Source organism: Zingiber officinale, chromosome 6A, assembly GCF_018446385.1.
Source record: "Zingiber officinale cultivar Zhangliang chromosome 6A, Zo_v1.1, whole genome shotgun sequence".
Lineage (NCBI taxonomy): Eukaryota > Viridiplantae > Streptophyta > Magnoliopsida > Zingiberales > Zingiberaceae > Zingiber > Zingiber officinale.
Window position 1 is genome coordinate 59,779,434 of NC_055997.1, and position 66,422 is coordinate 59,845,855.

A 66,422-nucleotide genomic window follows, 5' to 3' on the forward strand; every position below is an offset into this window, starting at 1 on the left:
ATCTTGACTTTACTAATATTTTTCCTAAGTTTGAAACTTACCTGCTTGATCTTTGAGATGATTGTTTTGATATCTATATAGTCTCTCGTTGTCATCCATGATATTTAGCAGATACTAGATACCATGTTTATGTGCACTGATTGCTATATATCAATGTACACTATTGAGCATGCTGGTTTTATTGTAGCATAGTTGATTGCTATTTATATATATGTGATGACTGTTGCAACTTGCTCATCATATTATTGCATGCATACTGATGACTATGTCTCCCTTGTGGTTGAAAGAGTCGTTGGCTAGAGTCACACACTCAATCACTCATGGGTAGTGGTAGCTAAAGCAGATGTCGCTTGTCCTATCGTGCTCCCACTCGGTCACTCATGTGTAGTGGCGACTTGAGTTGCAAGCAACAGGGACCCCGATTAGATTGCTATGTGTTGGATCGTGAAACGTCGATAGAGGGGGGGTGAATATCGATTCGAAAAAATCGCGTTAATAAGAGTTAAGCGCAGCGGAATAATAAAAAACTTAGGCAAACTGAACAAGGTGTTTTTTACTTCGTTCGGAGCCTGTGACGACTCCTACTCGAAGGCCCGTACTCCTTGAGTACTTTCGTTGGGCAATTCACTAGCAATTCGAAATACTATTACAAATTAAGGTATAGAAATGCTAATGGAAATAAAGTGATACCGACAAGAAAATTAACCAAAGAAGAAGGAGCACTTTGTCGGGACTTTGTTAGCGTCGCAGGAGTGTAGAGCAGCAGAGCAAGCAGTCGAAGAGTTCTCAGTTGTTTTTAAAGCTCCACCCCTGGGGCTTCTTTTATATGCTGCTCCGGGCGCCTGGATCCCTTCCGGGCGCCCTGGTGCGACGTGGCAGGTCTAATCAGCGAACTCCACGTGGCGACGACTCGGCCTGGATAAAATTCACCTCCGGGCGCCTGGACCTCCAGGCGCTTGGACCTCCGGGCGCCTGGACCTCCTATTTCCAGAAACTTCCTTTCCTGCAAAACAGAGTTAGTCCGAGGCAAATATACATTCTGCAAAACAGATTGTTAGCACAACTAAAGTAATATGAGTTAACAAAAAAAAGAGTATGACTTAGATTCCGTCTTTCCGAGACCGGAATCTAGTTACGATCTCGACTTAGATATCCGAAATGGATCTAAGCCGGATCGACGCCTAATGTTCCCTTCCTGGGAATGCGTCCTCGCAGTCACTCCCCTCCAGTGACTTACCTCACTTACCTGCCAGACGTCCGGCCACCACAACCCGTCCCGACTTCGTGCTGCTTATCCGTGGCCACCGTCGACCTAGCTGGGCTTCGTGCCTAAGCGTCCGGTCAGCCCGTCGACCCGCTTGGACTTCGTGCCAGCTATTTGGTCAGCCCGTCGACCTAGCTGGGCTTCGTGCCAGACATCCGGTCAGCCCGTCGACCTATCTGGACTTATCCTGCACACTCGATCAGAGTGTTAGATCAACAATAAACCTAACTTAACCTATTTGTCATTCATCAAAACCTGGGATAAATCGTTAGTGCTAACCGCACCAACAATCTCCCCCTTTTTGATGGAATGACAACCTGGTTAAGTTAGTGAAGACATTTGCAAGAAAAAATAGATAACATCATTATGTGGAGGTTTTTTTTAAGTTAGTTTGTATTTTCAATTGGTTTGGCTAACTTAACCCACCTAACCCTCCCCCTTTGGCATTCATCAAAAATAAGCATGTTTAAAGTAATTAAAAATATAGACTTCAGACAAAGTAAGGAATCATGTCAAGTTAATCTGGGGGAGTTAAACTTAGTAATTTATCTTTTGTAAAAGAGCTAAGTTTTGAGACAAGTTTAAAAGATCTATTTTTCAAAACTAGGTAAAATTGATTTTCTAAAACTGAGTTGGTAAAGGATTCAACTTTCAAGACTTAAGTACATAAAGCTAGTTTTCTAAAATAGGTGTATATAAGAAAAATCTAGATTTAAAGGCTAAGTTTTGTGAAAAATAGCTAATTTTTCAAGTATAGCTTCTAAGGTTAAGGTTTAAGAATAAGTTCTAAATTTCAAGAAAAACAAATTTTTAAAACAGGTTTCAACTCTTTTCAAACATAAGCAAAATTTCAAAACTAAGTTTTAAAATATATTTCAAGATTGATTGAAGTTTAATTTCCAACACTAAGTTTGTAAAAGATTAAAAATTTTAAAAAGACTTAGTTTATAAACTTACGCTTAGTTTACAAAAAATAATTTTTGTAGAATTAAGTAAAGTCAAATTCTCAGAACTAGATTTTTAAATTCAATTTTCAAAACTACGTTAAATCTAATTTTGAAATTCAATAACTTAGTTTTCAAAAATAGGTTTAAGAAATTTTTAATAAAAATGTTTTAAAAAATCGAAAAAATTTTAATTGATTCCTCCCCCTGGACCTGACATTAAATCAAATGTCTAACCAGTTAGTTACTGACTGACTTATCAAAAGATAGCAGCTTTCACTTGGTTAGTCAAGTTAAGGTCAATCTTAACTTGATTAATATATATTTTGTTTTTAACGCCCAGACTTATGTCGATGCACTGAAATAAGCATCTTAAGTCTTAGGCAAGTGGCCTATGCATCTCACCCCATTCTATTGTTCGGCAAACACAAGCAAGGTAAGCCTAGGGTTTTGGTGAGATGCTCAAAACTAGTCCTATAGGTACATGTTCTCTAAGGATTTTGAACTAGTCTAAGGCTAAAAGTTTATTTAAAAATCTAAAAATAGGAAGGTTTTAAAAACTGACACATGTTTGAACTTATGAGTTAAAAACAATCATCTTTGAAAATATTTCTGAAATTCAAAATTCCTAGGCTATCAAGATAGAGCATAATCAATGCAAGTCTGAAATATCACTAGATAGATCCAAAGTATTTTACAGGTAGTGTAGCTACAGAAGTGAGTTATAACTAGAGCTACTGAGATGATGAAGGGGGTGGTCCAGATCCCAAGGATCGGAGAAGCGCCATCAGCTCAGTGTGTCGGGTCTCCCCGGCAGCTCTTAACTCGACAACCTCTCGCCGTATGTCCCGATGAAAATCAGAGTTCTCCTTCTGGAGACTCGCCATAGCTCTCTCTAGTCCGGTTATACTGTCGGCTAGAGTGCGGGGAGCGTGACGTGGTGCTCGAGCTGGGGGCGGTGGTGGAGCCGGTGCGGCTTCCTCTGGAAACAGTGCAAGCATGAACTCGTCCCCCTGTGCGTTCGGATCGGGCTGGTGCTGTGCCCCCCTCCGCCAAGACATAGTCCCGTCATCCCTATCTACGTGGATACCAGCTAGGGAGAAGTTCCTAGCTGCTATAACATCGAACTCGGTCATATAGGCAATGTCTCCTCTAGTGACATCAATGTGCAACGAGGACATATAGGCTGTCAGAATGTGACAGAATGGCATGTGGACTCGTCTATCAATCACGTATCCAGCCGAGTAGATAATGGAGGAGAAGATATGTAGGCTGATGTCAATATCTAACCTATGACTCAGGGCATAGAGTAAAAATGAATGGAATGGGCGCATCACAGCGATGTCCCGAGTAGTCAGTGGTAAAATGCAAAAGACTAAGACCCTATAAAGAGCGTAGTCCTGGACTCGAAGTTCTACCGACCTAAACTGGGTCATAGTGGGATCTCGCTCTCCTCCAAAAAAATACGAATAAATCGTATCGAGAGTAATATGTGAGTAGGGATCTCCGAATGGTAGATCCCTGGGAGAATAGCACAAGAAAGGACAAGTAGATGGACGTAACTCTAAAAACTCTCGGATAGTCGTAGGGGAAAACGTGATATCAGTACCCGCTGCCCTAGTGGTATAGGTGAGATTGTCTACTTTCACTAGGTTATTGCAAAATTCAGCACACAGACTTATGTTTACTGGATTGGTACATTCGACAAGGTTCTTTAAGTTATAGTGGTTTATAACCTCTATAGCAGAGGCACATGAACCTAGAAAGAACGATCTATCTATACATTTAGTCCTAATGGCCTTATAAACGATTAACTCAAACTTAATCCTTAGTTCATCTGTGGGAAACCTAGGGTCAGTGCTAGCATTAGAGGGTCCAACACCAGTATTTGTTCGTTTCCTACTATATATAAAAAAGATATTCTAAGAAAAAAATGAGAAGACAAATTCTAATAAATTTTTAGAGAGGGGAAGAAGTTTTACCGAGGAGCCATCGACAAATATAGATCTGACGACCTCGGTTGAATCGGAGCAGCGTCTTCACCGCAAGAAAAATTTGATTTAAAATACTCTCGCACTGAGGTTCGGAGTGAACCTTGGCAAAAGTGAAGATTTTGTGGGGCAAGGGTTGGGGGTGCCCGCTGCCCCTTATTTATAGGGAGCTCCGGGCGCCTGGAGCCATTCCGGGCGCCCGGAGTTGATTTTAGGCGGGGCGCCCGGATTCCCTCCCGGGCGCCCCGGAAGTGAATACCAGGGGCGCCCGCCCTTTTTTTTTTTTTTTTTAAATTAAGATTTAGAGATTAGGTTTAATATTAATTTTTAAGTTTTTAAAATTAAAATTTTGAAATTAAGTTTTAAAATTAAAATTTTAAAAATGATTTTTTAAGTTTAAAATTTTGAAATTAATTTTTAAGTTTAAAATTAAAATTTTGAAATTAATTTTAAGTTTTAAAATTAAAATTTTGAAATTAATTTTTAAGTTTAAAATTAAAATTTTGAAATTAATTTTTAGGTTTAAAATTAAAATTTTGAAATTAATTTTTAAGTTTAAAATTAAAATTTTGAAATTAATTTTTAAGTTTAAAATTAAAATTTTTAAGTTTAAAATTAAAATTTTGAAATTAATTTTTAAGTTTAAAATTAAAATTTTGAAATTAATTTTTAAGTTTAAAGTTAAAATTTTGAAATTAATTTTTAAGTTTTAAAATTAAAATTTTGAAATTAATTTTTAAGTTTTAAAATTAAAATTTTGAAATTAATTTTTAAGTTTTAAAATTAAAATTTTGAAATTAATTTTTAAGTTTCAAAATTAAAATTTTGAAATTAATTTTTAAGTTTAAAGTTAAAATTTTGATTTTTAAGTTTAAAATTAAAATTTTAAAATTAATTTTTAAGTTTTAAAATTAAAATTTTGAAATTAATTTTTAAGTTTAAAAATTAAAATTTTGAAATTAATTTTTAATTAAACAAATTTAAGCCTTATTCATCTCACCCGATCTATATTGTCAATCAGGAAATCCTATGATTTTGGGAGATGAAATTGGATTTTTAATTATGGAGTTTTGGTTTAACTTGTGTTAGATTCAGATTTAGCTTTGGTCTCCACAAATAGGCAATCTTCGGATAAACTTCTAAGCTTGGTGAGTCACATGGACGTCATTAGTAGTAACCAACCTTTCGAGGTTTTCCGAATAGTCCTATCCACGGAGCTTAGTACTAAATCTTGGTCTAACTGGTTAGGATTCATTTAAGGGTAGCTTCGGTCAGTTCCACTTGGCCAAATGCACCAGATCGAAACCATATCTTTCTAGACATGCGATGCCCAAGCTTCCCTAACGTACTATCATCCAAAAGCTTCACCAGTACCATGATTCAAGTTAAACTTGGTCTCTTTTTAACTAATCCTAATTACCCTGCCGGGTTAGTTAATTTTGGAGGTGCCAGCTATTCTGGAGCCTCCCCCTGAATTATTGACCTTTAATTTAAATTTTCATTTTAGGTTTGTGTCTGTTTCTTTTATAGTTATAATTAACTTGGTGATAGTTTAAATTTTGTTGAGTTTTAAATTTTGAATTTTTCGATTTAGGTTTGTATTTTGGTTTTTTATTTGGTTTAACCGAGTTTATATAATATACTTTTTCTTTAGGTATATAATATTGATTAAGTCCTACTTGCGTGGTCAGACACACTTTTGGAACCCAAGCTTGATTAGTTGATTTGTATTGAGTTATTAATGACTTACAAGTTTTATTTGAGTTCGACTTGTATCCGAGTCCGGTTTTATTATAACATGCTTTTTGATTGTTCAGGATTAAGTCAAGATTTTTTGATCTTGTTGTAAATTTTTCTAGCATTTCTTTTAAATTGTTAATATCATTTTTTAATGATAAATTCTCCTCCTCAAGTGTTAGATCTTGAGTTGGATTTGAATTTTTGATTTGTTCCTTGAGGTTTTGATTTTCCTCAAGAAGTGATTTGTTTTCATTTTCTATTTTAATTAATTTACTATTTAAACAGGAAATAATTCTAAAAAAATTTTTGTTTAAATTAAAATATACCTCATTCGGGCCTTCGGAAACGAGTACGGACTCGTGGCTTGTTTCGGACCCGTCTTCATCTTCCGACTCGCCTTCTGTTTCACTTCGCGGGCCATCCGATCTCAGATGTTCTGCCTTCTTCCTCCGATTCGTCCGAGGAGTCGTCCCGTTGCTTTGAGGGCCTTCTTTGGTTGGTTGGTTTGTCGAACTTGAGTTGGGCATCGTTCTTGTAGTGTCCTTTTATTGTACGAAGCAAGTCACGTTCTTTTGTTCGAGGGAGAACCGATCTTTGAAGGTCCTTTTTGCTGAAGCTCCTTTTTCTCCCGGTGAACATTTTTCTTACCAAGTTCACCAGGTGTTCTTCGTCTTCGGAGTCTTGGTCGGAATCTTCTTCATATTCAGGCTTGCTCTTCTTTTCTTTGGAGGAACCTGCAAATAAAGCTATACCTTTCTCGGCTCCAGCATTAGTTTGTTCATGTAATTCTAATTCACAGAAAAGCTCGTCTAGTTTTAACTTAGAAAGATTTTTAGAAATTTTGTAGGCATCTACGATTGATGCCCACAAACTATTACGTGGAAAAGCATTTAATGCGTACCTTATTAAGTCTCTATTTTCCATCTGGTGGCCTATCGCATGAAGCCCGTTGAGGATGTCCTTGATCCTCGCGTGGAGCCGATTCGCCGTTTCACCTTCCTGCATTTTTATATTAAGAATTTTATTTAAAAGTGTTGGTGCGGGTAGCACTAACGGTCTAACCTAGGTTTTGATGAATGACAAATGGGTTAAGTTAGTTTTGTTGTTGTCTGACACTTTGATCGAGTGTGCAGGAGAAGTCCAGACAGGTCAACGGGCTGACCGGATGTCTGGCACGAAGCCCAGCTAGGTCGACGGGCTGACCGGATAACTGGCGAGAAGTCCAAGCGGGTCAACGGGCTGATCGGACGCTTGGCGAGAAGTCCAGCTAAGTCGATGGGCTGACCGGATAGCTGGCGAGAAGTCCAGACGGGTCGAAGGGCTGACCGGACGTCTGGTAGGTAAGTAAGGTAAGTCACTGGAGGGGAGTGACTGCAAGGACGCGTTCCCGGGAAGGGAACATTAGGCGTCGATCCGGCTTAGATCCATTTCGGAAATCTAAGTCGAGATCGTGACTAGATTCCGGTCTCAGAAAGACGGAATCTAAGTCATACTTTTTCTGTTAATTCATATTTTATAAATTGTGCTAACAATCTGTGCTGCAGGGTTTATTTTGCCTCGGACTAACCTTGTTTTGCAGGAGAAGGAATCTCTGGAAAAAGGTGGTCCGGGCGCCCGGAGGCAACTTTTATCCTCTGCGTCGCCTCACCACGTGGAGCATCCTGACTGGACTTACCACGTCGCACCAGGGCGCCCGGAAGGGATCCAGGCACCCGGAGCAACATATAAAAGAAGCCCCAGGGGTGGAGCTTAAAACACAACTGAGAACTCTTCGACTGCTTGTCCTGCTGCTCTGCTACGACGCCACAAAGCTCCGGCAAAGTGCTCCTTCTTCTTTGGTTAATTTCTTGTCGGTATTACTTTGTTTCCATTTGTACTCATTTTGTAATCATATTGAATTGCTAGTGATTGCTCAACGAAGTGGTCAAGGACCACGAGCCTTCGAGTAGGAGTCTCCGAACGAAGTAAAATCAACTGTGTTCATTTACTTTTCCGCTGCGTACTTTTACACTCAAGTTTTCGAATTGATATTCACCCCCTCCCCCTCTATCGAACGATCACGGTCCTACAAGTGGTATCAGAGCAGGTACCGCTCTGATTTGGTGCAACCACCAATCAGACAGGGGGTGAAAAATTAATTTTTTTTGGTTTTCAGTTTTACGAATTTTTTCCGTTGCAATTAAATCTAAATTGGTACAACACCAATTTAGATACTTCTATAATCTTTTTCCGCACTACTAATCCAAGACCAAGTTTTGGGATTTTTGTTTTTCTCTTCTTTCTTCAGTGCGTAGGACTAAAATGTCTCAGACAGAAGGATTCAGCACAGTACGACCTCCACTCTTCAACGGAGACGATTTTCCGTACTTGAAGAAGCGCATGGAGGTCTACCTCAAAACAGACTTCGACCAGTGGATGAGCGTAACGAGACCTTATAAAATTCCAGCAGATAACTCCGGGAATATACTGGATCCTGAAGACTGGATAGCAGATTTGAAGAAAAAGGCATCAACAGAAAATAAAGCGATCAACACTCTACAGTGCGGATTAACAAGAGAAGAACTGAACAGAGTCGGTCCACACAAAAACGCTAAAGAGCTGTGGGACAAATTGATCGAGCTGCACGAGGGAACGAGCGACGCCAAGGTAACAAAACGAGACATGCTTTTGAATAAAATTCTTAATATAAAAATGCAGGAAGGTGAAACGGCGAATCAGCTCCACGCGAGGATCAAGGACATCCTCAACGGGCTTCATGCGATAGGCCACCAAATGAAAAATAGAGACTTAATAAGGTACGCATTAAATGCTTTTCCACGTAATAGTTTGTGGGTATCAATCGTAGATGCCTACAAAATTTCTAAAAATCTTTCTAAGTTAAAATTAGACGAGCTTTTCTGTGAATTAGAATTACATGAACAAACTAATGCTGGAGCCGAGAAAGGTATAGCTTTATTTGCAGATTCCTCCAAAGAAAAGAAAAGCAAGCCTGAGTTTGAAGAAGATTCCGACCAAGACTCCGAAGACGAAGAACACCTGGTGAACTTGGTAAGAAAAATATTCACCAGGAGAAAAAGGAGCTTCAGCAAAAAGGACCTTCAAAAGATCAGTTCTCCCTCAGAACAAAGGAACGTGACTTGCTTCGGCTGCAATAAAAAGGGACACTACAAGAACGAATGCCCAAAACTGAAGTTCGACAAACCGAAGCCAACTAAAAAGAAAGCACTAAAAGCGACGTGGGATGACTCCTCGGACGAATCGGAGGAAGAAGAACAGAAACATCAGAGCCACCTCGCACTGATGGCCCACGAAGCTGAAACAGAAGATGAGTCGGAAGATGAAGACGGGTCTGAACCCGAAACAAGCCACGAGTCCGTACTCGTTTCCGAAGGCCCGAATGAGGTATATTTTAATTTAAACAAAAATTTTTTTAGAATTATTTCCTGTTTAAATAGTAAATTAATTAAAATAGAAAATGAAAACAAATCACTTCTTGAGGAAAATCAAAACCTCAAGGAACAAATCAAAAATTCAAATCCAACTCAAGTCTAACACTTGAGGAGGAGAATTTATCATTAAAAAATGAGATTAACAATTTAAAAGAAATGTTAGAAAAATTCACAACAAGATCAAAAAATCTAGATTTTATCCTAAATAATCAAAAAGCATGCTATAATAAAACCGGACTAGGATATAAGTCGAATTCAAATAAAACCTTCAAATCATTAATAACCCAATACAAATCAACCAATCTAGCTTGGGTTCCGAAAGCGTGCTTAACCACGCAAATAGGACTTAATCAATATTATATACCTAAAGAAAAAATATATTATATAAAATCGAATAAACCAAACCAAAATCCAAAATACAAACCTAAATCAAATTCAAAATCTAAACACTTTAAAAATCAACAAAATTATCACCAAGTTAACCATAACTATAAAAGGAATCGACACAAACCTAAAACCAAAATTTAAATTAATGGCCAATAATTCAGGGGGAGGCTCCAGAATAGCTGGCACCTCCAAAACTAACTTACCCGACAGGGTAACCTAAAACAAACTAACCCGGCAGGGTAATTAGGATTAGAGACCAAGTTTAACTTGAATCATGGTACTGGTGAAGTTTTTGGATGATAGTACGTTAGGGAAACTTGGGCATCGCATGTCTAGAAAGATATGGTTTCGATCTGGTGCATTTGGCCAAGTGGAACTGACCGAAGCTACCCTTAAATGAATCCTAACCAGTTAGACCAAGATTTAGTACTAAGCTCCGTGGATAGGACTATTCGGAAAACCTCGAAAGGTTGGTTACTTCTAATGACGTCTATGTGACTCACCAAGCTTAGAAGTTTATCCAAAGATTGCTATTTGTGGAAACCAAAGCTAAATCTGAATCTAACACAAGTTAAACCAAAACTCCATAATTAACAATTCAATTTCATCTCACAAAATCATAGGATTCCCTGATTGATAATATAGATCGGGTGAGATGAATAAGGCTTTTACTTTTTTTAAACTTAAAAATTAATTTCAAAATTTTAATTTTAAACTTAAATATTAATTTCAAAATTTTAATTTTAAACTTAAAAATTAATTTCAAAATTTTAATTTTAAACTTAAATATTAATTTCAAAATTTTAATTTTAAACTTAAATATTAATTTAAAAATTTTAATTTTAAACTTAAATATTAATTTCAAAATTTTAATTTTAAAATTAATATTTATTTCAAAATTTTAATTTTAAACTTAAATATTAATTTCAAAATTTTAATTTTAAACTTAAATATTAATTTCAAAATTTTAATTTTAAACTTAAAAATTAATTTCAAAATTTTAATTTTAAACTTAAAAATTAATTTCAAAATTTTAATTTTAAACTTAAAAATTAATTTCAAAATTTTAATTTTAAACTTAAATATTAATTTCAAAATTTTAATTAATTTCAAAATTTTAAATTTAAACTTAAAGATTAACTTCAAAATTTTAATTTTAAACTTAAATATTAATTTCAAAATTTTAATTTTAAACTTAAAAATTAATTTCAAAATTTTAATTTTAAACTTAAAAATTAATCTCAAAATTTTAATTTTAAAATTAATATTTATTTCAAAATTTTAATTTTAAACTTAAATATTAATTTCAAAATTTTAATTTTAAACTTAAATATTAATTTCAAAATTTTAATTTTAAACTTAAAAATTAATTTCAAAATTTTAATTTTAAACTTAAATATTAATTTTAATTTTTTAAAAATTTTAATTTTAAACTTAAAATTAATTTCAAAATTTTAAACTTAAAAATTAACTTCAAAATTTTAATTTTAAACTTAAATATTAATTTCAAAATTTTAATTTTAAACTTAAAAATTAATTTCAAAATTTTAATTTTAAACTTAAAAATTAATCTCAAAATTTTAATTTAAAACTTAAATATTAATTTCAAAATTTTAATTTTAAACTTAAAAATTAATTTCAAAATTTTAATTTTAAACTTAAATATTAATTTCAAAATTTTAATTTTAAACTTAAAAATTAATTTCAAAATTTTAATTTTAAACTTAAAAATTAACTTCAAAATTTTAATTTTAAACTTAAAAATTAACTTCAAAATTTTAATTTTAAACTTAAATATTAATTTCAAAATTTTAATTTTAAACTTAAAAATTAATTTCAAAATTTTAATTTTAAACTTAAAAATTTCAAAATTTTAATTTTAAACTTAAAAATTAATTTCAAAATTTTAATTTTAAACATAAAAATTAATTTCAAAATTTTAAATTTAAACTTAAAAAAAATTAATTTCAAAATTTTAATTTTAAACTTAAAAATTTCAAAATATTAATTTTAAACTTAAAAATTAATTTCAAAATTTTAATTTTAAACTTAAAAAATTAATTTCAAAATTTTAGTTTTAAACTTAAAAAATTTCAAAATTTCAATATTAAACTTAAAAATCATTTCAAAATTTTAATTTTAAACTTAAAAATTAATTTCAAAATTTTAATTTTAAACTTAAAAATAATTCCAAAATTTTAATTTTAAACTTAAAAATTAATTTCAAAATTTTAAATTTTAAACTTAAAAATTAATTTCAAAATTTTAATTTTAAACTTAAAAATCATTTTAAAATTTTAATTTTAAACTTAAAAATTAATTTTAAAATTTTAAAACCTAAAAATTAATTTCAAAAACTTAAAAATTAAATTTTAATACAAGGGGTGGGCGCCCCTGGTATTCACTTCCGGGGCGCCCGAAAGGGAATCCGGACGCCCCGCCTAAAACCAACTCCGGGCGCCCGAAATGGCTCCAGGCGCCCGGAGCTCCCTATAAATAAGGGGCAGCAGGCGCCCCCAACCCTTGCCCCACAAACTTTTCACTTTTGCCAAGGTTCACTCCGAACCTCAGTGCGAGAGTATTTTAAATCAAAATTTTCTTGCAGTGAAGACGCTGCTGCGATTCAACCGAGGTCGTCAGATCTATATTTGTCGATGGCTCCTCGGTAAAACTTCTTCCCCTCTCTAAAAATTTATTTTTTGTCTTCTCATTTTTTTCTTAGAATATTTTTTTATATATACAGTAGGAAACGAACAAATACTGGTGCTGGACCCTCTAATGCTAGCACTGACCCTAGGTTTCCCACAGATAAACTAAGGATTAAGTTTGAGTCAACCGTTTATAAGGCCATTAGGACTACCTGCATAGATAGATCGTTCTTTCTAGGTTCATGTCCCTCCGTTATAGAGGTTATAAACCACTATAACTTAAAGAACCTTGTCGAATGTACCAGTCCAGTAAACATAAGTCTGTGTGTTGAATTTTGCAATAACCTAGTGAAAGTAGACGATCTTACCTATACCACTAGGGCAGCGGGTACTGATATCACATTTTCCCCTACAACTATCCGAGAGTTTTTAGAGTTACGTCCATCTACTTGTTCTTTTTTGTGCTATCCTCCCAGGGATCTACCATTCGGAGATCCCTACTCACATATTACTCTCGATACGATTTATTCGTATTTTTTTGGGGGAGAGCGAGATCCCACTGTAACCCAGTTTAGGTCGGTAGAACTTCGAGTCCAGGACTACGCTCTTTATAAGGTCTTAGTCCTTTGCATTTTACCACTGACTACTCGGGACATCGTTGTGATGCGCCCATTCCATTCATTTTTACTCTATGCCCTGAGTCATAGGTTAGATATTGACATCAGCCTACATATCTTCTCCACCATTATCTACTCGGCTGGATACGTGACTGATAAACGAGTCCACATGCCATTTTGTCACATTTTGACAGCCTATATGTCCTCGTTGCACATTGATGTCACTAGAGGAGACATTGCCTATATGACCGAGTTCGATGTTATAGCAGCTCGGAACTTCTCCCTAGCTGGTATCCACGTAGATAGGGATGACGGGACTATGGCACCAGCCCGATCCAGACGCACAGGTGGACGAGTTCATACTTGCACTATTTCCAGAGGAAGCCGCACTGGCTCCACCACCGCCCCCAGCTCGAGCACCACATCACGCTCCCCGCACTCTAGCCGACCGTATGACCGGACTAGAGAGAGCTATGGCGAGTCTCCAGCAGGAGAACTCTGATTTTCATCGGGACATACGGCGAGAGGTTGCCGAGTTACGAGCTGCCGGGGAGACCCGACACACTGAGCTGATGGCGCTTCTCCGATCCTTGGGATCTGGAACACCTCCTTCATCATCTCAGTAGCTCTAGTTATGACTCACTTCTGTAGCTACACTACCTGTAAAAGATTTTGGATCTATCTAGTGATATTTCAGACCTGCATTGATTATGTTCTATCTTGGTAGCCTAGGAATTTTGAATTTCAAAAATATTTTCAAAAATGGTTCTCTCAAATTATAAGTTAAACTTGTTTGTTTTCAAAACCTTCCATTTTTAGATTTTCAAAAACAGGTTTGGCCTTAGACTAGTTTTGAATCCTTAGAAAGCATGTACCCATAGGACTAGTTTTTGAGCATCTCACCAACACCTTAGGTTTACCTTGCTTGTGTTTGACAAACATAGAAAGGGGTGAGATGCATAGGCCAACTGTCTGGACTTAAGATGCTTATTTCAGTGCATCGACATAAGTCTGGACGTTAAATACAAATCAGACATTAATCAGATTAAGTTCATCAGTCAAGTCAAACACTGACTGCTTATAATCAACTTAATCTGACTAACCAAGTGAAAGCTACTATCTTCTGATAGTTAGTTAGTACCTAATTGGTTAGACAGCTATTTAATTTTAAGTGTCAAGTTCAGGGGGAGAAATTAATTAAAATTTTGTATATTTTTGTACATCTATTTCAAAACTAACTTATTTTTGAACACTAGTTTTCAAAAAATTAAAATTAACTGAGTGTTTGAAAAATTAGAAGTTTAAAAATCCCACCAAATTTTTAAACTTGATTTTAAAGTTGAAAATCATTACAAACTTAATCTTATTCAGTTTTGTAACATATGATTGAAAATTAAACTTTCCAAAACTTAGCTTTTTTCAAATTAGCCTTAACAAATTTATTTTGGCTAAAACTTTACTTGTTTTTGAAAAATTAAATTTTTTTTGGTAAATCAAATTTGAAAACTTGATTAACTTTAAATGTATATTTTTTTCCAACTTAAATCCCCCAAGTCAACTTGACTATCTTTTTAACTTGATTTTAAAATTGTACTTTTATCAGTATCTTTGAATTTTGAATCAAACTTAAATATTTTCCAAAGTTAGCTGTCTCTTAACAGTAACTCTACACTATGATTGTTTACCCTTGCCTATTTTTGCTGAATGCCAAAGGGGGAGGGTTAGGTGGTTAAGTTAGCTAAACCAAATTGAAAACACCAAAACTAACTTTAAAAAACTATATACCTGTTTTATTTATTTTTTTGCGTCTTTTCACTAACTTAACCAGGTTGTCATTCCATCAAAAAAGGGGAGATTGTTGGTGCGGGTAGCACTAACGGTCTAACCTAGGTTTTGATGAATGACAAATGGGTTAAGTTAGTTTTGTTGTTGTCTGACACTTTGATCAAGTGTGCAGGAGAAGTCCAGACAGGTCGACGGTGGCCGGATGTCCGCACGGCCTAGCTAGGTCGACGGTGGCGGATAGCTGGCGAGAAGTCCAAGCGGGTCGACGGGCTGACCGGACGCTTGGCGAGAAGTCCAGCTAAGTCGATGGGCTGACCGGATAGCTGGCGAGAAGTCCAAACGGGTCGAAGGGCTGACCGGACGTCTGGCAGGTAAGTAAGGTAAGTCACTGGAGGGGAGTGACTGCAAGGACGCGTTCCCGGGAAGGGAACATTCGGCGTCGATCCGGCTTAGATCCATTTCGGAAATCTAAGTCGAGATCGTGACTAGATTCCGGTCTCGGAAAGACGGAATCTAAGTCATACTTTTTCTGTTAATTCATATTTTATAAATTGTGCTAACAGTCTGTGCTGCAGGATTTATTTTGCCTCGGACTAACCTTGTTTTGCAGGAGAAGGAATTTCTGGAAAAAGGTGGTCCGGGCGCCCGGAAGGGATCCGGGCGCCCGGAGGCAACTTTTATCCTATGCGTCGCCTCACCACGTGGAGCATCCTGACTGGACTTACCACGTCGCACTAGGGCGCCCGGAAGGGATCCAGGCGCCCGGAGCAGCATATAAAAGAAGCCCCAGGGGTGGAGCTTAAAACACAACTGAGAACTCTTCGACTGCTTGTCCTGCTGCTCTATGCTCCCACGACGCTCACAAAGCTCCGACAAAGTGCTCCTTCTTCTTTGGTTAATTTCCTTGTCGGTATTACTTTGTTTCATTAGCATTTCTTGTACTCATTTTGTAATCATATTCGAATTGCTAGTGATTGCCCAACGAAAGTGGTCAAGGACCACGGGCCTTCAAGTATGAGTCGTCACAGGCTCCGAACGAAGTAAAATCAACTGTGTTCATTTACTTTTCCGCTGCGTACTTTTACACTCAAGTTTTCGAATCGATATTCACCCCCCCTCTATCGAACGATCACGGCCCTACAAAAAGCAGGTCTCGTTTCGTTACCTTGGCGTCGCTCGTTCCCTCCTGCAGCTCGATCAATTTGTCCCACAGCTCTTTAGCGTTTTTGTGTGGACCGACTCTGTTCAGTTCTTCTCTTGTTAATCCGCACTGTAGAGTGTTGATCGCTTTATTTTCTGTTGACGCCTTTTTCTTCAAATCTGCTGTACAGTCTTCAAGATCCAGTATATTCCCGGAGCTGTCCGCTAGAATTTTATAGGGTCTCGTAACGCTCATCCACTGGTCGAAGTCTGTTTTGAGGTAAACCTCCATGCGCTTCTTCCAGTACGGAAAATCGTCCCCGTTGAAGAGTGGAGGTCGTACTGTGCTGAATCCTTCTGTCTGAGACATTTTAGTCCTGCACACAGAAGAAAGAAAAGAAAAACAAAAATTCCAAGACTTGGTCTTGGATTAGTAGTGCGGAAGAAGAAAAATAATAGAAGTATCTAAATTGGTGTTGCACCAATTTAGATTTAATTGCAACGAAAAAAAATTCAAAGCAAGTAATAATACCAGTTTGAAATTAAACGTAGAACTGAAAATCGAAAGGAAAAAAATTAATTTTTCACCCCCTGTCTGATTGGTGGTTGCACCAAATCAGAGCGGTACCTGCTCTGATACCACTTGTTGGATCGTGAAACGTCGATAGAGGGGGGGGGTGAATATCGATTCGAAAAAATCGCGTTAATAAGAGTTAAGCGCAGCGGAATAATAAAAAACTTAGGCAAACTGAACAAGGTGTTTTTTACTTCGTTCGGAGCGTGTGACGACTCCTACTCGAAGGCTCGTACTCCTTGAGTACTTTCGTTGGGCAATTCACTAGCAATTCTAAATACTATTACAAATTAAGGTACATAAATGCTAATGGAAATAAAGTGATACCGACAAGAAAATTAACCAAAGAAGAAGGAGCACTTTGTCGGGGCTTTGTTAGCGTCGCAGGAGCATAGAGCAGCAGAGCAAGCAGTCGAAGAGTTCTCAGTTGTTTTTAAAGCTCCACCCCTGGGGCTTCTTTTATATGCTGCTCCGGGCACCTGGATCCCTTCCGGGTGCCCTGGTGCGACGTGGCAGGTCTAATCAGCGAACTCTACGTGGCGACGACTCGGCCTGGATAAAATTCACCTCCGGGCGCCCGGACCTCCTATTTCCAGAAACTTCCTTTCCTGCAAAACAGAGTTAGTCCGAGGCAAATATATATTCTGCAAAACAGATTGTTAGCACAACTAAAGTAATATGATTTAACAAGAAAAGAGTATGACTTAGATTCCGTCTTTCCGAGACCGGAATCTAGTCACGATCTCGACTTAGATATCCGAAATGGATCTAAGTCGGATCGACGCCTAATGTTCCCTTCCTGGGAACGCGTCCTCGCAGTCACTCCCCTCCAGTGACTTACCTCACTTACCTGCCAGATGTCCGGTCGACCCGTCTGGACTTCTTGCCAGGCCGTCGACCCGCTTGGACTTCGTGCCAGCTATCTGGTCAGCCCGTTGACCTAGCTGGGCTTCGTGCCAGACATCCGGTCAGCCCGTCGACCTGTCTGGACTTATCCTGCACACTCGATCAGAGTGTTAGATCAACAATAAACCTAACTTAACCTATTTGTCATTCATCAAAACCTGGGATAAATCGTTAGTGCTAACCGCACCAACACTATGTAGCTAGTCAGCTACTAGGCAAACTGTCCACTCGGTCACTTGAGAGTAGTGGCAGCTGGAGTGTTGTATAGTTGTCATTGTCCCAACCTCTCGACTATACAGGGGTCGTGGTGTAGGGGGGAGTGACCATGTTGTACATATGCATATGATATTAGGTGTGCTTATGCTGGTGTTTTATTGTATTCATATGACTATGATATGTTTACATATGATTGAGATATATACCTTGCATGTGCTTCGACAGTGACTTACTTATTGGTAATATGTATATACCTCACATGTTACCTTTGTAGTTATGATACTATTACAGATCCTCTCTATATCTGACTTTCTATTACTTGCTTAGTATATGAGTTCAAGTATAGACATTTATTATGATATCACTATAGTTCATGTTAGTTTTCCTATGATACTGTATACCTTTGAATCTCTAGATATATTATGTTCATGCACTATTTGTTTATCACCCGCTGAGTCTTCCGTACTCACCACCCCTTGTATTGATTTTTCTTTCTCTAGGGAGCAGGTAGAGGGTTTATAGAGCCGCTTGGAGATCATGTTCGCCAGTCCCACGTCATATCGAGTGACTTCTTTCATTATTGCTTCCACTCGCATTATTATTTTTGGACTTGTTCGATAATATATATCTTCTGTATGGAGTTAGCCTTATGGATTTTTGTATATATCTTTGATATTATTGTGTTAAGCCGAGATGGATCGCAGTCAATTGTTTTAGATTTATATGTTTTGTTTATATTTTCCGCTATATTTTTGGTCTAGCCGTGTGAGTTGTATATTATCTTGTGTGGTTGTGTTTTTGATTCCAGCCATGTGAGCTGTAGATATTATTTTTGTATAGTCGAGTGACTTATGTATCAAAGTTTAAGTTGTCAATGTTATAGAAGAGGTGTCGTCCGATTTTCGTCGGACAACCTTACTATTGGGGCGTGACAAGACCCTTTTGGTCCGACTGACTTCTTGGGCGGTTGTCCTTGTACTGAGGACCTTAGTGCTAGTCGAGAAACTAAGCTCTATTGAGAGTGACCCCCTGATTATCACCTTCCCTTGGCTTGGACCGCCACCCTATCTTGACTTTGACTACTCCGTCACCTTGACTTTAATTGGTACGCCATATATGAATTTGTTCGTAATCATATCAGACATAATAAGAAAATAAGAACTATTTTATTAAAAAAAAATCCTTATAAATGCTTAGTGGATTTTCAGATTGTTGAAAATAGTAAATGATATGATGCGGTGATAAAGGGAACCCATCAAGTGTGAATAAAAGGTGAGAATAGCAGCCGACATGGAGGTCAAAATCAAGACGGTCAAAGGAAGGAAATCGCTTGCTCACCAAAGTCGGCCAAATGGGTGGCAACGTGCCGAGCGAGCATGAAAGATTTGATCGGCCCGGAGGCTCATCTGAGTAGATCGCTCATTCGTCCAAGACGACTATAGAGAGGATATTAGATGCTCACAATTGTGATCAAGTGAATGCTAGTCTGATCGGACCTCCTATTCGGTTGGGCAAGAGACAACCTACTGAGCCGAGCAACTACGGAGAAGAATAGCCTTAAGCGATCGGGCAGGGAATCCTAGCCGAGCGGCTCCCTTGCTTAGCTAAACAATAGCACCCCTTCCATATCTCATCATATCCTTCTGGGAGTTAGTGCCGCTGACAGGGAGCATGGTCAACAGGCAAATCATACAACAGAATCTTCTACTATCATGTAAGAGATTTGCACGTTCTATTAAGGAATGATGTCAAAGACATTTTTCTCTGACATGTCTTTTCATAGGACAGTTGAAAAAATATGCACACGCCTTGAGAAGCATGCAAATCTGTTACTGGAGCACTATATAAGGGGAGGCCCTGCACTGACAGAGGTATGCATTATTTGTGCTTAATCTCCTGTTGTTGTTATAGTTCTTTATCATCTTTTCTACTATTACGATGACTAATTTGAATGTCGGAGGATCAATACTGAAATTCTTTTCTTGACCCAACATTAATATTCTTTATGTTTTAGAATGAAATGGAGTCTTCATCCGAAGAACTATCTTCTCAGTCAACTGTCTTTATTATTTTCGAATATGATTATCTGATCTATTTTATAATTTTAACTTTTAAGTATGGTAGATACTGAGCGGATAGTCATTCTGTTTATTTAAATAGATCAGTTAAATTTTAATTTTAATATTTTACATATATATTTAGTTGGTCGAGCAACTACAGGTAGTATAAATAGATACCTATTTATTACTTGGATTCCTTGTCTAGTTGGTAGTAAAACGATTTACCATGTAAAGATCATGAGTTCAAATCCAAGTTTAGGGTGGGCGCTTTAAATAGTACCTATTTATTTATAGTTGGGTGATAAATTACCGCATAAAAAATATGAATAAAATTTCTAGAAAAATAATCTTTTGAAGAATTAATTCTTCCACGGAAATTATCATAATTTACGTTTCTTGGGGGCTTTAAATAGATACCTATTTATTTATAGTTGGGTGATAAATTACCGCATAAAAAATATGAATAAAATTTCTAGAAAAATAATCTTCTGAAGAATTAATTCTTCCACGGAAATTATCATAATTTACGTTTCTTCCAACTGCGTTGGAACCGACGCAGAGAGTATTATCTTTTATCATATAGATATTTATTTAAAATAGATAAGAATCGATTTTAATTTTAAAATTTCATATTGATATTTAGTACATTGGGTTGCTGTTAATTAAATGGGAATAAATCTCGTTTGTTGACTAGAAGATTTTTTTTCATTCCGAGTGAATTCGTGTTTCCTGTCCAATGACCGACACGCGATTTCCCACCTGCCCACGTGGCTGTCCTGTTAGGCACCTACCCCAAAAAACAGACCTCCATTATTCCATTCACAATGTCGTTTTACCTTCCCGGTTTGGTGCTTGCCGTCGCCATTTCGGCTCGGATCGGCTCGGATCGGCGGCGTCAACCTAAACAACTACAAAGCCGAATTTTCTTCTCCTACCTCAATAAAATCCCTCGTTTTTTGTTCTCTTCGTCGCCCACCAAATCTGAACCTCCCCAACCATGGCCACGATCTCCAAATTCTCTAACTCGGCCCTCGCCTCCTTTGCCGCTCCGACGCCGCGAGTTGATCCCAAGCTCCCTGTCGGATTCAGAGTCGGCCCGGTTCTGAGTCGCAGTGCTCCCCTCCGCCTCTCTGTTCGAAGAGATCGTGCCGCTAGAAGTGCTTCGGCGTATGTTCCCTCCTTTTTTATTTGTTATCCTTTTTTAAATCTGGGTTGATCTATTGTTTTTAGTTTTTTTTGTTTGGCTCGGATTCCAGTTTTTGTTAGTTTTGTTCCAGCGGTGTGTTTTTCTGGATCTGATGATCGATTTTTTTTTCTTGCTTTTGCATGATCTTGTAGCATCCACGGCACTAGCAACTTTCATCAATTGCACTTGACCTATTTGTTTATTTATTGTATCATTGCACTACCAACTCATGCAACCATCAATTCCGTATAAATTTAACTATTGATCTGAAATTCTCACGCCCTTGATATTCAAAATACAATAGATTTTTTCGCTTCTTTTTTTTTCCCAATACGTTTTCCCCCCTTACTTTTCAAGGTTTAATTTGACTTTCTTCAGCTATTTGTATTAATCTCTTTCTCTATATATGCATAGTAATTTAGGACTCTTTGTTTTTTACCTATATATATCTACCCAGTGTGAAGTGCTCAACGCAAGATGGAAATGGTGTCCCATTAAAGAGGACAACGCTCCATGACCTTTATGAGCTTCAAGGGCAATCTCCATGGTATGACAATCTCTGTCGCCCAGTAACAGATTTGCTGCCGCTAATTGCCAGTGGAGTTAGAGGTGTTACCAGCAATCCTACAGTAAGATTTGTTTTTGAAATTTATATCAACGCCACTCTCTTTTACTCTAATTGAGCTTACCTGAATTTTCTCTTTGCTGCAGATTTTTCAGAAAGCTATATCTTCATCTAATGCCTATGATGAGCAGTTCAGGTATTCATCTATATCAACATATTTGCATTGATAATTTTTGTTTGAATACAATTAGGTGCTTCTGATATTGCAGGGATTGGTGAATGATCTACCATGTTTTGGTCACTTCTATTTTATTATCATGACTGGGTTGTCGCTACCCACTAGTACTATTTAAGTAGTAATCACCTCACTGCTTATTGCTTGTGTGGATTTTCCCAATTCATATTTGGCGTTATATGATTATGCTTTTCTAGAATAAAAGAACTTATCACAGTGGTTACTTCTAGAGGGAAAATTCTTTTATCTATTGGAAGCTCATAAAAATACCTCTCAATTACAATAAGCAACCGCAATTATATGTTAATGGTTCAATTGTTAATTATTTTACACCACTATTTGCTGATGTATCTCTAAGCTTTGTGAATTACCAAGCTAATGTCTCTATACAGGGATCTTGTAACATCAGGGAAGGACACAGAAAGTGCATACTGGGAGCTTGTTGTAAAGGATATTCAAGATGCTTGCAAACTATTTGAACACATTTATGATGAAACAGATGGTGGCGATGGTTATGTTTCTGTTGAAGTCTCGCCCAAGCTTGCAAACGACACTAATGGCACTGTTGAAGCTGCTAAATGGTTACACAAAGTTGTTGACCGTCCAAATGTCTACATCAAGATTCCAGCCACAGCAGAATGTGTTCCTTCGGTTCAACAAGTTATTTCACTTGGTATAAGTGTTAATGTGACAGTAAGTTCTATTTCCCTATTTTTTTGTTACTGAATCAACTCCTATTTGTATTTTATTCAAATTTCAGAATGTTATTTGCATACCTTCTAATGTTATGACAAATCCATTTCTTTGCGGAATTAGTTAATCAGAACTCCACCTTAATGGATAGTGCTCGTTTTATTCAAATCATCTAGTTATGAAATATCTTCTTATTTGATCTCTAGGATCTGAATGTACCTATCCACAACCTTGCTTCATCTCAATTTCCAAGATTGTTTTCCTTTTTATTTTCTAAAAAAAATTGTCCAAAATAAGTTCTGATATGCGCAACATTCACAAGAATGTAAGATGTATTGCAGATTGCCACATTAGGCAAACATATGAAGCTGCAGTAGTTTCCTTCTTAACTACAGTCGTTTGTTCTCTTGCTCGATAAGGTGCAGTTTAACTAAAGTACATATGGTTTTATCTTCCTCGTGCATTTGCTGGTATATGCCGTACAGTTTTCTATTAGATTAGATACTCAGTTTCCTTGTGTTATTGAATTTGAGCTCTAATTCCCAATTAGTTCTAGTGCTGATTGGATCTAGAATATAGAGGATGAAAGTACTCTTATCCTAAAAAGGTATGTTAGAACACTGAATATAAAAGGAAAAAGTGGTCATTAAAATTTGTATTATCAGAATAGCAGTGAATTATATTATTTCATAGATAAAGAAGCAAGAGAAGCAAGATCTTGTTATATACAGACTACAGAGTTTACTCTGCAAAACATGAGCCATCAGCATGAGAGAAGGACTCGATATACCATCATTACTTAGATATTTGACCTGCTTTATGTTGGATGGTATGTAATTTATCTATAAAAACTATACCAATCAAAGTATATGATAGAATAAATATACTATTTAAGAAATGGACAAAATGGAAATCGAAAAATCAGATTTTCTTTTTTAAAGGATTTAACATATGAGAGGATGAACGTGCAACACCATGCACTTGAGAGCTCAAATATTCTATGCATAGGATGCATCAACTTTTTTGTTACATTGGTGCCTTGTGGAAAGCATCTCTTCAACAACAGCTTACAGTAATTCAATAACAACAATTATACTAACATAGTCATTATGTAAAATTAATGCTTCAACTGAAAGAAAGAAAATTTGATGTGAATGCTTACTACTGCTGGAAATCTGAACTTATACCCAATTTCCTTGCATTTTTTTCATTGGCACTGTCCACCGCAATCCTTGTAGCCCTGTGGAGCCACAAGGCTGATCACAGTAGCTTGTCCTTGTACCCGCTCCATGACAGACACCTCCTTGATTGTGATGCCATCAATTGTACTTCCTCCAGCACCCATCCTCAAACTTCAACATTGTCATCTATGGCACAACAGGAGGTGCACGTAGCATAAATCACTGAAACACGAGGAAACTGTGGTCTGGATGTTGTGGTCTTGCCAGTGACGACGACCAAGTCTGAGTTCCACCGTTTGTGCCTTATGATCATCTCTGTGCTGATGTTCACCTCTTGTCCTTTAGCATGCAAATGTCCCACTGATGCATGCACTTCTGTCTGCTCCTTCCTATCTTGGCAATGTGTGATGACAAGGCTGACGGTGGGGATGTGGCAATTAGCAAAGTAATGTCCTGGCCACGAGAAGGAGATGCATTTATAAGCATATGCAAAGCAGCAGAGCAGCATAGAAATAGACAAAGATTAAAGGTCAGGGGAGAATTAATATGGTACGCTAAAATTGAGAAGATGAATTGCAACTAATTGTTTGAGGTAGAGGATATGGAGGGACAAAAATGTCTCCAGCACATCCATGCTTTTGTTGTTTTCACAATCTCTGCCATTAGAGCATGCTGCATGCACAAATAATATGCCAAAATGATTATTTGATTGCCTTTTTTCATGAAATGATGGGCTGCGAACGATGAAGAGCACTTCAAATTCATTCATTTTAGATAAGAAGATAGATTTCTATTTCTCTTTCTGGATATAATTGTTAGATCATGAGTTGATGTATTCTTAAACCTGGGACTATATAACCCATTCAGTTTATCTATACAAGAGAAACAGAATGTAGACAGCTCTGAGTAGTGAATTAGAATCACTGATACATCTACAGCTTCCTTGGAAACCAACATGCCCCTCCAAATTGTTGGTTAGTCTCTGTTGCATTTTTTGGGTATTCTTTCATGGAAGCAGCTTCAATTAAAACTGCTCAAAAATGTTTACTGAATTTATGTCTGGCTTCATCATTAGAACCTGTTAAACGTTGTAACAACTGTCATAAAATGTCATACTCAGGACTAACACCAGATAAAGCCATCGTTGAGTGCTGAAATTCAACTCCTAATTTCATTTACTATAGATAAAATAAGTATTAATAGCTGGACTTAATATAGAATCTCATAGGACTTCAGGCTTGATAAGTGAATAATTCCCTAACCTAATTTTAGAGGGAAAATTTTCAATGTCAACTGCTATAGACTATAATTTCATGCCAAACTAGTTTGGAATTAATTCATTTTAAAGGAAAACACCTACTGTAGACTACAAATTTGTCTGTTGTTATAGCAGATGCCTCATTAGATGTACCATTACTTTGCTGATCAGACTTATTATTCTGCAGCTAATCTTCTCGCTTCCTAGATACGAAGCAGTCATTGACGCTTATTTGGATGGTCTTGAATCTTCTGGACTGAGTGACCTGTCTAAGCTTACAAGTGTGGCTTCCTTCTTTGTGAGCCGTGTTGACTCCCTCGTTGATAAATTGCTAGAAAAGATTGGGACACCAGAAGCTCTTAATCTCCGAGGAAAGGTAAAACACTTTCCCTGGTCTCAGCAACAAACTGATTTTCTATTGATGGTCATCTTTTGTGTGATGGAATCCACAGGCTGCAGTAGCTCAAGCAACTCTAGCTTATAAACTATATCAGAAGAAGTTTTCCGGTCCCCGGTGGGAAGCTTTAGTGAAGAAGGGTGCCAAAAAGCAGAGACTTTTATGGGCCTCAACAAGTGTTAAGAATCCTGCATATCCTGACACCCTTTATGTAGATCCTCTCATTGGACCTGATACGGTGAGTTACATCTAAACATTCCTTCAGTTTTATTATCCTTCAGTTTGGAGTATGGTTTGAACGTGCTTTGGTTACGCAAGAGCTTCAAGCATAGCGCAACCTGGTCACTAGTTGCATACTTCCATGATGCTATGCCATGATGCATGTGACTAGGCTTGAGATAACTTGGCTCTAGCAGAACCATGCGAGTTGGTGTTAACCCAGGCCAAGCACCGGCATGGACATGGCTACCCGGAGTTTGGCCTAGGTTGGCTTATCCAGCCTTAATCTAATAATAAAATAATATCAAATAGTTTTGAAAAATAAAAAATAATGATGAAAAATTTGAAATGTTAAAAAAAACATATCTTCCTTCAATTTTTGTTTTAAACATAAGACTAGTTGTGTAGATTTTTAATTTATTTTAGGGATAAAAGGGTAAATATGTTGCTTTAAGAAAAAATTACAAAAATATCTTATGAGTCATTCGCTCAAATTAGGCCTGTGGGTCAGCTTACTGGTAGGGCTCTGGGAGATTCATGCGCAGCAATCCCATGTTCTATCCCTGGCCCAGTTAACACCTCTACACACAGTAATTATGTTGTCAAAGGTTCTAATATGACACTGTCTGGTTGAACTAATATGTCACAGTTATGCCACCATAGCTAGTAACCAATTTTGCTCAATTGTTGGTACTGACTAGGTGAAACTGCATAAATTGTGCATCTTTAGATGTTGAAGTTAGCCCATCCAGATTTGGTTTTCTTCCAGACAAAGTAATCGGCATTCTGTTGAGTCCTTGACCTTATAGTTGAATTATTTCATCTGCGGTTTCAGGTGTCAACCATGCCCGACCAGGCTCTTCAAGCCTTCATCGACCACGGTGTTGTCTCAAGGACCATTGATTCAAATATATCAGAGGCAGAGGGAGTTTACAATGCGCTAGAGAAGTTGGGAATCGACTGGAATGAAGTTGGGGATCAGCTTGAGGCAGAGGGTGTCGATTCCTTCAAGAAAAGTTTTGACAGCCTGTTGGTCAGTCTGAAACAGAAGGGTGATGCTCTGAAGGCTGTAAGTCTTTAGAACAATGAGGAGCCAAGCGAAGCTCAATCCATCGCAGGCAGTGATCTAAATAAAGCTGGTCTAGCTAAATTTGCTTGTAATTCCTAGTTTAAGTGGATTTGGTTTCTTCTTTTCTTTGTGAGGACCGTGTGAATCAATGTGATAATGTGCTTAATTAGTTTGTGAGTGGTGAATGCAATATAAAATGTCAGATGATTATGTTGCCTTTGGTTAATTGCAATAGCACGAATAGAACAATTTCATTGGAGTAATTCAATTAATTGGTAGTATGAATTGACAAAACCCAATAAAGTTAAATTGTATATTTGTCTAAGTCTAAAGCAAGAATCAACTAAATTGAAGTTCTCGGTATATAGTAAATGTAAATGTTAATTATTTCCTTTTTAATTTACTCTTAAAAATTATTTTTTACAACATATTCTATGTTTCATCAATACTTTTCAATTAATTTTTTCTTCATCAATCATTAATTATCAATTATTTATACAAAAATTGAATTTATAGATAAACATAAATATTATTTTATATACTTATTAAATTTTATGGGTCATCATGATTGATTTTAAATGTTGATTGATTATATATCTATCATAATTAATACATTGTGCCCTCCATGATGCTCCTTTTGACTTCTTAATCATCCATTTTAAGCATATTTTTATTTAGAATGAAAATCTTTTATTTTATGCCCATTTATTAATACCTTTATTTTTTAAAAAATTTTGACTATTAAAAATTCATGATCAAATTATTTTAAAGGTTTTCTAAAGAATTTCTGGGAGGAGGATATTTTTAAAAGTTTTACATCACTTGTCTAACTATACAACTATTTAGAAATAAGATACGCTCTTTAATAAATACAAATTGTTAAATATTCAGCAAATGTATATAAATTTAGATTTGATAGAACATAAAAATATCGATATAATTTAAATTTGATTTTGTTCATACCCAACGTTTTCTTGTAGGCAAGTTACTAAACCGCCAAGTGTAAATTAAATGTGTTTATTTTATTCCCCGTAAGATCTTTAATTGTCGGCAGCCGTTCCCGATGCTTCGGATAATCTTCAATTAAGACCCTACATACAGTCACCTTGATTCTTACACAACGTTTTCTACGCGCAATCTCCATGGAAGCCAAAATGCGGGTCCCACTAATTGGCCAACAAAAATGCGGGTAGTTCTACGAGAGCAAGCTGTCCCTGTCATAAAGCACTATCAAGCGGGTCCCGTCAACGGTCTATCGAGATGTGAGCGGCAAGCGAACGAAGGCGTCGGACGCCGCCGTTACAGATTCGAAGCTTCGACAACGGTTAATCTCCGACTCTTCGCCCTTTTCCTCATCTCGACTCCGGTCTTTTCATGCGAAGTCCTTTCCTCGCATCTGCAGGGGACGCCGTTGTCTTCAATTGAGTTGTTGTTGTTGTCGTTGTCGTCGGGGAAGGCGATGGGGAAGGATGTGATAAGGTTGGAGAAGGAGTCCGTGATTCCGGTGATGAAGCCCAAACTCATCATGAAGTTAACAAGTCTCATAGGTAATGAACGCTTCACTGTTTTGTAGGCTTTTTGTGTGTTCCTTCTCCGGCGTTTGATGATTTTGCCTTTTTTTTTTTAATTCCATTTCACTTTTGCGGTTAGGGTTATTGTTTCTGTGACATTTGTTTTCCATACGTGGAGAATAACATTGTTTACCTTCCATTTTCAAGAAATCTCCTTTATTTCTCCTCTGTTTGCTATGTGAAATGAGAAAAACGTGAGCTTTGGTGTTAAGCTGGATAGACTATATTTGTTTGAAGATCAAAATCGCATTTGAAATCATGAGTATGCGTATAACACTGACCAACTCGAAACAAGAATGAATTGATTTATCCTTTAAATTCAATTCACGTTAAAAATGGATGCATAAGGACTACGGAGGGGATCAGAGTGGGTCTATTTCATCTGGTATGCAACTTCGTGGATGAATATTGAGGTTTTCAATCTTTTCATTTACTATTCTTCTTCTGCATAGAGACTCCATCAAGGTTGGTAGGTGCGTCGCATAATTTACCAGGTGTTAAAATTGTAGAGCCTGATTGATGCAGTAAACAAAAGGTAAGGATTGAGCTCTCAGGTGAGCTCTCAGGTGAGTTCGCTAGGGATGTAAGGGAAGGTGTTTCCCTTCTAGAGGTTCAGGAGCAACGCCCACAAACATAGATGACTCCTCCAACAGATTTGATATGGTATCATGTCAACCTACCTAGTGATCAGCTGTTTCAACCTGCTTACATGCCGTCCATATCTAGTGTTCAGTTGACGCAACTTGGTGTCTTGCTGTTGCTACAAGGTGTTTTGTTGATGTGACGTGGTCTTTCTGACCCTTGCCTTCCAGAAGTTACAAATTGATTTTAATTGTCATGTGACTTGCTATACGGCTATGGATATAAGCAAACTTGTCAAACCACATGCGTCTTTTGTCAGTCTTTTTGTGTTCACTCTGTTTCTTACTTTTGTACCATCTGTATGGTTGCAATAGTTTAGTTGACAAAGGAGTATTAAATCCTTAAAAATTGGTATCAAAGCTAATTCAGATCCTAACAATTGTTATTGGATCTGTACCAGCTCCTAACACCCAACTATCTTACTCAATTCTAATCATCTAGTGTCCATAGAGCACTATAGTAATGTAGAATTGCATTATCATTGTGATGGATGTTGAGATAGTTCATACTGAAAAAATTGCTACTGTGCTGCAAAAGGCTTGTTCTTTTAGACCAATTGATCATAGTTGATGTATCAAGTGGTGTAGCATTGGATGAATCTAATGCTTAAATTGGCCAGTTAAGTTCCGAAAACAAGGATCAGTTTTTGTGTGCGTGTTAAACAGCTCAGTCTCTGGTCAAGAAAAGAAACAAATGTTCTTCTAAAGGTGTATATTTTTGCATTTGACTAATAGTTTGTCATATTTAATTTTTATTATTTCCTAACTTAATTTGTAACTCTACCCATGGCGAGTAAACTCCACCATGGCCGGTCCCAAGTCCAGATAAAGGAAAAGGATGCATTAGTTTGCTGACCAACGTTAAAACATAGACAAATATTATGATGGATTTATCAAATGTGTCTAAATGTATTTTACTGATATGTTAGTCTGTGGTAAATGGTTTCTTTAGCTTTTAGTTTTTACTAAATTTGTATGAATTATTTCTTATTGGTCTTGAAACTTTTTCCTTTATTACTTTTTAGAGCACTCTACTGACCAATCCGAGTTTATCAAGCTATGCAAGAGAGTAGAGTACACGATTCGTGCATGGTACCTTCTACAATTTGAAGATTTGATGGTACCTTCTCATGTCCTTGACTTGTGACATTCATGCAAGACATGTAAAATCAATGGATACTTAAATGATTTCTGATTTGTTGTTAAAACCCTGCCTAATTGCATTAAAATACAGTCACAAAGGAAGTCTCCCTAATGACTTTTTATAGCCATTCAAAACCATATTACTTGAATAATAACTTTCATGGCTAATTTTTATTTGTCTTTTCTGTTTATGCAAATGAAAATGTGCAGATCTTCATTTGACATACAATATTGACATACACAATATTGTGTCCACAGCAACTTTACTCATTGTTCGACCCTATTCACGGTAATCAGAGATTGAAACAGCAGAACATACCTTCTCAAGAAATAAATGATCTGGAGTTGAATTTCCTGAAGTACTTTTTTCAGGTTTGTCAATTTCCATGTAATATTTGTGTTGTATTTATTGAGTTCTTACTAACAACATAAAAGTCAAACAATTTAGTTGGAGAAAAGTAATGGAGTAGAACATAACTTGTTGTGTAGGGAATACAATTTGCTTTGTAGCTTGTACTTTTGACATAACCCATATATTTCCCACGTTGCAATCAAGTATATCAAAAGTGGCATCCGCATCATGATTCAATGTTAATAATTTCTGTTGGAGCTAATTGTTTGAAATCATGCCTTTTGGTGATTCTAAAGTGGAGGATATTGAGCCAGTTTTGCACTTTAAGAACTAGTTAATCAAAGGTAATGATTTTGATTGTTTTGAGAACGTAAAAACTTGATCATTTAACAACCCATTTTATTCATAGTTATGATTTTTCTTTGGAGATCTACCCCAAAATATTGTTGATATGATGTTGATGCCATGTTCCTTTTAATGATATTGGGGCTTAAAATGATATCTATCATCCTATGCATGTTCGTTGCCTTAGATTCTAGTCATCATGAGGTTGCTACAAACATTTAATTCTGAACTTACTATGTGAGAAATTCCTTGTTATGGAATAAATATGAAATTTCGACACATAAGCCATGTAAGGATATAACCACGAGTTGAGTGTAGAAGTTGGAACAATCCATAACTTCATATTAATATGATTAATGAGAAAATAAGAAAATGACATGTAGGGAATTAGTTAAATAGCTAACACACAAACACATAGGCCAATAGGGGAACAACACTTGGCAATCCTATTTGGCACACCTGCTGAATCACAGCTTGGCATGCTTCTAAAGGTATGTACCTTGGGTTCTACAATGGGAACTCTATCTGCTGGCTTGTATGTCATGTCTACTTGAGAGGAAGGGAGCCTAGCTAGAGGGGAGGGAGGAGGTAAATCAATCATGATAGTTGTATACTTCAGTGGAAAAATAGAAAAAGGAAGTAGTTGGATCTCTTTTCCCCTCTTTTGCTTCCTTTCAAAAGTGAGACAGAAAGAAAAGAGAGAAAAAAGGTATTGATAAGACTAATTTAAGCCCCTGCATATCTTGCAAATGATAACATTGAAGAGTTAAAGTTGTCATTTTGTTTTATTTGCTCTTCTCTCTTCACCTTTCAAGTAGATAAAATAAAAGCAAACTCCCCTCTCTCTCTCTTCCTTGGCCTCTTTCCTCCCCCAATACTTTTCTTTTCTTTTCCCCCCTTCCTCTCCTCTAATAGACCTAATATTGAGTTTTCATAATCCACCACCTCCATAAATCCTATTTGATCATCACCTTCATTCCAACTCAGTCAAACACCACTTCATGTGATAAACGGATTCTAACCCTCATCTTTGAACATCTTTGCGATAGAGGAGCTCATCTCAACCATGCACCTCTTCACTTTGTGAGTCTGTCAGCCATAAAGGATACCTCTGTGTCTCACAAGGGAGGATATCTAATGGCCTCACAAGGGAGCATACCTTGATAAGACACTTTTTCACCTATTCACCTTATAAGGGTGGCCACCTCAATAAATGGGCACCTCAGGTCATCAAGAAACTCACCCAAGCCAGATACCAAACCTTGTCAAGATGTCTATCTTAGTCAATCACCTCACCTCATTGTGCAACTCAATCTTGGATAGACATCTCATCTTATCAGAGAATCCACCTTAGCTGAGCACTTACCTCATCAAGTAGTTCCACCTCGTCCAGGCATCTCACCTTAGTAGCACTCACCACCTCAACTGGACACCTTCACATCATCTGGAACTCCATGGAAGATCACCTCATCTTATCTAGAACAATACTTCCTCTTCAGTTTTACCTCCTTAGCATACTTCAGCTTGACAATATCCAAGTCGGGTAGATAGAGCTCATCCTATCTATCCACTTCGGCAACAACACTTGGTACCTATGTTGCACCTAATTAGGTAGGTCAAACATCTAGTTGGAACTTGATCACTTCTATCCTTTTCAAGAATATCAATTGGTCATATAGGTGCAGATGAGTGCCATTCCCTCCTCTCTCTTTTTTTTTTTAAAATTTCGTGACTCTTAAATAACCTCCTTAGTCCTTTCTCAATCACAAAATGTTCATCATCCAAAATCTGATTGACATGAATCCAATATGTGAAGGTTATTAGCTAAGAAGACTGATAATGACAAGCTATTATTATTCAAGTCAGTTATTTGGTTTAATGGACAACTGTTCTGATCAATCAGTTTTTAAAACATAAGTTGAATATCAAGTACATTTATACCAAGCCAAACCAGATCCTATGAGAACATTTGGAGGATTAGTCATAATCTGATTCTGTTCGATCCATTTTATTTATTTATCTATTTATTTGTGAAAGTTTATGATTAGATTTGTGCAACGATCTTGTGAAAATAGGACAAGATTGTGTACTTAGGTATAGATTCACTACTATGTGATATTCATTTCTTCTTCCCTTTTATATTGTCTGTTTTTTTTCTCTATTCCTCTTCTCTCTCTTTATTTCCTTTAATCTCTTTACTTTGTCTTCTCTTTGTTTCCCTTCTCTTTTACTTCTTTCTTCTCCATGGTTCAATCTTGTGCTGGTTTATGAATTGGTACTCCTTACGGATGATCTGCACCAAACATGTGCCAGTTCTTGAAACCTTAGCTAGTCCAACAGTTATCTATATACACCGAATATTGCTATGACATGTAAGCTTTTTTCTTATAAACTCTTATGTAATATAAAGAAGAAATACAATTAACTGAGACATCTTATGATTCATAATGTGATTTACCACCCCTTTTTATGCTACCACACAATTTTATGAATGTTCTTATAATTCCATAATACTACAAAAAATCACCTGAAAAGCAAATGCTCACACCAATCTGATTCATTTGACATCACTTGTAATCTGTATATTGCGTAGCTTTGGTTCCAAGTTAAGATCCCTTTTTTGCCTTCTAAATGTGTGTTCCGCCACCGCTTGATATGCTTGAGTTAGGAGAAGGAAGGATAAACAATATGACAGTTGCTCACTATCACTCTTCCATCTCCCAATGCTATCCTTGTACCTCCATTGAAGTAGATTCACATATCATATTTTGGTATCTTTATCTGATTAACACAGGTAATGGAAAAGAGCAATTTTAAACTAGTTACTGATGATGAAATCGAAGTTGCACAATCAGGGCAGTATCTCTTAAACCTTCCCATTAAAGTTGATGAATCAAAGGTTTGAAAAATAATTTATTAGCTTAAATTCACTTAACTTTCATATTTGTTTAACTTGATAGAGTTCTTGGAATGTAGTTGGACAACAAGCTTCTGCCAAGGTATTTTAAGGATCACCCTCATGAAAATCTCCCTAGTTTCTCTGATAAGGTATTATTCAATATTTTTATCTGCAATTGTTCACTTATTTGTTACAAAGTTGTAATAATTTTTAAAATTTCAATTTCAGTGGTAGTAGCAAAATTTTAATGTAATAATACATCTTGTTCTCATAACTTTCTACTACGAAAAAAAAATGCTTGATACATCATTAATCCACACAAACAGTTAATTGTCACTATCTTTTTTAAAATTGGTTTATTTTTTTATTTTGAGATTATCTTAAGATGACAAAATCAAACTCCTTGCATTAAATAAGAACTCTTATTTTTTTTTTAATTTTTCATGTTGGCCTTATCTTCTCAATTATGAATCTTTATTCCTCTAACAACATCAAGCAAACCCCTAGTAATTTATTTCTGCAGGAAAAGAATTACAAAAACATAAAGAGAAACTATATAGAGAACACATACCAGGTTAGGCTCCAAAATAAGGCATTGACTAATATTCAAGGGGTCAAAGAACGTTTATCCATAAAAACAGTGACAAACACTATCATTCTCATTTCACTCTCTTACCCAATCCTGTTGTAGGTCTATATAGACAAGTCTAACATTGTCATCTTTAACTGTAGTTTTTCCCCTACTTTTATGTATTTCAATGCTTAAATGCTTACTTTTTTAAAATCCATTTTAAGTTTACAAAAGTTAAGCTGGAGCTAGTTTCAAACATTCTATCTTTTGAGGTGTCCTTTCTTAGGCACAATGAATGTTCCCCTTATTTTCTATGACTTCACATATCTCATGATTAGATTTGGCATTCTATGATTTCTCCTTTGCTGTCAATATTATCTTATCAATTTTTGAAGAGTAAACACACTCTCCAAATTACTAACAATGTATGTAGAGAGTTGATTCACCTTCTATATTTTTCTTATCTTGGCCCTTTTACTCTTAAAGTACATTATTTTTCGTCGTGGAATGGGAATTGACAAGACAGCAGATTACTTTTTTATGGAAAAATTGGATATGCTGGTAGCACGTATTTGGAACGGCTTTCTTAGATTTACAAGGTAAATAATTTAGAAAAAAATGTCTCTCTTGATTTTATATGAAGTATCTGATACATCATATGAATAATTTCAGGCTTCAACGATTCCTCTCTAAACAACCAAATTCAGAAACTAGGAAAGAAACGAAGAAAACTGATGAAATTACTGCCGACTCAAATGAGGAAGACATAATTGTTGAACGTGTTCGAATCGAGAATTTGAAACTGAGGTTCCCACTATTAATCTGAAATGATCGTCTGTGAAACTTGATCTATTTAAATTGTGTCATCTATTAGCTACTTTGTGTTTGTTGCAGCATGAAGAACCTAATGACCAAAATTACACTCCAAGAACCAACTTTTGATAGGATGATCGTCGTGTACAGGTAGACCTACCAGAATCTGTACACTCTTCTCTTAGTTGACAAGTCAATAGTTTTGAATTGCCATGATAAGGTTGTATTCCTGATGCTTTTTTATAAATTACTAAATTTTAAAGGTGAGAAGTACATATAAGATGCAATGCTCTCAACTGAGCCATTGTGGGAAATGCAAATTTCATCTTTCCACCTTTTCTTTTTAATCAAGTTATTGTTTCAGGACTTATGAGTGGGAATGATGCCTTAAATGGTCGTAGCATAGACGTTTTCAATTCATTTTTCTGATGTAAAATCTCAAGTAAGTTGCATTTTTTCTGACTCTTGTTGTTTAATTGTACAGGCGAGCCAGCACAGGAAACAATACAGACCGAGGAATTCATATTAAACACTTCAAAAATATTCCTATGGCTGATATGGAACTCGTTTTGGTGAGATGTCTGAACTAAAGTTTGAAAAAAAGGGTAAGCTTCGAAATGGACTTCATGTTCAATTAACATAGTCAGTTTGAAATACTTGTAGCCGGAAAAGAAGAATCCAAGTTTAACTCCAATGGATTGGGTTAAGTTCCTCATTTCTGTTGTGCTTGGTCTTGTAAGTGTCTGGACAACTTGATTTCATTGGTTTGACATTTTCTTTCCGACTCTTTCAGAAGAAACATTCATTTTTTTCAGGTTACTCTTGTTGGTTCTCTTGAAATGCCGAAGGCTGATATCAAGGTTGCCATAGCTATCCTTTCTGGTCTCATTGGCTATTGTGCTAAGATCTACTTCACGTGAGTATTATCGATAAACTCTTTTCTCCTCACAACTTGGTTTGGGTTCGAAGTTTTTATATTCCAGCTTTCTTTTTGTGATTCAAAGTGTGGTCAATCTTTTTGTAGTTTTTGACTTATCCAAAAGAATTTTTAAAAATGAAAATTTATTGTGATGTCATAACCTTGTATGCAATGCTTCTTTTGCATAAGATCTCCCTCTATTATTCTAAGAATTCAACCACCCGTTGCTGGAAACTGAGCAATTCACTCAACTTGCAACCAGTTTTGCATCACATATGGAAATTAATGTGCACAAGCCCATGCCCTGGCTCAGGATGAGACAATGTACTCTGACACAAGGTGAGAATGGCACTGATAAGGATGAGTAGGATGATGCAGTAGGGCAATGAAGCTCTCAAGGATATCCAAGCTCCTCAATATCGAGGGAAGGGTTCCTCTTTCCAGTGTACTTGTCCAAGGTAGCTGGGAGATGGGGATCCCAGTGTGGAGTGCAGAGATACAAGGTTTCAGGCCTTTGAAGGGCTTGTCTCTCAAGAAGTGTCCATGTCTTAAATGGAGGGAAGACCTTGAGGAGTAACAAGCCTTGTGCCCCACAGGAAGAACTCTGTCGTGTTGCTCCATTCCAATTTAGTTGTGAGAGCAGAACTATAAATCTTGGCCAGCTAGCATGGAATGAGATTTTGATCCTTGATCTATTAAGTTAAAGAATGTTTTTTGAAAGAAGACTGGTTCTGGTAGAATTTAGTTATTTTTTGAGTGAAAAAGTGTTTTTCTAACTGTAATTTTGTGGAACAATGCAGGTTTCAGCAGAACTTGGCAACTTACCAAAATTTAATCACTAAATCGATGTACGACAAACAACTTGACAGTGGGAAAGGCACTCTTCTACACTTGTGTGATGATGTGATTCAACAAGAAGTAGGTTCCACAATAACAAACACAATCGTGTAAAGTTCATCTGCATTTAGGAAAAATGCTTAGTGTTTCAGAATTTTAATGTGCAGGTCAAAGAGGTCATAATTTCTTACTTCATTTTGATGGAGCAAGGGAAAATGCCGATAGACGTATGTTCCCTTGTCATTCTTTTACTTTTCGTGATCCTTCATGGCGAGCAAGTCACTGCTTAGGTTTCTATATATAGGATCTTGATAATCAATGTGAACAACTTATTAAAGAAGAATTCAGTGAAGAATGCAATTTTGAAGTCGAGGATGCAGTTCAAAAGTTGGAGAAACTAGGCCTCGTTGCAAGAGTAAGCTTGATTTCTTAAATTTTAAATGTCAATTATTCTAGAGTTTTTCGAGTTCTATTTAGCAGTTGCACATTGTTAGCAAGAAGAAACAAAAAAATTATGAATTTTAAGTACCTGGCCAAGTAGCTAAAGTGGTGTTAAATCTTGTTAGAAAATGAATCTTTTAGAAAGTCCACCAATTCTTAGTCGAGACAGCCCGGTGCACGAAGCTCCCGCTATGCGGGGTCCCGAGGAATGATCCATTGTACGCAGTCTTACTTTGCTTTTTGCAAGAGACTGTTTCCAGGATTCGAACTCGTGACCTTTTGGTCACAAAGCAACAACTCTATCGTTGCGCCAAGGCTTCTTCCAATCAGCTGGAAAAGATAGATTATGACAGTATTTCAATATAGTTTTAATTGATTATGAAAGTTTGATGTTTAGCATACTCTATGTCTACGAAGGTGTTCCCTTCACATAACCTAAGAATGGGATGTAAGGGGCATTTGCGGTGAGCGTAATCATCTTTTGTTATAATGTTTGCAAAGGTGTTGACTTGTCAAGTTGATAAAGATGACTTAAATGTAAGCTTGCTTCCATATACATTATTAAGAAAAGCATAAAAACAGACTTTGATTGAATTGTATACAGGATTCCATTGGCAGAATCTACTGTGTTCCCCTGAAAAGAGCCAATGAGATCATTGGCACCACTACAGAAGAGCTGGTGATGAAAGCGCAACAACCGCCATCATCTAGATGATTCAAGTTTGGAGTTGATTGCATCAGGTTCATGGTCTATGTTCAGTTGAGCATGTGATAAGGCTGAAATTTGCCATTTGTTTTGTATTCGTGTTCTTTAGTCTTTGCTAAATCTTTGTAAATTATGTACTATTCTTTGTAAACAGGTTTGCTTTTTTTGCTTGCCGGAGCCTGGAAATAAAAAATGTGGTTTAGCAGTTTGTCCACTATAATTAAATAATAATTTCCTCTCTTTATCTTTTTTTTCTTTCATAATATTTGCAGAATTTTAGATATGATAGAAGTAACCAGCTTTACGATCAAGACGAAGATGGACTTTAAATCAGAACCACAACAATAACTTTATTCAGTGTATGAACTTTGAGTCCAGAGCCTCAACATCAAGTAGATCTTAAACAACTTGTTTAGCTTGGAGCCTTCTGAAACTATTTATGTTTTATACAGTGTGTTTAATCTGCAAACTCTGCCGTGGTGCGTTGCAATTATTTGTAGAAAATGATCTTTTCATCGACATATCATTGGTTGCCAAATGGACCACCACCCTGCATTTCCTTTTTGTCATCCCATCCCCTTACCCATGGTTGACCAGGATTTGCTCGGGCCTCAGGAGAAGCATGGCTGTTGAGATTTGCCATCACCTTGGATTTCATAGCACTAAAAACCTAAACGACACAGCATAATGATTAAGAAAATATCCACCAACAAAATGGGGGGAAAAAAAAGCTTTGTTGGGTCCAAATGTCATACAGGATTTCGGCCGACTGATTCTGGTGGCTGCTCTTGGCCGGTCAGCCACTTCCACAAATCTGGATTTTCCTGAAGAATCGCCCCAAAGTAATTGTTACCTCAGTATGAGATATAAAATTTATACAAATGTGTTTCATGAGAAACAAATTTGGTCAGTGACCACCTTCTGTTGAGATTGTGATACATTTATAAAGTAGCTTTTTCCAAGCTACAAACCATTAAACTCTTTAAAAGAGTATAATCAAATTCATATAGGTCCTTTCAAGAGTAACACGGCATTTGTATAGTTTTGTTATCGCATGGGGATCTATTTAATGAACTGAACACCATAATATCAACAATAAACTGGAAGCAAAGTTTAAGTAGACTACAATATTGTCTTTCCTATTTTTTAAAATTATCTTCAAGTTGGGACACACAATTCCTTGTAACTTGAATCTAAACAATTACAAAAGCATAACAGCCATCAGGATATGCCCATGTTTAATAAACCTCCGTGGCATTAAAATGGTTTCAGAATCCCGATTCAAATCCAAACTTTTACAAAAGCATAACATGCATTATCAGGATATGCTCATTCTTAATAACCTTCATGGATAAAGATATGTTCATAATTGCGCATCAGTCAGATAATAGTCTAGAAAAACAGATCTCCTCTCACGTATTAAGAATAACAGTGAAAGTAGACCTGAGAAGATCCAATAAAAATTCAAGAGTGATAAAAGAAAGAAAATGCTCATAGGAAAATGGAAGGTGAATCTGCTGATTTGGTGGGAAGCTGGAATTGTGTACCAGTAGAGATTTGGCATTGTGTTCGAAATTATCTTTACATGGTTCATGCCAAAAACATTCAAGGACCATGAAATGGAAACCTATTCTACTGGAAAAACATGATAGAACTAGACATATTTAACAACCAGATAAATACCTAAATGAATACGTAAGATGCAAATCCTACAAGATTTTATGATGCTGGAGGATAGATCAAAGTATTCAACGATATTGTCAATATCGAGTCAGAAAAATTCCTACTTCTCCACAATGAAATTCTCCTCCATGCATAAATTTGAACTCCCTCCCTCTCTCTCTCTCTCTCTCTCTTGGCTTGTTTGTATAAAGGTCATATAGTTCATGATTGGAATGACCGAACATTGGTCAGCTTGACCAGACCAAATCGTCAAAGATACGCAAGAAAACAAAAAAAAAAAAAAGAGAGTAAATAAAGAAGAATTAAGAATGTCCTTAAAAACTGATGAAAACACAAAATAACTAAATATTCGAATATAGCTTGATTCTGATTGACACCCTTATTGGAGGAAGCAATGCACCCATATTGGAGGTGTCACGCATTTCCATTGACTCAAAATAATTTCTACTAGAACAATTGAATGAGCTTGTGGCTTTCCAACCATTACCTAATCTTCTTTCATTTCTGATGGAACTGATGTTTAGCGGACCTGATCTAGCATTAGTAGAACCATGCTTTAGTTAACCTAAACTTCCCCTTGTACCTACGGAAGTTTCCCACCAGCGGTAAATTGGGAAGTGCTTGCGTTGGCCGATCCAAGAGGATAGTGTTCTTAGAGTTGTCATCCCAATGGAGGTAAACTCCCTGGAATGTGCCGCAGCTGAGATTCAAGCCTTAGATGCCTGGTTAACTGTTTGAAAGGCCTAACCGTTGGACCATTTCCCCGAGGGCATAAATGTCTTCAATCCTTGTGCTACAAAGGAGGCAAATCATCTTGAAATGTGTGGGGTCAATGGCAGCATATCCTAAATTTTCTTTGTGCAATCATAGGCTTAGGCAATTTTACAAGGCAAATCATCTTGGAATATGAGTAATGATGGAAACATACTATAAATTTCCTTTGCGGGATCCTAGATCTATACAATTTTACAGACCACCTCCTGTCTTTCAGGTTACTTGCCAAATAAGAGAACTTTGATTAACCTCATTTTTTATTCCTAACCAAACAAGAGAAAGGACTATTTTTTCTCTTCTTTCCTGTTTCAACTTCTTCACTATCCAAAAAGGGCCAGAAAGCACAAAACCAAATAATATTGTCTCCAACACAAATTATTGGATCATCCAAATAAATAGACCAGTAAAACAAGGAGTCGTAGAGATTTCTATAATTATCAAAAATTGAGACATGATCATCAGAAGAGTCGCTCAACAAAGATGCAAGAAAAGTTGATAAAACTCACCAGATCAAGTACATCAGTTAGGGCCTTGATATGGAGATCATCCATGTCACGAATGTGTTCCTCTACCCACGATCCCACAACCAAATCCAATTCAAGGAAACCCCTTTGCCTGCTCCGATACAACAACCTGAACACAAAAGATCGGTTTTTAGGGTTTCAAAAATTCGCATAACTGACAAAACTGATTTATCCTTAACTATTAAAAAAAACCAAAACCTATTATGAAGACGGCGCTTGCTCTCTTTATCGGCCAGGTCGACGTCAAGGGGCGAGCTATCCGTGGAAAATCGAAAAATAGATCCAACACGAGTCCTACACCAAGGTTCGACTATGATAGAAGCCCTAGAATCTGAGGAAGGATTAAGGCGTCGCTCGGCGAGAGCGCGGTCGGTGAAGAAAAGGTGATACCTGAAAAGCAATTGAGATGACTGGGTAGTGTTTAGCACGGCGGTTTCTCGCAGGAGGAGGAGGGATCTTCGGAGTGACGCCACCGCCATCGAGGCCATCGCCAAGCCGGGAATGGTCTTTCTCACGACCACTAGACTCACACGGCAAGGACTGAATTATCAATTGCTATTTGTAGACAAAATTTAAGTTTTGACCCCAATATTATTGAAAGTTTTGACCCCAATATTATTGAGCATGGGTTTAAGGACGAGTTGACGGGGGCGCTAGCGCGAATGAATCATTTTTTTTTTTCGCCACATGGGTGGTCCACGTAATGCACTCTCGGGGTGGTTTAATGATTAAGACATGAGATATTTTTACATGATTAAGACATGGGATTAAATTTTATAAGTTTAAGTATATATTTTTTTTTATGTCTTGACTACTTATATTAATAATTTTTATATTGACTTAGGACATTGATGAGAAGGATGAGCGAATTAATTTTTTACCGCATTGGTAATTTCTATGGGACTAAATCAATCATCTATTAAATTAGTAGGCATAAATGGAATATTTAGGATAAATTTTTAAAAAAAACACAACCATTTATTAATAAATGCACTTCAAAATATCATCGAAGAAGAAATAAGAGCTGACATCCCTAATGAACCCAAAGGAGATTTAAAAACTAGAAGTGAATTTGGATAAAAGTGATAGAGGAGATTTTTTTAAAAGATAATTTTAATTATTTTTTACTTATTTAATAATTTGTTTTATTCAAAGGAGAAATATTTGGGGTCTTTTATTTGCAAAACTAAGTTGGAAAAGCATTAGAGTTAGGTTTCGATGTGGATGAAAGTAATTTTAATATTTTTATTGAGTTTGATATTTAAGATATTTTTATTAATTTCTAAGTTTGATATTTATGATATTTTTTAAAAAAAAAAAATCTATTCTTTTATATTTTTAGATTGGGAGTCTCTTTAGAATATTTTAGATTTTTAATATATTTAGAAATTTTCATTTATGTCTTGATCTCTTTCCTTTTTTTTTGTTGCGTGTCTCAGATTTTAGGTATATAAGGATATGTTTAGTTGATGTTAAAAGATAATTTTTAATTAATAAGAATTTATGGCTTTCTTCCCAAATGTCAGACTCAAAAGCAAGGTCAGAAGTCATTGATTAATTCGCGGTTTGAGATCATTTTTTTTATTTATTATTTTGATTTTACTTGGATCGACTTTAATTTTATTCAAAGGTGTGGATTGAAGAAAGAAAAGAATTCAAGTTGGAGAAAAAAACAAGATTGGGGAAATCATAAATTCATGAACCCCCTTGACGGCTTCGCGACAGCCCTCAAGGCCGCTCGCTACTTCGCGGCGACCGGCAGCTTGACGGGTTTGGAGAAGCTTGAACGTTGCATGCGATGTATCTCAGTTTCTTTTCTTTTCTTTTGGCTTTGCTTCCTTGCATCTTTCTTTGAGTGATGGATAGGATGGTTCCTCGTATCCAATTCTGTTCTTTTCTTTAGCGTCGCTATTTTATTTGCATATTCAATTTTTCACAATCTCACTCAATCAAATGTTCTTCCTCTCTCGATCGTTGAATTCTCCCTACAAATACCCGTCCGTCCGTCTCCTCTTCCCCCCGTCGCTCTCCTCTCTCCATTAGCTAGCTTACCAATTCAATCCTCTTGCAGCAGCATTAATTATTGATGGCGAACCAACCGCCCACCGGCCGCCCGTGGTTGCTCCGGCTCGCCTCGCAGGCCCGCTTCGATGTTCCAGCGCCTCCACCACCACCACCACCTCAGCCTCAGCCGCCAGCACAACCCACTCAAGCTCTTCCTAGGCCTCTTACAGCACCGGCCCCGCCTGCTCAGCTGGTGCCGACGCCACCTCCGCCGGCGGCATCTGTATCACAGACGGAAGAGACAACGCTACGACCCACGGCAACGGTGGCGGTCAGTGCTCCTCCTGCAAGGACGAATGGCGACGCCGCAGAGGTCGTTAAGAGTCCGGTGGTCTCCTCGCCGATGGCGCCGCCACCTCCATTGGCAGTACAGTCTATCATACAGCCGGCCGAAATAGCGCCACTCCCCGCCGCAATGGTCGGCGGAGCTCCACCTCGGAGGACCAACGGAGACACCACAGACATTGTGCGAAGTCCTGCGACCACCTTACCGACGGCGCCTGAGCCCGCACGAGAGCGGCCGCGCTCCCCGAGGCCGATAGCAGAGGTGGCGGCGCCAACGCGGGAGCGCTCGCCATCCCCAAAGCCGATAGCAGAAATGGCGCCACCGGCACGTGCGCGCTCGCCGCCCCCTGCGACGCTGCAGGTAGACGCGGTAGAGCCAACACGCCCCCGTTCGCCTTCACCGATACTGTCCGTGGCGGCGCCGACGAGAGCACGTTCTCCTCCGCCGTCGCTGACGCCGGTGGAGGCGGTGAAGACGCAGATTGATGCATCTCCGGCGCGGCTCCGTTCGCCATCCCCGAGGCCGGCAGAGCAGGCGGAGCGCAATCGCTCCCGCTCGCCATCCCCGAAGCCTTATACGCCGCCGCCGCAACCCTACCACCCGACGCCCGTGGCGACGAACGGAGTCCCAACCCCTCCCCCGTCGCCGAAGGTCATCACGACTTCGTCCCCGACGCCACCGCCGTCTCCTAAAATCACTCCGGTGCCCGAGCCAAAGCCCGCACAAGAAGCAGGGGACGAGCCGCAAAAGACAAAGAGATCAATCGGCACAACCACGGCCGCGAAGAAGGAAGAGTGCGAGAGCGAGATGAGGGCAGTCACCATCGCAGGGAAGAACGTGGGAGCGGTCATGGACTTGCAGGGAACGCCTTCCTACGGCGGCCTTCGCCGGGGCAGAAAGCTCGACGGCGAAGGACAGAGCAAGGAAGGGAACAAGGAGACGATGAAGGAGGAGAAGACAATGGTGACACTGGTGAACAGCAACGTGCAGAGTGTTAACAATTCTCTCCTCCTCAGCGCCTCCTGCAGCGTCGGCAGCCCGGGGGTGCACGCCAGTCTCGCCAGCCGCCGCCGCCTCCTGGGCAAGAACTGAGGCGCCGCCGCCTCCTCCACTCACCAGAATACTACTGCTACCTCATAAGGAAAGGAAATAAAGGCTAAAAGCTTTATCGGATTTAAGTATTTACAATGTTCATTAATTTTTCACATGAAAATTGCTTGTGAATTATCATGTATAATTGTGTGTGTGACTAAAAAGATCAATGCAATGAAATAAGATGGAATAAATTTTTTTACTTGTATGTTCAATTTCAGTACAAGATGTTAGAATGAAGTAAACACCAGCTCATTCCATAGTTTTATTTTTCATAACCAAGGAGAAGCATATATACCATGGACATTGATACGGTGCATGATCGTGGGATCGAAGAGATGATGTAGTCAGAGGTCAAGCCCGTGGGATGGTCAAAAGTCAAGTTCACATGGCGGTCAGAAGTCAAGCTTATGTGGCGGTCAGAAGTCGGGTCTGCGTGGGGGTCAAAAGTCTGACCTACGTGGAGGTCAAGAATCTGGTCTACGTGTAGTTCAAAGGGCCCAGTTACAAGATGGGCTGGGTCAAGCACGAATGGGATCCCGGGGCTAGATTCACGTGTCAAGAACTCAGAGGCCAGGATCACAGGTCGGGATTTGCTAATTAAGGATACAGGTCAGGACTTATAGCTTGGCGGCACAAGACACATGGACAGAAACGTACAGGTCGGGATGTGTCATCCAAGGATACAGGTCAGGACTTATAGCTTGGCGGCACAAGACACATGGGCAGAAGCGTACAGGTCGGGATGTGCCAGCCAAGGATACAGGTCAGGACTTATAGCTTGGTGACACAAGACACATGGACAGAAGCGTACAGGTCGGGATGTGCCAGCCAAGAATACAGGACGAGACTTATAAGCCTTGTGGCACAAAGTACATGGACAGAAGCATACATGTCGGGATGTGCCAGCCAAGGATACAGGTCAGGAATTACAATCATGCGACACAAGACATGGACAGAAGTGCACAGGTCGGGATGCGCCAGCCAAGGATACAGGTCAGGACTGACAATCATGTGGCACAAGACACATGGACAGAAGCGTACAGGTCAGGATGTGTCAGCCAAGGATACATGTCAGGACTTATATCTTGGCGACACAAGACACATGGACAAAAGCGTACAGGTCGGGATGTGGCAGCCAAGGATATAGGTCAGGACTTATAACCTTACGGCTCAGGATACATGGATTAATGCGTACAGGTAGGAATATACGAGCCAAGGATACAGGTCAGGACTCACAATCATGTGGCACAAGACACATGGACAGAAGCGTACAGGTTGGGAGGTGCCAACCAAGGATATAGGTCAGGGCTTACACAATCATGCGGCTTCAGACACATGGATAGAAACGTATAGGTCGGGATGTGCTAGCCAAGGATACAGGTCAGGAATTACAATCATGAGACACAAGACATAGACAGAAGCGTACAGGTCGAGATGCGCCAGCCAAGGATACATGTCAGGACTTATGGCCTTATGGCATGGGACACGAGATTTATAATGTGCAAATCAGGATTTGCGATTTGGCAAGTACAAGTTGGCGACAGGTCTGTATCCACAGGTTGGGGTTGGCCAGTATGAAGACCCAGTCTAGGGTTAACAGGTCGAGGCAAGAATACACTACAGGACAAGCAAGTCAGGAAATCGTAACCACCCGTCAGAGAATAATCACAGCGTGTCAGGGAATATGCTAACGGTCTATGGCTCGTTACCCCTAGATTCCTTCTTCGACCTATAAGAAGATGCCCTGTGTCAATCACCGCCAGACAAAGACTGACACCCAACATTCTCTGACACCCGTCAGACTCCAGAAACGTCCACAGTAGTATAAAAAGAGGGGCTTCGTCCTTACGCAGGTACGCCCACTCGTCATTTCATACTCGTCTCTTACTTTTCGTCCTTTCTCTGTGTTTTCCGGGGAAAAAGTACCTGACTTGAGCGTCGGAGGGCCTAACCCAAGGACTTTTCCCCTGGTTTCTGGTCTCTAACGACTCGTGGGATCGTCTGAGTGTGCGCAAGACCTTTGCTTCGTCACCACCCCTGTTATCTGCTCGTGTTAGCTTTTTCGATGGGCGCTAGATCGTCCAGGCTTCACAGCGACTTTCCGTCAACACCAGCGATAGCGCGACCCGCCTTCATCCGACTCAGCTTCCGGACGGGATCAAATTTGGCGCCGTCTGTAGGAACACAACTACCTGTTCTGGGACGTGACGATAGAGGACTCGGGCAGAATCAACGTAACCATGGCCGCGGGAGAATATGAGCTCTTCAAGGAGGCTAAGAAGCGGGTGACTTCTGAAAAACAACAAACTACTGCCTCCTGACCAAAAAAGTTACCAGAGGTTTCTAAAGAACTAGCTCACGCCTCAGATCGAGGCTCTAAGAGGAAGCAGTCCCTGGAGTTTCCCCCTGCCTTCTATAGGGAACCTGGCCAGGGGTACTATCAGCCAGAGCAAGGATATTACAGCCACAATAAGCAACCTCAAGCTTCTGTGGCTGAGAGTTCATTGCCCAAGGATTAGAAGAAGGCGAAGGCTACTGTCCTCTGCGAAGAGCGTCGGATGGAGCTAGAGGAGAAAGTGTCTTTCTCTTCCAAAATCTTGGAGGAAAGGCTACCCAAAGGGTACCGACCCCCTGCTATAGGGGAATATGATGGCAGTAAAGATCCTGAGGACCATCTCTGCAAGTTTCGAAACGCGGCTCTGCTGCATCAGTACAGCGACGCCGTTAAATGCCGAGTGTTCTTGAACACTCTATCGAGCTCCGTCCAGAAGTGGTTTGATAGACTGTCGCATGGGTTTATCACCTGCTTCTCTGACTTCAAGATTGCTTTCCTGCGCCATTTCACCAGTAGCAGGAAATATCAAAAAACTGACCATTGCTTGTTCACGCTCAAGCAAGGGTCTGCCGAGCCATTGAGAAGTTACATCAAGCATTTTAATCAAGTGGCCCAGGACGTTCCCTCGGCCACATCTGAAATACTTATGAGTGCCTTCTCCCATGGGCTAACTGAGGGAGAGTTCTTTAGAGAGCTCATCAGAAATCTTGTAAGAAATTTCGATGAGATGTTGGAAAAGGCAACCAGCTACATCAACGTAGAAGAGGCGCATGCGGCTCAAAGGAAGGCAAACAAAACCGCCTCCTACCAATAGATCGGAGAGAAGAGCACCTCAACCGCCTGCTCAGCCTCTCCCTCCACGTACTCGGGAAGCCAGATCTGCCTTCCACCCTGGTCAGGACGTTCGGCTGGGTCCGCGTGTAGCTGCAATTCAGGTCCCCTGACCTGGACCTTGGGGACTGCATTATTGCACATACCATCGATCCCACACGCACGCCATCAGCAATTGCTACCAATTTGCTCGTGATTCCCAGCGTGCCGCTGAGTTGGGTCTACCACCTCCAGAGCTAGTGCCTCAAGTCCAGAGAATGATGGAGGAAAGATGCAACGCGGTGGGGACAACCAGCAGACCCTGAACAGATCAAGGAGGCCCTAGCATGCCGCAGCAGGGGTATACTGGGGAGCCGGGAGAAGCTCGGGAGGCCGAGAACAGAGGCAACGGGGCCATCCGAGACATTGGCATGATCTCGGGAGGTCCTACCGATGGAGATTCAGGCAGGGCATGTAAGTCCCATGAGCGTCGTTTGGAGATCCATGCGGTTGGGTGTAGCCGAGAGCAGGCTGCCGACCCGGTCATCAGCTTCGGTCCGCAAGACTTGGAAGGACTGGAGCTGCCCTATGATGACGCCCTCATCATCAAGGCTTTTTTTCCAACAGCCGTGTGGCGTGAGTCTTCGTTGACACCGGCAGGTATGTCAACGTATTATTCAGGTCTGCTTTTGAAGAAATGCAAATCGATGCCAGTGAGCTACAGCAGTGGCTACTTCTCTATATGACTTAACTGGTAATGAAGTGAGGCTCATGGGGTAGATCAAGCTGGCCATATCCTTGGAAAGTGAGCCACTAGTGAGAACTAGGAGAAGCACCTTCCTCGTAGTTGACTCGCCCTCCTCTTATAATGTCATTTTAGGTCGACCGACCCTGCACGAGTCTTCGTTGACACCGGCAGCTCTGTCAACGTATTATTCAGGTCTGCTTTTGAGGAAATGTAGATCGATGCCAGTGAGCTACAACAGTGGCTAGTTCTCTATATGGCTTAACTGGTAATGAAGTGAGGATCATGGGGTAGATCAAGTTGGCCATATCCTTGGGAAGTGAGCCATTAGTGAGAACTAGGAGAAGCACCTTCCTCGTAGTTGACTCGCCCTCCTCTTATAATGTCATTTTAGGTCGACTGACCCTGCATGAATTCCGGGCGGCGGTCTCTACGTTTCATCAAAAAATCAAATTCCCGGTCGGTGAGCAGATCGGGGAAGTCAGGAGAGAACAACGGGTTTCTTGGCGATGCTACATTGACATGGTCAAAGTAGAAGCCCGCAAAGCCTAGAGGACTCAGGATGGGGTTGTGCACGCCATCCAAGAAGAACCTCTACCTATAGCTGAAGAACCTATTCCCTAGGAAGAAGTTCAGCTATATCCGGAACGTCCCGAGAGCCTTACTCGGGTAGCGGGTGACTTGCCTCCTGAGCTCAAAGAGGAATTGATCCAGTGCCTGACCCGCAATAGAGATGTCTTCACATGGTCCACCGAGGAGTTACCGATGGTCAAGCCTGAAGTGGCAGAGCACAAGTTGCATCTCCTGCTTGATGCCCGGTCTGTAAAGCAGAAAAAGAGAAATTTCTCGGTCGACCAGAATAAAATTATCAGAGCTGAAGTAGACCGGCTCAGGAAAGCAGGACATTTCCGAGAGGTACAGTTCCCGTCCTGGCTTTCCAATGTAGTTTTGGTGGCGAAGCCCAACAATAAGTGGAGAGTCTGCATAGACTTCCGAGATCTCAATAAAACTAGCCCTAAAGATTGTTATCCCTTGCCCAGAATTGATCAGCTAGTGGACTCAACTGCCGGTTGTGAAAGAATCTGCATGCTGGACGCTTATCAGGGGTACCATCAAATCCCCTTAGCCGTGGAAGATCAAGAGAAGGTTAGTTTTATCACAGCAGATGGTACCTTCTGCTACACTGTCATGCCCTTTGGGCTCAGAAATCCTGGAGCCACCTATCAAAGGATGATGGACAAGATCTTCCGGGAGCAGGCGGGGTGCAATGTGGAGGTCTATGTAGACGATATACTCATCAAGTCTCCCTTAGCTGCATATCTAATAGCAGATGTGGAAGAAACCTGCGACACCCTGAGACAGTATGGATTAAAATTAAATCCCTTGAAGTGTTTGTTCGGGGCCAAAGGAGGAAAATTCTTGGGCTATTTGGTGACAGAGCGGGGAATCGAAGCCAACCTTGAGAAGGTCCGAGCACTACAGGATATGAAAGCTCCCCAGAACTTGAAGGAGGCTCAGAAATTGGTCGGCAGGATAACAGCCCTGTCCTGATTTATCTCTCGATCGACAGACAAAGCGGCACCCTTCTTCAAAGTTCTCCGGAAAACTTCTAAGTTCTAGTGGGACAAGGAGTGCACACGAACTTTCGAGGAGTTGAAGAAATATCTGGAGACCTTGCCCTCTTTGTTCAAACCTGTCACCGGAGAATCACTCTGGGTTTACCTATCTGCTACCCCTGAGGCATGGGGGCGGTATTAGTGAAAGAGCAAGACAATGTACAGCGGCCAGTGTATTTTTTCAGTTATCTATTAAAGAGATCTGAATCTCGATACACAACTATAGAAAAGTTGGTCTATGGATTAGTGCTTATGGCTCAGCGTCTAAGGCCTTATTTTCTGGCGCATCCCATCACGATCTTGACCAACAACACTATGGGTAAAGCTCTGACCAATGTTGAAGTCGCTGGTCGGCTTATTAAATGGGCGACCGAATTGGGGGAGTACAATATCACTTATCAACCTCGCACAGCTATCAAAGCACAAGCCCTGGCTGATTTCTTGACCGAGGTTCACCAGACTGACTCAGAGGAAACCTGGAAAATATATGTGGATGAGTCAGCCACACGTTAGGGGAGTGGTGTTGGAGTTCTTCTGATATCTCCTTAAGAAGACATCTTGCAGCTGGCCGTGCGATTGAACTTCAGGGCCACTAATAACGAAACAGAGTATGAAGCTCTATTGGCAGGCCTACAAGCAGCCCGACACGTAGGAGCTGCCCGAGTCATTATTTATTCAGACTCCCAATTAGTGACTCAACAAGTAACTGGCAACTTTGAAATCAACTGTGACAAGTTGCAATTATACCGGGAAGCCTATGAGAAGATGAAAGAAGAGTTCAAGGAGGTCACAGTCAGCAAAATTCCGAGAGCAGAAAATAGCAGGGCTGACAAGTTAGCCAAAATGGCCAGTTCTTTGACCACCCGGGTACTGGATAGGTCAATAGCACAGACCTTTCTCATAACCCAGATAGATTTGCAAAATAACCAGAATGAGATTATTGATTGGAGAGCACCTATGATTAGTTATCTTCAACAAAGTGCCTTACCGACAGACCTGAAGCAGTCACGACTGATCAGGAAAAAGGCCTATGCCTACACCATGGTAGGAGACCAATTGTACAAGCGAGTATTCTCCAGGCCTTTACTCAAATGTATAAGCGTAGAAGAGGCGGATCAGGTCCTACGAGAGATGCATCTGGGGTGCTATGGCAGTCATGCCGGAGGGCGAACGTTAGCTTGTAAGGTGTTGTTGGACGGATATTTCTGGCCCACTTTATAGAGGGATGCCCAACAGCTGGTGAATACTTGCCTGCCCTATCAGAAACATCAAAATCTAATGCATATGCCTACCTCAGTATTAAAAACATTTATCATTTCTTGCTCCTTCGATCAGTGGGGTATGGACATTGTCGATCCTTTCCCTATGACATCCGGTCAAAAGCGATTCTTACTGGTGGTCGTGGATTACTTTTCCAAGTGGGCGAAAGCCGAAGCTCTGGCCAGGATTACTGAGGGAGCAGTTATTCAATTTTTATGGAGGAACATTTTGTATAGATTCGACATACCCCATAAGCTGGTATCGGATAATGGAAGGCAATTTCAAGATCGGAAGATCCAGGTCTGGTGTCGAGGGTTCGACATTATTCATGCCTTCACCTCTGTAGTGTATCCACAAAGTAATGGGTAGATCGAGGTTATCAATCGAGAAATTGTACGAGGACTTAAAGTGAAGTTGGATCATGTCGGAGGAGATTGGGTGGAGGAGCTGCAAAGTGTTCTCTGGACGTATCGTACGACACCTCGGGAAAGCACAAGTCTTACTCCATTCCACCTGGTCTACGGTAGTGAGGCAGTCATGCCTGTGGAGGTCGGGGTGCCTTCAATTAGAAGAATGTTATATGACGAGGAGAACGCCGAGCGACGACTGGCAGAGCTAGATCTCATTATTGAAATTCGTGAACAAACAGCAGCCTGACTATTTGCTTATCGACAAAGGATGAAGCAGAATTATGACAAGAAGGTGGTTCCTCACTTCTTCAGAGAATGAGACCTGGTCTATAAGCGAATGAAACCCGTGGGAGATGTGGCCAAGTTAGCACCTCAATGGGATGGACCTTACAAAGTCATTAAAAAGTTAGCATCAGGTGCATACTACTTGCAGGACGACGAGGTAGAAATCTAGAGTGACCCTGGAGTGCTAACTACCTTCGGCCTTATCGCACCTAGACAACTCCATGGTCGGCAAAACTCGGTTCCTATAAGGGCAGGTCGGGAATACATTAATTAGTCTGTGAAATTGTTTGCCTGGTCAGGATTGTTACATCCTTATCTTTTGTAAATCCTTGAAAAGCAGATGATCAGAAATGAGAGGAAACATTCATTATCGAATAGTTTAATTTACATCACACAATGTACCAGTACAAATTACTTGAAAGCAGAAAAAACTTCATCAGGTATCTCGTCTAAGATGCGATGATGATCCAAAAAGTCTGCGGGAGGGGCGGATTTGAGATACCCTTGTTCATATAGTTGCCGCACGACCTTGGCCGCTCCAGAAGATACAGAGACCACGAAGCGGTCCCCTACCTGAACGCCGAATTCTGGAGAATTGAGGTAGGCCTCCCAGCTCTGCCTGCAACGTTCCTCTTCCCCTGCTTTGTATATCTCCAGAGCTGAAGTAACTCCAGAAAGGCCAGAACGGGCCTGAGACAACTCAGCTTTTAGGGAGACTAGTTTGGCGGCTTGGGATTGCAGGGTTTGGCTCTGTTCTTGCAAGATGACCTCTTTAGATTTTAGCTCTTGGGTCAGCTGATCTACATTTTGCTTATGGAGACCTTCAGCCTGACTTTTTTCTTCGTGAAGGGTCTGGAGCTCCTGGTTGGCCGTCCGTAGAGCTTGGCAATGCTGAACGTTGGCCCTCTTCAAGGCTTCTATTTCAGCTCTTTGAGCACGACCGGCTGTTGCGGGATCATTTAATTGCAATTCCAGCTCGACTACTCTATTTGATAGTACTTTATTACGATGATAATTAAGGTGGAGCATTTAATTTATCATCATCGATTCAGCGTGAGCCTGAGCCAAGAAAGAAAAAGTTTAAGAAGGGAAAAAGTTTTGTCGCATGAATGGGTGGGGCTTACCTAGACATACAACTCAGAAAACCTATCCATCCTATCAGGTACGGAAATATTCTCCATCAGCTGAATGCTTTGCTCCCAACAGGTGGCTAGTTCACCTCTTAAAGTAAGACGGCTGGTGGGAGTGTCCTGTTGTTGCCTCAGCTATGATTCGGAAGGCTTGGTGGAATAATACCTATGGTAAGAAAGACCTTCCGCCCGGGAAGTTGTTGCCGCAGGCTTTGGAGGATTAGGAGGGGTTGAGTGAGATGACCCTTGTCGTAATTCACCAGGAGGGGGCGCAGCTGAAGGACTTGTCGTGTCATCTAACACTTGGGAAGGAGTATTGACAGGTTCAGAGGAAGGAGGTGCAGCCTGTTCTTGGGCACACGTGGCAGGAGGAACCACAGCAGTCGTAGGACTAGAGGCCGACATAGGGGGAATCAGAGACCTGAGGACTAGATCAGCAGATGGGCTGCTAACACCTCTCATGCCTAGGTCTGGCTCTGGTGGAGCACGCCTTCTGCGGAATCTCAAGGGTTGGTCATCCGAGTCTGAGTCTCTAGGAGGAGAACGGGATCGCCGAGCTGGAGGGGCATCAGTTCTGGCAGTTCGGGAAGGACCGACAGTGAGACAGGCCTGCCAAGACGCCCGGGAGGCCTCTCGGAAGGAAGGACTGGCCGGGGAAATGTCTCCAGACCCCGAAGGAGCTCGGGGGGTCTGTCTGTCGGAAGGTCCTTGCATTGTTGGAGGAACTTGAGGAATGACAGTGGTAGTTGTTCCTAGTCGAGCAGGTGCAGAATGAGGAAGTAGTCTCCTGTCTAGTACGATTTGACCCCTACGCATTATTTCTTGCTCGTTAAGGGGGAGAGGTTGGACTTCTGAAGTTCGAAGCAGGGTGTTAGCTGCAAGGGAAAAGCAAGGTTGTAAGGACCACGTCAAAAAACAGAGAAAAATAATTCAAGGTTAGACAAAACTCACCTAGAGAACGAGGCAACTCGGAAGACGAGATGCGGCTCAGCCTGAAGAATGGCAACATGTTTTCAGATAGCAGCCTTGTCAAATCTAGTTGTCAGCATCTCAGCTGAGCCAGAGCATTCGTGGAAAGGGGGTCATTACTGAAGTCCCCCACATAAGGGATCCTTGGGAGAATTCGTTGCCATTGGGTAGGCCACTCCACGGCAGAGGGAAACTTCAATAAAAGGTACTTATCCTTCCAAGCTGGATCAGAAGAGGGAATAGGACAAAAGAAGGTAGTCCTAGTGCAGGTCTGGAAGCGGAATAAACCTTCACTGTGCTAACGGGGTGTGAAGAAATAGTGGAACAGTCGAGCAGACCAGGAAAGTTCGCAAACTTCGCACAAAATCACGAAGCCGTATAGAAGCTTTATAGAATTGGGAGTTAGCTGACCCAGAGAAATTTTGAAGTAGCGGCTTACATCGGAAAATAGAGGGTGGATGGGAAGACGAAGCCCTGCTACGAATTGTTCCTTATACAAAGTAACGTAACCTGTTGAAGGAGAAGAGGCCCGATGGAGTGTGGTGGGAATGATGATATGCACGTCGTGGGAAATTTCATAGTTGAAGCGAAGATCATCCAGATCCATGCCATCGAAAGTAGAAACTCCAGGGGGTAAGATAGTGTTGGAAAAGGCCATAAGGAGACGTTAAATGGAAGCCAGGAACAAGAGGCGAAGGTAGGGGCAAAGAGCGCACAAGGAGTTAAGGAGCCGGAGAAAGCAAGAAAGCAAGAGCAGAAGAAAGAAGCCGACGAAGAAGTTCCCTGACGAAGCAGCGGTGACCCATTTATAGCTGATATCCATGAGGTCAAAACGGTCCACGGGACATCTAATGGCCCATAGTAAAAGCACTTTACAATACGTGTGCAAAAAGGAGCCACACGATCTTCATAGGAAACGAAGCGCGGAAAAAGAGGCAGGGGAAACAATAAGTGGCACGAAGTACGAGGGTCATCATGAGTCACCTCGGGAAGGAACGACACGGTATTACGAAGCGTTGGGGACTCCGCTGTTTGTCTTACCGGTACTGAGTTTAAGGGGTGAACGAGCACGGGATCCAGTTTGGGATATTGAACGAGTAAGGTGCCAAGGCAGGAACATTAGTCAGAACATTAAAACCAAAATAAATCACAGACCGGGGAAGTGCATAGATCCCATATCAAGGAAATAACCATATCGCAGGTCAGGGAGTGAGCTGATCGGAGGTCGGGAAACAAATAAAGCTCAAGATGAAAAACAAGTAACTCGAAGATCAGGGAATACGCAACCGAGAATTCTCAAAACCGAGGGGCTCGATAAAGAATTTTCTAAGTTTATGCCAGTTTAGACAAACATAGATCGAGGGATTTCAAATTTCAAACATAAGTTTAGGCCAGTTTTAACACCTTCAAGCACACGAGCGGGTCTATCAAATTTCAAATTTGCACAGAGGATTACATTAAGGTTGAGGGCCTGGAGGAAGGCCTGGAGGAAGCACATCACTCGGAAGAGGAGCCGGAAGAGTCAAAAAGTCGCTATCTGCGGTGAAGGACGGGAAAGCTTCATCAGGAACTTCTTCCAGAAGGCGCTCCCTGTCCAGGAAGTTAATTGGGGGAGCAGAGCGAAGAAGTCCTTGCTCAAGCAGTTGACGCAATGCACCCACGCCACCGTAACAGACCATCCGGTCGGTGAAGTCCCCTATCTTCTTCTGGAACAAGGGAGACTTAATATAAGAAAGCCTGTAAGCTTCGAGATGCTCGCCTTCGCCTGATCTGTACTTCACCAGTTCCACCCGCATTTCCTCTGTAGAGGCCAGGGCCAGCACCTTCTCTTTCTTCAAGGTGGAAGCCTCCGTTTGTGCCTTGTGGAGATCTGCTTGAAGGGACTTAATGGTGGCCTGATCCTGATCCTTCTGAGCCTTGAAGATCTTCTCTCGGTCAGTGCTAGCGGCCAGGTCTGCTTGGACAACCTCCAAGTCATTTTGTAAGGTTGTATGAGACTCCTAGAGGGCCTTGAAGTCTGTAGAAAGAGAAGCCAGCTTGGAATTCTTCTCCTTCAACTCATCTGCCAGCTGACGGCGATGTTGCCCCTCTGAATTCAGCCTAGAAGCGCTGGTTTGCAGGACCGCCTGTAGCTCTTTTATCTTGTCGGTGGACTCCTAGGCTAGGTCATGAGCAGACTGAGCAGACTCCCCGACCGAGTGTAGATAAGAGTCCAGAGGGCAAATGGGTCACGGGGAGTCAACGACAACTCTGATTCTTAAATACGAGCCTTCAGCGACTCGATTTCTCGGAGCAGGTCAGCGGCAAAATGAGCCAAGCATAAGCCGCTGAAGCAGGCCTGCTCGACAAAAAGAAGAAAATCAGTAATAATATATTAATTAAGTCTAGAAAAGGAAAACCCACTGATATGATGTGTCGGGAGGCCAGATCCAGACTCTCCCATCGAGAGCCGACATAGAACTGATCGTTGGCTGATTGCCAAAGGGTGGCTAAGTTGTCGAACAACTGAATTTTATCACGGACTGGAATGTCACCAGTCTCTGTTGAAGTCCCCACCGGATCTGATTCGACCTCGGAGGGAAGGCGCCAGGAAGATGTGAAATCCTGCTCGTTCCTTTGGGGCCGGGCCCTGGTGCGAGCAGATGACGTTGAAGGGGCGACAGGAAGAGAGGGGGACGCAGAGCCCCTGGGATGGTCTCCAGTAGAAGGGCTAACCTGCTCCGGAGCCAAAACCCGGACGGGAGTAGGGGCCGGGACTTTTGCTACCCGAGGGGATCCGGAGCAGGAACTCTGGGTGTTGACACTTGGACTTTGAGACGCTTGGAAGAAGCCCGTTCGGGCGGGTGAAGCGGAGAAGCCTGGGTCAAAGGCGCGACTTTCTTGCATTTGAGCTGGAGCCGCAAACGTTTGTCCGGAGGCGGGGAGGGAGCCCTCTCTTCTTCGATGGGCTCCAGAGCTGCAGGGATAGCGTCAGAAGGGCCCGCTGGCAGAAGCAGCGGGGTGGAGGATGCTGAGGGTTCCTCCGTAGTTTCGTGAGAAGTAGCCGAAGAGGCAGCCAGACCCTTCTCAACCTCATCACCCACAGCCTGCAAAAGATGGCTGGGCCTTCGGACTGATCCCTTCGAGTAGGCCCGGAACATAGAAGCCTTTGCAAAGCAAGCAGGAAATACCTCAGTTAGCGAAGACTAGCGGGAGGAAAGCAAAATCTTACCAAATGGAGCCTCTATTTCTGCGGGGACCGGGTTGAGTCCGAAAAAGTACAAAAAACCCTCCCACAATATCACAGAGAGGAGAAGTTGTACTCCCTGTAGTTTCTCGGAGGCGGTATGACAGGCATAATGATGGGTATGGTCGAACAACTTGAAGGGGGAAGGAAGAGTGGAGCGCCACTGGGTCGGCCAGGTTACTAACTCAAGCAGCCGGATAAAGAAAAAACGAGACTTCCATCCTTTGTTGGAGGAAGGCATATCGGAGAAAAATTTACATCCAACCCTGGACTGCATCATGAAGACGCCAGGCTCGGATCGTTTCAACGAATAAAAATGATGGAAAAGTTCGGCGGTCAGGGGAATCCGGTACACCATACAGAGGACGACCATGTCGCAGATGGCATGAATAACATTTGGTGCGAACTGTGAAAAAGGGATCTTAAAGTACTGACTCAAAGAGGAGAAAATGGGGTGAAGAGGAAAGAGGAGACCTCCCAAGAGTTGATCTTTAAAGAAGGTTACAAAACCCTTGGGAGGGGAATAAGGGTGCTCGGTTGGTTTGGGAGCACGCTGTTGGTAATCAGTCGTAAGGTGCAGGCTTTCTCGAATCATGGCCAGGTCGCTATCATCTAAATCAGAAATGTAATACGAATACCAGGGTGCTGTGTTACCTTTCGCCATTGGAAAATAAAGTGAGGAGGAAGAAGACGAGGAGAAGAAGCGCTTATAAGTAGCAATCAGGGAAGAACTTAAGAGACGGAGCAAGAAGCGACAGAGCCGAAGAGCGATAGCAAATGGAGAAGGTGACGGAGGACAACCTTTAGGGTTTATAAAGAGAAGCCCCTCGGAAACATCGAAAGGAGAGGGGAAGGTGCAGTAACTAGAGTCGTCGGATTTAGGGTTGCATGCTAAAAGGTGCTAATCATCTACAGTGGCAGTATAGGGTCGAGGAACACGTGTCACTTCTCTAGGAAAGACATTAAAAAGGTCTTAATGATCGATGTGACAAGAAAATCATGAAAAGGGATTTTTGTACGGCATCATTCAGGCGCGAGAAGACCGTACGCCAACAAGAAAGGCAGCCATGCGGTTACCTTGGGACAAGCAAGACCATGCGTTATGATTATAAAACCGTCTCGAGAAAGAGGAAGGAAAACGAAGGGATGCAAGGATTTGAATTTGGCGCTTCTTGAGATGAAAAGTAAACAAATGTTGTTCTAATTAAAATTTGCTTGAGATGTGTGCAGGAAATATCGCAAGTAGTGCATGGCCGGCCAGACATCTATAGTATATTACATGGGCAGGAATTTCGGGGACGACCTCCAGCCAGGCTGTTGTCATTAATCCGATTCCTGAGCTGGCCCTTAAGAAGTTTCTTAACGGCTACCAAGTCGGTGTTTCAAACTCTCACCCCAGTGCGAGTTATAAGTGAGCTATGCTCTCACGCCCAACGTCCGTCCAGGTCGGTGTTCCAGACTCTCGCCCTAGTGCGAGTTATAAGTGAGCTATGCTCTCACGCCCAACTACCGTCCAGGTCGGTGTCTCAGACTCTCGTCCTAGTGCGAGTTATAAGTGAGTTATGCTCTCACGCCCAACGACCATCCAGGTCGGTGTTCCAGACTCTCGCCCTAGTGCGAGTTATAAGTGAGCTATGCTCTCACGCCCAACGATCGTCCAGGTCGGTGTCCCAGACTCTCGCTCCAGTGTGAGTTATAAGTGAGCTATGCTCTCACGCCAACGACCGTCCAGGTTGGTGTTCCAGACTCTCGCCCCAGTGCGAGTTATAAGTGAACTATGCTCTCACGCCCAACGACCGTCCAGGTCGATGTCCCAGACTCTCGCCCCAGTGCGAGTTATAAGTGAGCTATGCTCTCACGCCCAACGACCGTCGAGGTCGGTGTTCCAGACTCTCGCCCCAGTGCAAGTTATAAGTGAGCTATGCTCTCACGCCCAACGACCGTCGAGGTCGGTGTTCCAGACTCTCGCCCCAGTGCAAGTTATAAGTGAGCTATGCTCTCACGTCCAACGACCGTCCAGGTCGGTGTTCCGGACTCTCGTCCCAGTGCGAGTTAGAAGTGAGCTATGCTCTCATGCCCAACGATCGTGCAGGTCGGTGTTCCAGACTCTCACCCCAGTGCGAGTTATAAGTGAGATATGCTCTCACACCCAACGACCGTCCAGGTCAGTGTTCCAGACTCTCGCCCCAGTGCGAGTTATAAGTGAGCTATGCTCTCACGCCTAACGACCGTCCAAGTCGGTGTTCTAGACTCTCGCCCCAGTGCGAGTTATAAGTGAGCTATGCTCTCACGCCTAACGACTGTGCAGGTCGGTGTTCCAGACTCTCGCCCCAGTGCAAGTTGTAAGTGAGCTATGCTCTCATGCCCAATGACCGTCCAAGTCGGTGTTCCAGACTCTCGCCCCAGTGCGAGTTATAAGTGAGCTATGCTCTCACGCCCAACGACCGTCCAGGTCGGTGTTCCAAACTCTCGCCCCAGTGCGAGTTATAAGTGAGCTATGCTCTCACGCCCAACGATCGTCCAGGTCGGTGTGCCAGACTTTCGCTCCAATGCGAGTTATAAGTGAGCTATGCTCTCATGCCCAACGACCGTCCAGGTCGGTGTTCTAGACTCTCTCCCCAGTACGAGTTATAAGTGAGCTATGCTCTCAAGCCCAATGACCGTCCAGGTCAGTGTCCCAAACTCTCTCGCCCCAGTGCGAGCTATAAGTGAGCTATACTCTCACGCCCAATGACTGTGCAGGTCGGTGTTCCAGACTCTCGCCCCAGTGCGAGTTGTAAGTGAGCTATGCTCTCACGCCCAACGATCGTCCAGGTCGGTGTTCCAGACTCTCGCCCCGTGCGAGCTATAAGTGAGCTGTGCTCTCACACCCAACGACCATCTAGGTCGGTGTTCTAGACTCTCGCTCCAGTGCGAGTTATAAGTGAGTTATGCTCTCACGCCCAACGAACGTCGAGGTCGGTGTTCCAGACTCTCGCCCCAGAGCGAGTTATAAATGAGCTATGCTCTCACACCCAACGACTGTCCAAGTCGGTGTTCCAGACTCTCGCCCCAGTGTGAGTTATAAGTGAGCCCTGCCCTCACACCCCTCAACATTCTACCGGCCAGTCTCGATCTCAACCTTTTCTTTTATGCGTCTTATTAGCAAGTAATCCTTTGCAGAGTCTGAGAGGCTAGTTTTAATACAAATCCTCAAACAGGTTCATTCATATGACTCATACATTGTTAGAAATATCTATTCATAACATTTAATTCTTGGAATTATATATTGCAAATTGCATACATTATATATTGCAAATTACATACATGATATTTCGCAAATTGCATCCATGTTATTTTTCGCATAAGCCACATAGAAGATAGCTGATATCTAGGAGTGTCCGACAATGCTGGTAGAAGGGTCATTTCTCTGCTCAGGAGTTCTTCCCAAATGGGAGGGGGGGGGGGGGGGGGGGGGGGTCTTGAGGAAGCCTGGGTTTTTTCTTATTCCGCCTTGAGAAGATTAATGGCGTCTTGTTGTTGGGTAATGAAGTTTCGTTGTTGGCTAATTGTATCATCTTTGATGCGGATTTCCTCCTTGAGAAGAGATATCGAAGCCTTTTGACGTTCCAGGTCTGAGTAAGCCTTCCAGTTTAGGGCTACTTCAGCCTTGGCTCGGGATTGGGTTGATGACAAGAAAGCTTCAGTATCCCAGCGATGTGTTATTTGAAGATCCATGTCTTGAGTCATCTCAGTCAGCTCTACTTCTTTTTGAGCAAGTTGATGGGTAAGCTGAGTTAGTCGAAATTGAAGGTGTGATTGATCAACCTCATTAGAAGAAGATGAACTCATAGCGTTGGCAGAAGGGGGCTATGATCAAGGAGTGCTAATCGGGCGTCTTTTAAAGGGGGGGAGTAGTGAGAGTTAATGATACTGTAATTAAGGAGATATAATTCCCCAAGTTAATGGAGCAATTAAGTGGGTAAGGAACCCTAAGAGGCAAGGCATTGAGGATTGTGCCACATTTAGTTCAACAAGGTGGAAGAACAAGAAGCTCCGATTGGGCCTAGTCAATTAAACTTATTCAGGTCAAATTACAATCGTAAGAACAGATAATGCAAGGGTTATTATATAACAAAAGTTGAAGAACATTTGCTCAGGTTACATTATCATTGCGAGATCCAGATCCAGAGGCTTGATCCTTCTTGGCTAGATGAGCCTGAGCTCGAGCTAGATCTTCCTTGATAAGTTCGATGGTGCGCTTCAGTTGGTCAATAGTCTCATCCTTTATCCGACCTGTTGGTTGCTACTCGGAAAATCTAGAGGTTCCACTGTACAAAAATTTTGTACAAAGGTCTGAACCTTTTCCTAGCTACCATGTGTTCTTTTAAATTAAATTTTGGATCGCCTGCGGAACTTAACACGTTTGATCCAAAACTTAATCTATTTGTTCTTTTAGGTTTAGACTTGGATCTCCTGCGGAACTTAACACGTTTGATCCAAATCACCTAAGTTATTAATTCCATTAAATATTAATTTCCATAATTGGTTCCCAGTACTGACGTGGCGAGGCACATGACCTTCTTGGATATGGGAACAACCACCACCGACTAGACAAAACCTTTTATGGAAAGCTAATATTTAATTTCCTAAAATAACTTTAGGTTAACCGAAAGGAACAATCAAATCACAAGGAAAAGAAATAAACATAAGAACACTACATCGAAAATAAATTCGAAACACTAGAATCGTAAGCCTTTTGTATTTGGTATTATTTCCAAAAATAACTAGCATGATGCGGAAAGGAAAAATTACTAGTTATACCTTTTAGAAAGACCTCTTGATCTTCTACCGTATTCCTCTTCTAACCTCGGACGTTGTGTGGGCAACGATCTTCCGAGATGAGAAACCACCAAAGCACCTTCTTCTCCTCCTAGCTAGGTTCGGCCAAAACAAGAGCTTTACCAAGGATGAAGAAAACCACCAACCAAGCTCCAAGGGATGCAAACTTTCTCTTCTTCTTCTTCTTCTTCTCCAAGTAGTATCCGGCCACCACAAGAGCTCCAAGCCAAGAGAGAGGTTTCGGCCACCACAAAGAAGAAGAGAGGAAGAGGATGGCCGGCCACACCAAGGAATAAGAGAGGGAGAAAAATAATAAAGGTTGTACCTCTTGAAGGCACCACAACCCCCTCTTTTATATTCCTTAGCCTTAGTAAATTAGGAAATTTAATTACAATAAAATTTCCTTAATTTTCCTTGACATGAATTAATTGAGAAAAATAAAATAAAATTTCCCAATTAAACTTATAATGGCCGACCATATCATAGAGAGACAAATTAGACAAGTTTCAATCAACAAATTAAAACTTCCTTATTTGTCTTTGGAAATTTTAAAAAATAAAATTTCTCTTCAAAATCCCTTCATGGTTGATAAAAAGAAATTTCTATAATTTTAATTTTCCAACATGTGAATAATTTATAAAGAAGAAAAATAAAATATCTTTCCAATATACAAATAAGGAAAGAGATCTAATCTCTTTTCTTAATCTTTTGTAGAAGAGATATTTTAATTTTAATTCTCTCCAATAAATTATATCTTCCACATAAGAAAAAATTAAAATTAAAATTATTTTTTATTTTATTATGGCCGGCCCCCTCTAGCTTGGGTTCAAGCTAGGGCCGACCACCCATAAACCAAGCTTAGGCCGGCCCTAGCTTGATTCCCAAGCTAGCTTGGCCGGCCCCCTTTAGGTGGGTATAGGTGGGTATAATACTCTATAAATAAGAGGCTACGATAGGGACCGAGAGGAGGAATTGGTTTTGGTCTCCCGATAAAATTAAGCATCCCGTGTTCGCCCCGAACACACAACTTAATTTTATCAATAATAATTCATTCCACTAGAGAACTATTATTGAACTACTGCATCAATCCCAAATTACATTTTTGGGCTCCTTCTTATTATGAGTGTGTTAGTCTCCCTGTGTTTAAGATATCGAATGTCCACTAATTAAGTGAGTTACTGACAACTCATTTAATTAATATCTTAGTCCAAGAGTAGTACCACTCAACCTTATCATCATGTCAGACTAAGTCCACCTGCAGGGTTTAACATGACAATCCTTATGAGCTCCTCTTGGGGACATTATCAACCTAGTATCTCTAGAACACAATTTCCTTCTATAATCAACAACACACACTATAAGTGATATCATTTCCCAACTTATCGGACTTATTGATTCATCGAACTAAATCTCACCCATTGATAAATTAAAGAAATAAATATCAAATATATGTGCTTGTTATTATATTAGGATTAAGAGTACACACTTCCATAATAATTGAGGTCTTTGTTCCTTTATAAAGTCAGTATAAAAGAAACGACCTCACATGGTCCTACTCAATACACTCTAAGTGTACTAGTGTAATTATATAGTCAAGATAAACTAATACCTAATTACACTACGACCTTCTAATGGTTTGTTCCTTTCCATTTTGGTCGTGAGCTACTGTTTATAATTTATAAGGTACTGATAACATCATCTTCTGCATATGACACCACATACTATGTTATCTACAATATAAATTAATTGAACAACTACAAACAAATGTAGATAATTTGACCAAATGTGATTCTTTATTCAAAATAAATGTTTACAAAAGCTTAGGCTTTCAGTATACACTCCAACACGACCTTCCTCTTTTAGGAGGGCCACCTCGTCCTCGTGTCTCATCTTCAGGTAAACAATATAATGAACTTGACTTTGAAAGTCTGATTATGCCTTAAGCCGGAGAGCTATCTCAGCCCGAGTTCGAGATTTGGCCGCTAGCCAGAGTCTTTCCATTTAACGAGTAAGAGAAACTTGAAGATCTCTTCTTTCAGTCATCTCCTGTAAGACTTCATCTTTCTGGGCCAACAATTCAGTCAGTTGGGCAATTTGTGGATGCAAAGAAGAGGGTTCGCCAGATTCCATTGAAGGTTCCATGGAGGCCTGAGTACAAGGAGACAGGTGATTCTATTAACTAGGGGTAGCTTGAGGAAGGGAAGGTGGAAGTGTACGCGACTCTTTTATAAAGAAGGAGAAGGGGAAGGGATCACCTCGGAACTTAAAACGATGTTTGGGAAACAGTGGGAAACAGTGCGACATTTATAGGAAAGTGACATGATCGGAAATCGAAGAATCAGCATGCATATAGTAAAGTCCAGCCTATCTTTTAGAAAGGGCGATAAATTCTGAGCAAGACAGGGGGAAAAAGGGTCAGCTAGTAGACAGATGCAGGAGCCAGGGAGCCAAATCGGGTGAAACGGGACTTGGGTCTAGTCAGTTGGACTAGGGCCTCCTTCGACTAGACTTGAGGGGGAGGCTTGTGATACAGTGCATGATCGTGGGGTCGGAGAGATGATGTGGTAAGAGGTCAAGCCCGTGGGATGGTCAAAAGTCAAGCTCACATGGCGGTCAGAAGTCAAGCTTGCGTGGCGGTCAGAAGTCAAGTTTGCGTGGGGGTCAAAAGTCTGACCTACGTGGAGGTCAAGAATCCAGTCTACGTGTAGTTCAAAGGGCCGAGTTACAAGATGGGCTGGGTCAAGCACGAATGGGATCTCGGGGCTAGATCCACGTGTCAAGAACTCAGAGGCCAGGATCACATGTCGGGATGTGCCAGCCAAGGATACAGGTGAGGACTTATAGCTTGGTGGCACAAGACACATGGACAGAAGTGTACAGGTCGGGATGTGTCAGCCAAGGATACATGACGAGACTTATAAGCCTTGTGGCACGAAGTACATGGATAGAAGCGTACAGGTCGGGATGTGTCAGCCAAGGATACAGAACGAGACTTATAAGCCTTGTGGCACAAAGTACATGGACAGAAGCGTACAGGTCGGGATGTGTCAACCAAGGATATAGGTCAGGAATTACAATCATGCGACACAAGACATGGACAGAAGCGTACAGGTCGGGATGCGCTAGCCAAGGATACAAGTCAGGACTCACAATCATGTGGCACAAGACACATGGACAGAAGCGTACAGGTCGGGATGTGCCAGCCAAGGATACAGGTCAGGACTTATAGCTTGGTGGCACAAGACACATGGACAGAAGCGTACAGGTCGGGATGTGTTAGACAAGGATATAGGTCAGGACTTATAGCCTTACGACTCATGATACATGGATCAATGCGTATAGGTAGGAATATACGAGCCAAGGATACAGGTTAGGACTCACAATCATGTGGCACAAGACACATGAACAGAAGCGTACAGGTTGGGAGGTGTCAACCAAGGATACAGGTCAGGACTTACACAATCATGCGACATCAGACACATGGACAGAAGCGTACAGGTCGGGATGTGCCAACCAAGGATACAGGTCAGGACTTACACAATCATGAGACATCAGACACATGGACAGAAGCGTACAGGTCGGGATGTGCCAACCAAGGATACAGGTCAGGAATTACAATCATGCGACACAAGATATGGACAGAAGCGTACAAGTCGGGATGCGCCAGCCAAGGATACAGGTCAGGACTTATGGCCTTACGACATGGGACACGGGATTTATGATGTGCAGATCGGGATTTGCGATATGGCAAGTACAAGTTGGCAACATGTCTGTATCCACAGGTTGGGGTTGGCCAGTATGAAGACCCAGTCCAGAGTTAACAGGTCGAGGCAAGAATACACTACAGGACAAGCAAGTCAGGGAATTGTAACCACCCATCAGAGAATAATCACAGCATGTCAGGGAATATGCTAACGGTCTAGGGCTCGTTACCCCTAGATTCCTTCTTCGACCTATAAGAAGATGCCCCGTGTCAATCACCGGCAGACAAGGACTGACACCCGACATTCCCTGACACCCGCCAGACTCCAGAAACGTCCACAGTAGTATAAAAAGGGAGGCTTCGTCCTTATGCAGGTACGCTCACTCGTCATTTCATACTCGTCTCTTACTTTTCGTCCTTTCTCTGTGTTTTCCGAGGAAAAAGTACCTGACTTGAGCGTCGGAGGGTCTGACCCGGGGACTTTTTCCCTGATTTCTGGTCTCTAACGACTCGTGGGATCGTCTGAGTGTGCGTAGGACCTTTTCTTCGTCACCACCCCCCTGTCATTCGCTTGTGTAAGCTTTTTCGGTGGGTGCCAGATCATCCAGGCTTCACAGCGACTTTCCATCAACACTAGCGACAGCACGATCAATCCTTTTTCAAGTATCTTTTCCTCTAACTACCCAAGAGATCTCTATGAGTAATGCACGTAAAGAAAGGAGAATGATGGTTGATTACATTGAACAATCACCGTGGATATTAGCTTCAATGGTATTCTTATTTCAAACCTTTCATGGCATACTTTTACATTAGTCCTTTTAATGATAATTTTCTCTTCTATCAAATCTTTCACGACAGATGTACTTAAAAAAAAATAGAAATTAATTATTTTTTTATAATAATTTATAAAACAATCATGATTTT

At 40.6% G+C, this 66,422-nt stretch overlaps 5 protein-coding genes across 7 annotated transcripts; 4 read left to right on the forward strand and 1 right to left on the reverse strand.

Moving 5' to 3' along the window:
* The first annotated feature begins 20,593 nt into the window (after positions 1-20,593).
* On the forward strand, positions 20,594-26,787 carry LOC121996412 (transaldolase-like). The gene is made up of 7 exons (XM_042550374.1): positions 20,594-20,888; positions 21,365-21,536; positions 21,619-21,668; positions 22,100-22,400; positions 25,027-25,215; positions 25,292-25,474; positions 26,291-26,787. The coding sequence occupies exons 1-7, from the start codon at positions 20,719-20,721 to the stop codon at positions 26,534-26,536; spliced, it is 1,311 nt and encodes a 436-aa protein (XP_042406308.1). The 5' UTR covers positions 20,594-20,718; the 3' UTR covers positions 26,537-26,787.
* A 907-nt stretch (positions 26,788-27,694) lies between these two features.
* On the forward strand, positions 27,695-37,970 carry LOC121996413. 3 transcript variants are annotated; one of them, XM_042550376.1, is made up of 17 exons: positions 27,695-27,848; positions 27,927-28,071; positions 29,762-29,856; positions 30,138-30,251; positions 33,371-33,475; positions 33,553-33,624; positions 34,533-34,645; positions 34,719-34,853; positions 34,941-35,009; positions 35,344-35,431; positions 35,523-35,594; positions 35,675-35,775; positions 36,579-36,696; positions 36,783-36,842; positions 36,920-37,030; positions 37,661-37,797; positions 37,917-37,970. In XM_042550376.1, the coding sequence occupies exons 1-16, from the start codon at positions 27,708-27,710 to the stop codon at positions 37,769-37,771; spliced, it is 1,650 nt and encodes a 549-aa protein (XP_042406310.1). In that variant the 5' UTR covers positions 27,695-27,707; the 3' UTR covers positions 37,772-37,797; positions 37,917-37,970. The 3 variants fall into 3 exon arrangements, with proteins under 3 accessions (XP_042406310.1, XP_042406309.1, XP_042406311.1); XM_042550375.1 differs by having other exon boundaries at positions 37,661-37,970; XM_042550377.1 differs by lacking the exons at positions 33,371-33,475; positions 33,553-33,624 and having other exon boundaries at positions 37,661-37,970.
* Positions 37,971-38,086: 116 nt separating this feature from the next.
* LOC121996414 (succinate dehydrogenase assembly factor 2, mitochondrial-like) lies at positions 38,087-41,295 on the reverse strand. Its single transcript, XM_042550378.1, has 5 exons — positions 41,134-41,295; positions 40,942-41,037; positions 40,726-40,852; positions 38,518-38,586; positions 38,087-38,432 (listed from the first exon to the last, which is right to left on the reverse strand). The coding sequence occupies exons 1-5, from the start codon at positions 41,229-41,231 to the stop codon at positions 38,286-38,288; spliced, it is 537 nt and encodes a 178-aa protein (XP_042406312.1). The 5' UTR covers positions 41,232-41,295; the 3' UTR covers positions 38,087-38,285.
* Positions 41,296-42,829: 1,534 nt separating this feature from the next.
* Positions 42,830-44,185, forward strand: LOC121994832 (vegetative cell wall protein gp1-like). Its single transcript, XM_042548742.1, has one exon. It carries the CDS (start codon positions 42,830-42,832, stop codon positions 44,183-44,185), a length of 1,356 nt encoding a protein of 451 aa, XP_042404676.1.
* Positions 44,186-49,820: 5,635 nt separating this feature from the next.
* On the forward strand, positions 49,821-51,611 carry LOC121994834. The gene is made up of 4 exons (XM_042548743.1): positions 49,821-50,144; positions 50,259-50,879; positions 51,030-51,254; positions 51,324-51,611. Exons 1-4 carry the CDS (start codon positions 49,821-49,823, stop codon positions 51,609-51,611), a joined length of 1,458 nt encoding a protein of 485 aa, XP_042404677.1.
* The last annotated feature ends 14,811 nt before the right edge of the window (positions 51,612-66,422 follow it).

Excerpts from the sequence above, each read along its gene's own strand:
- LOC121996412 (XM_042550374.1), top strand. The coding sequence starts at position 20,719 with ATGGCCACGATCTCCAAATTCTCTAACTCGGCCCTCGCCTCCTTTGCC. Across the intron at positions 21,669-22,099 it reads GCCTATGATGAGCAGTTCAG|GGATCTTGTAACATCAGGGA; the intron begins GTATTCATCTAT and ends GTCTCTATACAG. Across the intron at positions 25,475-26,290 it reads CTCTCATTGGACCTGATACG|GTGTCAACCATGCCCGACCA; the intron begins GTGAGTTACATC and ends CTGCGGTTTCAG.
- LOC121996413 (XM_042550375.1), top strand. The coding sequence starts at position 27,708 with ATGCGGGTAGTTCTACGAGAGCAAGCTGTCCCTGTCATAAAGCACTAT. Across the intron at positions 28,072-29,761 it reads GAAGTTAACAAGTCTCATAG|AGCACTCTACTGACCAATCC; the intron begins GTAATGAACGCT and ends ATTACTTTTTAG. Across the intron at positions 33,625-34,532 it reads TCCCTAGTTTCTCTGATAAG|TACATTATTTTTCGTCGTGG; the intron begins GTATTATTCAAT and ends TTACTCTTAAAG.
- LOC121996414 (XM_042550378.1), bottom strand. The coding sequence starts at position 41,231 with ATGGCCTCGATGGCGGTGGCGTCACTCCGAAGATCCCTCCTCCTCCTG. Across the intron at positions 41,038-41,133 it reads TCATCTCAATTGCTTTTCAG|GACTCGTGTTGGATCTATTT; the intron begins GTATCACCTTTT and ends ACCTTGGTGTAG. Across the intron at positions 40,853-40,941 it reads AAGCGCCGTCTTCATAATAG|GTTGTTGTATCGGAGCAGGC; the intron begins GTTTTGGTTTTT and ends TTTTGTGTTCAG.
- LOC121994832 (XM_042548742.1), top strand. The coding sequence starts at position 42,830 with ATGGCGAACCAACCGCCCACCGGCCGCCCGTGGTTGCTCCGGCTCGCC.
- LOC121994834 (XM_042548743.1), top strand. The coding sequence starts at position 49,821 with ATGGGGGCGGTATTAGTGAAAGAGCAAGACAATGTACAGCGGCCAGTG. Across the intron at positions 50,145-50,258 it reads TGGCTGATTTCTTGACCGAG|CTGGCCGTGCGATTGAACTT; the intron begins GTTCACCAGACT and ends GACATCTTGCAG. Across the intron at positions 50,880-51,029 it reads GGCGAACGTTAGCTTGTAAG|TGGGGTATGGACATTGTCGA; the intron begins GTGTTGTTGGAC and ends TCCTTCGATCAG.